This window comes from Chlorocebus sabaeus, chromosome 17, assembly GCF_047675955.1.
Source record: "Chlorocebus sabaeus isolate Y175 chromosome 17, mChlSab1.0.hap1, whole genome shotgun sequence".
Taxonomy (NCBI): Eukaryota; Metazoa; Chordata; class Mammalia; order Primates; family Cercopithecidae; genus Chlorocebus; species Chlorocebus sabaeus.
The window spans coordinates 28,416,615-28,488,173 of record NC_132920.1 but is presented as its reverse complement, the minus strand read 5'-3'; the positions used below and the strand labels follow the sequence as shown (position 1 = coordinate 28,488,173).

Sequence of the window (71,559 nt, the reverse complement as noted above, 5' to 3'; positions counted from 1 at the left end):
CCCTCAAACATGGGGGCCATCCTTTAGAAACCCCATCTAGTTGTTTGGTGAGGTAGGCCACTGGCCTCAGCCAGGGCCCCACAGTTTGGGTTAAAACTCCAACTGCCATCTTTTCTCTCTCTGACACATAAAATGTAAAAGGCTTTGTCAGATTGGGTAGCCCCAGGGCTGGGGCTGACATAAGTTTTTCCTTTAACTCATGAAAGACTTGCTGTTGTTGGGATCCCCATTCAAAAGTTTCCCAGTACCCCCCCCCTTTGTGACCTCATACAAAGGCTTGGCTAATACTGCAAAGTTTGGGATCCACAGTCTGCAAAACCTCACAGCTCCTAAGAATTCTCTCACCTGCCTTCTGGTCTTAGGCTCAGGTAGATTGCAAATGACCTGCTTTCTTTCTGATCCCAGGCTGCGCTCCCCCTGTCGGATAGTAAATCCCAAGTAATGTACCTGCTGTCAGCAGATCTGAGCTTTTTTCTTGGACACCTGATACCCACAGTCTTCCAGGTGCTGGAGTAGGGCATCTGTTTCCTTGGCGCACCCGACTGCTGTGGGGTGTCCCAGCAGAAGGTCATCAACGTACTAGAGCAACACGCAGCCTAGGTCTCTGGTGGGAAACTTCTGGAGGTCTCGAGTCAATGCTTCCCCAAAGATGGTGGGGGAGTTCTTGAACCCTTGGGGAAGCTGGGTCCAAGTGTACTGAGTCACTGACACCTGACTCTGGATCTTCCCACTGAAAGGCAAACAGTTTCTGACTCTCAGATGCTAAAGAAAGCGTCTTTCAGGTCCAAGCAGGTGAACCAGCTGTCTTCAGCTGGCAGCAACCCCAACAATGTGTACAGGTTAGGTACTGTTGGATGTGAAGTCACTGTAGCTTGATTAACTAAGTGCAAATCCTGTACCGGCCTGTAGTCCTTGGTCCCTGGCTTGGGAACAGGCAGGAGGGGAGTGTTCCATGGAGACTGACAAGGAACTATAATTCCAAAGGTTCTTAGGCGCTTGAGATAGACCTGGATACCTTCAAGAGCTTCTCTTGGGACCGGGTACTATTTTTGCCTAACTGGCTGGGCCCCAGGCTTAACTTCCATAAGTATGGGGGCTTGGTTGACTGCCAACCCTGGAGGGTTGTCTTGTGACCACACTTTTGGCCACCGCTTAGCTAGAGCTGGTCTTATATCTTGGCCTGGCTCAGTTAAGAAAAGTCTCCATTCCTCCTCTCAGGGGACTGTAAGGGTCATAGTGACTCCTGTTCCAGGTAACTTTAGCAACAAATAGCCATGCTCTGTAAAAGAGATGGTGGCTGTCAGCTTGCTAGGCAAGTCCCTTCCCAACAAGAGCAAGGAACAGTCAGGCATGTACAAAAACTGATGAATCACTTTATGTCCTCCTACAGTACAAGTCCGGTGCAAGCAGAAAGCTTGCTTTGCTGAAACCCCTATGGCTCCGATTGTCAATAGTCTTTTTGGATAAGGGGGCAAATGGGGCAGTTACTACCAAATGTTCAGCACCGGTATCAACAAGAAAATCAATGTCTTTACCCTCGACTGTCATCCTGACCATAGGCTCTTTGGGGGCACTTGAGCCCAGTCCCCCTCAGTCCAATAACCCTTTTGCCAGGTTGAGCAGGGCCCCTTCCTCCTTGTCTGGGGCCTCCTGCTCTGAGTCACCTTGTTTTCCTTTTAGATAAGGGCATTTGTTCTTCCAATGTCCTATTTCTTTACAATAAGCACACCTGTTACGCTGCAAACGCTGACAGCCAGGCTGAGTTTCTTTCCCAGGCCCCCGCTTGCCTTGCCTCTTTGGGGGGACCCCTCTGATTGCTGCAGCTAACAGGTCAGCATTTCGCCAGGCCTGACGTTCATCCTCTTTGCAGTTTTCCTTATGGCTTACTGCATCCCTGTTTACTAACACCTGGTTAGCTATTTCTAATAACTGTGATGTATTCATCGCTGCAAAGCCAGCCTGTTTCTGCAGTTTTCCTCTAATGTCTTCTGCGCTTTGACTAACTAAAGCCATGTTAATCATGCGCTGATTTTCAGGGCTATCGGGATCAAAGGGAGTATATATACGATGGGCCTCACACAGTCTCTGATAGAATTGTGCTGGACTTTCTTCTATTCCCTGAACGACTTCAGAGACTTCATTAATGTTTGTGGCCCTCTGGGCTCCCCTCTTTAATCCTTCCAAGAGAGCTTCCCTGTATTGGTTTAGCCTTTCCACATCCTCTCTTTCATTTGGGTCCCACTGGGGTCAGTTGGTTCCTGGTAACTAGGTCTTTACATACTCTTGGGGGTTTTGGTAATCAGCCTCTTAGTTGCTGCTTGGAGCACTCTCCGCCTTTCATCTGTGTTAAAGAGGAAGGTGAGCAACTGGTAGCAATCAGCCCAGGTGGGGTTGTGGGTCTGGATAATAGTTTGGAGCAAATCAATTAGAGCTTGTGGCTTTTCAGTATAGGACAGGGTACCAGTTGAGAAGGTCAGCAGAGGTGAAGGGCTGGTACACAAAAACATGCCTCTCCACCATGTGACCGTCCTCATCTATCCCAGTATACCGCTGCTCTTTCAGGGGCATTTGTATCCCAATTTTGGGTCGTAAACCAAGCCAAGGGAGGGGTTTCTTCCAAGTCTTCACCTCCTCTCTTGTCTACTCTGGGTGGCCTAGGGATATGTATGTTTTGCAGAGGGGCAAGCACTGTGGGCTCAAGAGTGGGGAGCCTCTCTCCCTGGTAAGGGGAGGGCATCACTGGGATCACTGGTGCCAACTCCTGCAATGGATCTTCTGATGTTGGGTCGAACAGAGCTTCAGGAGTTGATTTCCCTTGGCAGGTGGAGTGGGATCCTTCCTTGGTTATCTTTCTCTTTGCTACTAGGACTGCTGCTGCCTGCCCTCTTAGCCACCGTGGGGGTTCTAGCACCAGCTGTAACCAAGTATCTATGTATGGGAACTGGTCTGAGTATCCTGCCTTACCAGTTACCCTGTGCCATACTTTAGAAACAAGGGACCTGTCCAAACTTCTTTCTGATGGCCAACCCACTTCTAATGTTGGCCAATCTATTTCACACAAAGTTCTAAGTTTTCCTGGTGTCATAGTAACCCCATAGTCTCCACTAAATCCTTCCTTGAAATTTTGCAACATAGTTCCTAGTGGAGTGGGCTTTCTTTGTGTCTGACCCATGTTTCCACGAGACAAAACACCACACTCACACCACACGCACACCACAGAACAAAGAGCGGGTAAAAAGGGCACACACACACACTCTTTTAGTTTACACCAAACCAGAATCAAAACCAAAATCAGAGTATCTAGAAATCCAAGCTAGGTCAAAACCAAATCCAAAGTATCAAGCAATTCAAGTCAAGTCAAAGCCAAAGTGCCGGCTCAGGCAAGCCGTGGGTGATCTGGTGATCAGGCCACGCTTCCACTCAAATGGAGTGGGCAAGTTCCAAAGACCAGTCTTACCACATTTCAGATGTCCAGACTTAAAGGGCCAGTTCCTTCCCCATGTTCAGCCACTGTGTTGATTCTCTATGGGGCCTGCTGTGCACTGCTGTGAGGAGGCATTCCATCCAGGCAATTGCCTACCCGGGAGCGCTCTCAGGATCCCCGTCGCTCAAGCTGGCCAGAGTCTCCCGCAGGGACGTTCCACAGGGCAGGCCTAAGTGGCCTAAAGGGCTGCCTTGACCGCGTGTTAATCACCTCGATTCCCGGTCAGGAAACCAACAAATGTAGCAGGACGAGCCACAGACAAAATTCCTCAGACACTGGATTAAAAAGGAAGAGGTTTTTATTCCACTGGGAGCATTGGCAGACTCGTCTTAAGAGCCGAGCTCCCCAAAAACAGAGTTCCTGGAGTTTTCAAGGGCTTACAGCTCCAAGGGGTTCCACATGAAAGGGTCGTGATAGATTGAGAGCACATGTGGTTAGAGTGGGGGTTTAATCTTTTAACCTCAGGCCTGGTCATCAATGGCACTGGCTGGTCTTGCCACTGACTTAATTCCTGTTGTTTTTCAACTTTTTCTTCCTCCTCCTCTTCAGAGACAGGAGACAGTAAGAGAAATAGTTCTCTCCTCATTGCTTTGCCCTATTCTTCATCTTTGCCTTTTCTTTCCCCGGCTTTTGCTAACCCATTCATTGTCCTTAAAACTGGGTCCTATTTTCAGATATAAATTGGAGCAGAATCCATATTTTGGGGGTGAAGGGGTGAGTGAATGACAGGGGATATTGAAGACAACAGAACTGGAAGATATACTGACCCCACAAATGACAGTTTTATATTTTGAAGAAATAGCTAAAAGAATAGGCTCAAAGCAGCCGAAATAGCTCAGTTGGGAGAGCGTTAGACTGAAGATCTAAAGGTCCCTGGTTCAATCCCGGGTTTCGGCAGGTTTCTTTTTTCAGTTTTAGTTTTACTAATAGAACTCTTATTTTTATTTATTTATTTATTTTTTCTCGGAGTTTCACTCTTGTTGTCCAGGATGGAGTGCAATGGAGCGAACTCGGCTCACTGCAACCTCCACCTCCTGGGTTCAAGCGATTCTCCCGCCTCAGCCTCCTGAATAGCTGGGATTACAGGCAGGCACCACCACGCCTGGCTAATTTTGTATTTTTAGTACAGACGGACTTTCTCCGTGTTGGTTAGGCTGGTCTCAAACTCCCGACCTCAGGTGATCCCCCAGCCTCGCCTCCCAAAGGGCTGGGATTACAGACGTTAGCCACAGCGCCCAGCTAATACAACCCTTATACAACACTTGCATGCCAATACCAGAAGGGTGTATAGAACTCCAATTTTTTGCTGTTGAAAATCCGATAAAGGTAATACACACACACACACACACGTGTGTGTATATACGTATATATATATATATATGCATGTATATATGCATCACTCTCTCCTTTGGTTTCATATTCCACTGAAGTCTTCCATGAAGCGCTGACATTAAATAAATTATTTAAAGTCTTAAACCTAGGAAGTGATTTCTTTTTTTTTTTTTTTTTGAGATTGAGTTTTCCTCAGGCGCCCAGGCTGGAGTGCAGTGGCACGATCTCGGCTCACTGCAACCTCCGCCTCCCGGGTTCAAGGATTCTCCTGCCTCAGTAGCTGGGATTACAGGCGCCTTCCATTTCATGTCGTATACAGTATTCTAAATAATTTATATCCCCTAGTAGTACCGAGGATCTTCTACTCACAGCCGCTGCAGACGCTCCATAATACTCAGAAAAAGAAAGCTACCTCCTGAAAATTATTACAACAAGGTTTTTCAGGAAGGGGGTGTAGCTCAGTGGTAGAGCGCATGCTTTGCATGCATGAGGCCCCGGGTTCGATCCCCAGCACCTCCAAACGTTGGTTTTGCTATGGCAGTGTTCAAACCTAATTCTCAAGCAAGTTAGACTCCGAATTCTCAAGCAACGTAGACTTCTGCCTCTGCACCTTTTTCTATCCTATTTCTGCACATATAGAGAGTAAAGACGTAACCCAATGGGTTGCCTCCATTTATAACCAATCTCTATGCTGTGAGCTTCGACGTCACCGAAGGCGATTGCCACAGCCGAAGGAAGGTGAAAAAGAAATGAGGAAGAAAGAATGGGATCCCAACAGGGCCTCTTGAACCTAAACAAAAGACTGCACATCCACGGGCAGTTCACATTCGCTCTCACTTTGTACTATGATTAAAGAGAAGGAAAGACAAAGAAGAAGAAGGGAGAAAAACGCCGCGCGGCCTTTTTTTTTTTTTTTTTTTTTTTTGAGACGGAGTCTCTCTCTGTAGCCCAGGCTGGAGTGTAGTGGCGCGATCTCCGCTCACTGCAACCTCTGCCTCCCGGGTTCGAGTGATTCTCCTGCCTCAGCAGCTGGGATTACAGGCGCGTGCCATCACGCCTGGGTAATTTTTGTATTTTTAGTAGAGACGGGATTACATCATGTTGGCCATGCTGGTCTCGAACTCCAGACCTCAGGTGATCCACCCGCCACAGTTTCCCAAAATGCTGGGATTACAGGGGTGAGCCACCGCTCCCAGCGTCGTCTTTTTTTTTACATTAGTTTTGTTTTCTGGGCCAAAGAACAGAGTGAAAGCATCTATCCACTGATTTCTCCTACAGTCTCTCCCTGTCAACCTGCGCAGAGAGCACAGCCACAAGTATGATCCAATACTGAGACAACGACTGCTGTGGCTCTCCAGCCGCTTGAGGTGGGAGTGGAAGGATACTGAATGACCGAATGAAGACTGTCGCGGAATTAGAGGCCTTCCACATGCTAGGAGCAGAAACCAATATGGATCAACATTCCGTACTGATATTCCATACAGTTGATTCATTTTCCTGTATTTCTTCAACAATTCCATTTCCTTGTTAAAATAAAACATTGCCTGGAAACTTCTGTTAACGGCCAACGGAGGACTCATATGAAAAAGTAGGAAAAGTTTTTCTGTCACAACAGAAAATAGACGCAGAGTAAAAGGTGAGTAGATCGCAGATGTGTTGAGCACTTCCTTAGGTAAAAACAAAACAAAACAAAAATTGTTTTGTTCTTTCTCGTCATTCACATCACATCTACATTGTATGACCAGGGAACTTCCAGGAAATCCTGTCCACTAATGATACCTTTTAGGGGTTTCCAATGCTGTATGTTCCAAAATTGCTGTACTCTGTGTGTAGGTTTGCTGTTGAATCAAAGCATCTTTGAGAGGCAACAGAGTATGATGTTTGTCACCATCCACCAGTCTAACACTCTATCAGGCTGGGATGTCCTTACTTCTTGATTCTTTTATCCAGTAAAAATATCCATAACCAGCTTCCAGGAGGGATACTGTCTTGTGAAACCTGCTTAGCTCAGGATTGCCTGTGTGCCCCCAGGCCAATCATATGTTTGTTTTAAGATGCATTTTTTGAAGAGGTAATGAAGACATGCCATATATTTTCTTTTCATTTCTTGTTTTTTCCCCCCTGCTATCTACTGGTTCTCTCGAGGCACTTTAAGGAAACAGTGTCATGTTTGCCACAAAGGATGCTGCACAGGAGAGCAAGGGGTGAGGGATTAGGGCGCTACTAGTGGAATGCCAAATTCCAGGCCCAACCTCAGATCTACAGAATCAGAACTGATAAGAGTGGGGCCCAGCTGCCCGTGTTGGATAAGCCCTCAAGTGACTTTGATGTTAAAGTTTGAGAAGCACTGCTCTAGAAATTTTAGAAGGAGGTCCCAGGGCCAGATGTTTGCTAAGGAGAAAGAGTTGCTCCCGGGGTTCCCTGCCTATTTTCAATAAAAAAAACTCGGACCATCTAGGAAAGCCAGTGAGGTTTATATTTGCCTTACATCAGGGGTGAGAGTGAATTTGTTATCTCTTTGAGACCTTCAATATTTTAGATGACTGGAGATCACACCCAAGAGCCTTTGATTTTCCTGTAGAAGAACTCACAGGGGTTCTTTAGAGCCAGGAGACTATTTCCAGCCAAAATACCTGGAGCCCTTTCGAGCCATTTTGGCCTCTCAATTTGAAACCCAAGCTTGGAAGTTTCTAAGTTCTAAGGAAGACTCTGTAATCACTCTTTCTCCATCCTCAGGGTTGGGATTCACCCTCCTGTCTCTCCAGCCCCCACTAATTCTCCCATTGTTCTGGTCTAAGATCAAGTTGTTAAAACCCAGTCTATGTCGCTGGGGGCGGTGGCTCACACCGGTAATCCCAGCACTTTGGGAGGCCAAGTCGGGCAAATCACGAGGTCAAGAGATCAAGACCATCCTGGCCACCAGGGTGAAACCCGTCTCTACCAAAACTACAAAAATTAGCTGGGCATGGTGGCCAGGGAGGCTGAGGCAGGAAAATAAAAAATTAGCTGGGCATGGTAGCTGCGCCTGTAGTTCCAGCTACGGGGAGGCTGAGGCAGGAGAATCCTTTGAACCTGGGAAGCGGAGATTACAGTGAGCTGAGATCGCACCACTGCACTCAAGCCTGGTGACACAACGAGACTCCATCAAAAACAAAAAACAAAAACAAACAAAAAAGCACAGTCTAATGCATAAAATGTAATTAAAATATCTTTGCAGCATTAAGTAGAGAATTCCTTGTTGTTAGCAGACTGTTCCTCTTCCTCCTTGGAAGATGTTCTCTGTCTGTCCACCTTCTGCGTTTTCACATTTGTCTCTTCCTTTCCACACCTAAACCAGCGCTTTGTATTTCCACTTATCTCGAGTGGGGATACTCTTTTGTGTGGAGACCTTGACTTTCCCCACTCTTCTTGCTTCCAAGAGTTGGGTGTAGGCAATGCAGGAGCCCACTGCCAAAGTGTGGGTGATATTCTCCAGGAAGAAACCTAAATTTCAGAGGCTTGCTGATGTAGAAGAAAGCCTAGGTTATTCGATTCATAGAGCTTCGCACTGCTAGGTAGGTTGAAATCTGGACAACCTGAATTCCTTAGGAACAAGGTAGAAGTGCTTCTGAAAACCAATTTAAGTTTAAAATATACTGAGGCTCCCTGACCTTTCTTGTTTTTCACGACATATTCCAAGCTCAAGAAGTTAAACACACACACACACACACACTCTCTCTCTCTCTCTCTCTCTCTCTCTCTCTCTCTCTCTCTCCTTCTCTCTCTCTCAAATACGAAAACAGAACACACTCTCCTACCTATAACAAAAGGGCTTAAGCAGGAGGGTCTCTCTTCCTGGTTCAACACTCTCCCCTTCGCGAACAGTAGGGATTGGAAATAGGCGACTTCTCTGTCGTTTCCTCGGAAGCCACCAGTACCACCCGCCTGTACCAAAACTCAAGAGTACCCGTGATCCCGTGTCTGAGCCAGTAAAGGAGCTGCGAGGCATTCTCAATGCCGCGACTGCCTTAAGCAAAACGAGAGAGATCTCGCGGGAAAGTGTTTTCAGTTCACTTCTCCTACTGGGAATGAGCCCTCTCGCTTATCGCTGACACCGAGGAAACGCAGTGGAGATGGGCACCCGGGCTGCCCAGATCCTCTGGCAGCCTCAGGCGCTCGTCCGCTTCGCTCCTCCTCCGCCTTTGCCGCCGCCGCCGCAGGTGCGCACCCCACCGCTTCCCTGCTTCCCTCCTCGCGCTCTTTTCGCAGGTGGTCCTCGTTCTCCTCTCCATCCGTCGTTTCTTGAGTCTCAGAACTGGAGCCACAGTGTCCCCAAGATGAAATCCATGCTGGATTTCAGCCACGGTGCCGGCCCAGGGGCTGGCGAGGGTAAGGACGGTCAGCGACCCACGCTCCTGGGTTTTCATTTCTAAGAGCTGGGATTTCCACTTTCTCACCTCCTTACCTGTACCTAAATCCCCCCAGGCGGTACTGACCCTTCTATTTTTGTATCCACCTACTTTACTCTCCGTGTGACAGCCCTTGAAGGCAGAAGGAAAATAATATGTAAGAAGCGAGAAGTTAAAAAAAAAAATTTTAGTTTGAAAGTATTTTAAGCCTACAGAAAAGTTGTAAAAGTAATACAAAGAACTACCATACGCTCATTACACAGATTTAGCAATTTCAAATATTTTACCACATTGATTCTTCTTTCTTTATCTGTCTCTACAAATATAAATACATACACATTTTATTTTTCCCGATCGGTTTTTTATAGTTTGCATATATCATGTATTTTTTATCTCTAGTAATTCAATGTGTACTTCCTACGAAAAAGAACATTCTCTTGTAAACCACAGTTAATTTTCAAACTCAGAAAATTAAACATTAGTACAATACTATTATTTAATATACAGTCTATATCTAAATTTCACCATGAATTCCAACATATCCTTTCCTGTTTCTTTAGTATCCTTTGATCTGAAGTGGTTTCCCAACCTTTCTTTTGTATTTTATGACATTGATTTTGAAGAATTCAAGCCAGTTGTCAGTAGAATGTCCTTCAGTTTGAGTTTTCTGATATTTCCTCAGGATTAGATTCAGGTTATGTACATTTGGCGAGAATATAATATAAGATATGTTGTGTTTTTAGTACATCGCATAAGGATTTTTTTCCCCCATTTTCGGTGATGTTAACTAAATGTAAAGTCATAATTTCCTCCCCATATAACTAGTATGTAATCTGTAAGGAAATATTTGAGGACATGCAAATATTCCATTCTTCCTCAAAGTTTTACTCATAGTTTTATGGGTTGATCAATGAATTTTGCCTTAATCGATCATTACTGTGTTGGTATCATGATATTTTAAATTTATCATTTCTTCCACATTTATTAGTTGGTATACCATGGTGCAGTAACATGTCCCCTGTCCCCCCACTTTCCTCTTCAGTAATTTATTTACTACTAGTAATGACTCAATCTTTTTTATCTAATGGATTGAAATCTTATTATTATTATTATTGTTATTATTTTATTTTTGAAACAGGGTTTCACTCTGTCACCCAGGGTGGAGTGCAGTGGCGCTATCTCGGCTCACTGCAGCCTCTGCCTCCATGTTCAAGGGACTCTCCCTTTAGCCTCCCCAGTAGCTGGGACTACAGGCTGTGCCCCCATACCCAGCTGATTTTTGTATTTTTTGTAGGCACTGGATTTTGCCATGTTGCCCAAACTGGTCTCAAACTCCTGGTCTCAAGCTATCAGCCTGCCTCAGCCTCCCACAGTGTTGGGATTAGAGGCCTGAGCCACCATGCCTGGATGTTCTTTAAAAATTAATTAATCTCAATACTCAAAGTATCCCCAGGTCATGTATCCTTTTTCTCTTTCTTTTTCTTTTCTTTTTTTTTTTTTTTTTTTTTTTTGAGACGGATTTTCGCTCTGTCGCCCAGGCTGGAGTGCAGTAGCGCGATCTCGGCTCGCTGCAAGCTCCACCTCCCTAGTTCACGCCATTCTCCTGCCTCAGCCTCCCTAGAAGCTGGGACTACAGGCGCCGGGCTAAGTTTTTGTATTTTTAGTAGAGACGGGATTTCACCGTCCTAGGCAGGATGGTCTCCATATTCTGACTTCGTGATCCGCCCGCCTCAGCCTCTCAAAGTGCTGGGATTACAGGCGTGAGCCACCGCGCCCGGCCTGTCATGTATCCTTTTAAAATATGCCTACATTGGCCCGGGCCCGGTGGCTCACGCCTGCAATCCCAGCACTTTGAGAGGCGGAGGTGGGTGGATCACCTGAGGCCAGGAGATGGAAACCTGCCTGGCCGACTTGGTGAAACCCTATCTCTACTAAAAATACAAAAATTAGCTGGGCATGCTGGCACGTGCCTGTAATCCCAGCTACTTGGGAGACTGAGGCAGGAGAATCGCTTGAACCCAGGAGGTGGAGGTTGCAGTGAGCCGTGAGCCGAGATCGCACCACTGCACTCCAGCCTGGGAGACAGAGCAAGAGTCCTTCTAGGGGGTGGAGTGGGGGTGGTGGGGGGGATGAGTTGTACAGTGAAACTTTCTTGAACCTGAAGAGTCTGGTTTTTTAAAAAAACTTTTATATCACAAATTTAATTCCCTTAGTAGTTACAAGGTTATAGAAAAATATATTTCATATTGAGGGAGTTGTGGTAGTTAGTGATTTTCAAGGAATTAGTCCATCTCATCTAAGTTTTCAAATTTGTGTGTAAAGTGTTGTTCATAGTATTCCTTTACTCTTTTGATGTCAGCAGAGTCTGTAGTGATATACTCCTCTTCTTATTCTTGATATTGTAATTTTCTGTAGTGATATACTCCTCTTCTTATTCTTGATATTGTAATTTTCTGTAGTGATATACTCCTCTTCTTATTCTTGATATTGTAATTTGTGTCATCTCTCTTCTTAAAAATTCTCAGTCCTCCTAGAGGACTTCTTTTATTGATCTTTTAAAGGAACTAATTTTTGCTTATTTTTCCATTTTTTGTGTGTGTTCAGTTCCATTTATTTCTGCTCATTTGCTTTCTCCTATTTGCTTTGGGTTATTTTGCCCTTTTCCCCACCTGAGTTCTTCAAGTAAGAGCTTAGAGGACTGATTTGATACTTTTTTCTTTTTTCTTTTTTTTTTTTGGCCAGGTTAGTCTCCAACTCCTGACCTCCTAATCCACATACCTCGGCCTCCCAAAGTGCTGGGATTACAGGTGTGAGCCACTGTGCTGACTTTTTTCTTTTCTAATGTATGCAATTAGTGCTGTAAATTTCTCTCTCAGAGCTCCTTTAAGTTGTCTTGGAAATTTTGATACATTGTGTTTTCATTTTTATTCAGGTTAATTTAGTTTTTGATCTCTACTAAGGCTTTCTCTTTGTCCTATGGACTGTTTAGTAGTGTGTTTTTCATTTTCCAAGTGTTTGGATATTTTTGTTGTCTTTCTGTGACTGGTTTTTAGTTTGATTTCATTGTGGTTAGGGATCATACCATATCAGTCACTTCTTTTAAATTTGTTGAGGCCCAAGATATGTTCTATCTTGATCTATGTTCTGTATGAATTTGAAATGAATGTGTGTTCTGCTTTTCTTGTGTGGACTGTTCTATACATGGTGCCTGAATTCTGCTGGCTGAAGATGATTTGGGGTTCTTCAATATCCTTGCAGATTTTCAGTTTATTTGTTCTTTTATTATGAAGGAAGTGAAGTCTCCAATGTAACTGAATTTGTCGATTTTTTTAGTTCTATCATTTTTTTCTGTTTTAAAAAATATTTATTTATCTATTACACTTATTTATTTATTTATTTATGAGTCAGGGTCTCGCTCTGTCACCCAGGCTGGAGTGTAGTGGCACCACCTCAGCTCACTGCAACCTCCACCTCCCAGGTTCAAGCAGTTCTGGAGCCTCAGCCTCCCTAGGAGCTGGGACTGCAGGCGCACACCACCGCGCCACCATGCCCGGCTAATATTTGTATTGTTGATAGAGACGGTGTCACCATGTTGGTTTCCAACTCCTGGCCTCAGGTGATCTGCCCACCTCGGCCTCCCAAAGTGCTGAGATTACAGGCCTGAGCCACTGCGCCCTGCCTCTGTGTGTGTGTGTGTGTGTGTGTGTGTGTGTTTTGAGACGGAGTCTCACTTTGTTGCTCAGGCTGGAGTGCAGTGGCACGATCTCGGCTCACTGCAACCTCCGCCTCCCAGGTTCAAGCGATCCTCCTGCCTCAGCCTCCCGAGTAGCTGGGACTACAGGCACGCACCACCACGCCCAGCTTTATTTTATTTTATTTTATCTTATCTTATTTTATTTTATTTTTGCATTTTTAGTAGAAATGGGGTTTCACCATATTGGTCAGGATTGTCTCGATCTCCAGACCTTGTGATCTGCCTGCCTCGGCCTCCCAAAGTGCTGGGATTACAGGCGTGAGCCACCGGGCCCTGTCCTTTTTTTTTTTTCGTTACATATGTTGCAGCTCTGTTGTTTGGTGTATACATATTTAGGATTGTTATGCCTTCTTGGTGGATTTTCTTTGTTCTGGAGTTTATATTCATATAGTCACTTTTGCTTTCTTTTGATTAATGTTTGCATGTAATATATTTTTATCCCCTTAATTTCAGACTGCTCATATAATTATATTTGAAATGCGTTTCTTTTAGACAGTGTATAGTTGGATTACGTTTTCTAATCTATTCTGTCAATCTCTCCCTCCCTCCCTCTCCATTCCTTTTTTCCTTTTGCCCTCTCTCTCTCTTTCCTTCCTTTCTTTCTCTTTCGCTCCTTCGTTCTTTCCTCCTTCCTTTCTTTTCTTTCTTCCTTTCTTTTCTTTCTATTTTTAATAAACGGGATCTTGTTTTGTTGACCAGACTGGAGTGCAGTGGCTATTCACCAGGGCAATCATAGAGCACTGGGGCTTTCAACTTTTGACCTCAAACTGTTTTCCCGCCTCCTCCTCAGCCTCCTAAGTAGCTGTAGCTGGGACTATAGATGCAGGCCACCACGCCTGGCTCATGTTTTTGTGCGTTGTGTGTGTGTGTGTGTGTTTTAACTCATCCTTCTTTTTTTTTTTTTTTTAAGACGAGTCTCGCTCTGTCTCCCAGGCTGGAGTGCAGTGGTGCCATCTCGGCTCACTGTAAGCTCCGCCTCCTGGGTTCACGCGATTCTCCTACCTCAGCCTCCCGAGTGGCTGTGACTACAGCTGCCCGCCATCAAACCCGGCTAATTTTTTTGTATTTTTAGTAGAGACAGGGTTTCACTGTGTTAGCCAGGATGGTCTCGATCTCCTGACCTTGAGATCTGCCCCCCTCGGCCTCCCAAAGTGCTGGGATTACAGGCGTGAGCAACCATGCCCGGCTGAACTCATCCTTCTTTTAAAGTAGGTAAATAAAAATCATGCCTGGATGTCTGGAAATGTCAGTAAACATCAAACATCTTGCTGCCATGAAGTGCCAAACAATTTTTTTTTTAGTGTCTAAAAAAGTGTCCCTCCTCTCAGAATAAGACAAATAGTTCCCAGATGTCTAAGGCATTTCACCTGTAGTGAAAGAGCCGCCATTTTCTCTGCTGTTTCCTGTCCATCTAATCACTTCTGGTTTTATTTTCAAGGCATTAATCAAAATTTCTGGACTACTGATGGCCCTATTTAAACGGTTTCCAGGGATGTTATAGTTTCCAACCCTACCTTTCCTGAAGACTAATAGAGAGGGAAGGGAGTTCTGTTTGTCAACTTCACTGTTTCTTTTCCTCCTTTCCTTCCTTCTATTCTTTCTCTTTTTCTCCTCTCTCTCTTTTTGCTTCTTTTCTCCAAACAAGAACAACTTCACCATTTCTTTCCCTACCGCAGCAGCCCCTCATCACCTCCTGACTCTGAGAAAGAAATTCTCTCTTTCAGATGTCTTTAGTTGATTGACTTACAAGCAAGGAGTGTGACAAGGAAAATAGAATAAAACATCTTCTAAGTTCTAATACAAATAGAGAAATTTGTATCTTTGTGTCTGCCTGGCAACATTTAAAATGAAATGGAAACCATCTGAGAAGTGTGTATTGTTCAAATCTTGGAATAATTTCAGATTTTCCTCAATAACCAATCAACAACGCTGGAATACATATCATATGTATGTATTGTATAGTGTATATACATATATATCAGACACAGATTATTTCTCTAAATTATTTGATAATGATTTTCAGACATGTATTTTTATTCTTAAATAATTCAATGTGTATTTCTTAAGAACAAGGTCAATTCCTTAACACAGCACAATTATCAAGTTCAGTAAATTTAACATTTATAAATGTTAATATAGTCTAATATAAAGTCTATTAAAAATTGTCTAATTGCACCAATAAAAACTTTCATAGAAATTTCTCTCCCAAGCTAGGATCTATTTCTGAATCACATGTGAATCTAATTGTCTTGACTCTTTAGTGCCCTTTAATTTGGAACAGTTTCTTAATCTTCTTGTCTTTCACAACACTGACATGTTTTTGAAGTTTTTCCAGTGGTTTTGTTCAACATTTCTTAACCTGTACTAGTCATGATAAGATTACATCAGGTTATGGAAATTGGGAGAAATGTCACAGAAATCACATTATTATTCTCTCCCACCCCAAGAGGCATGAGCTGACTGAAGTTAGCTTGCTCACTTGATTTTAAGTTTGTAATTATTGTTTCTTCCCTGAAAAATTATCATTTTCCATTGTAATTATAAGGGAAATACTCTGAGACTACATAAATATCCTGATCCTCATCAAAATTTTACCTGTTCTTTAACATTGACTCACAAATTTTGCCTGCATCTATCATCATTCTGATGGTGTTGTTTAAATGGGGATTTTTAAATTTTGTTCTCACTTTCACATCATTTGGCAAACCTCTGTAAGGAAAATCATCCCATCTTCCATATTTATTTGTTTAAGTTCCCAAGATTGATAATCAGTTACTGTCATCATTGATGCTTAAAGTGTGTCAGATTTGGCCAGTGAGATTCCCTTCAAGCTGGCTTCTGTGTCCTTTTAAATTACCCCCATCATTTCTGAGCACCTACATTCTGGCAAAGCAAGATATGTTAGGTTCATCTTGTAGTTTCCCTGGCACAGTCCTGGAGTCAGCGTAGTTGACATTAATTGCTATCTTCTGTTAGTATCTCTGGTTCCTTTTAGTAGGTAACGGGTTTTGAAAATTAAAGTACAGAGTTATCTGTGCTCATTGCTTCTGAGGTATCCTTTCTTCTAGGCCCAGTTAGCAGATAGATCAGTGGGGAAATTTTACAATTTCATATGTACAATTTCATACTGATGCCTCTAATTCCCACCAGGATCAACAGGACTATTCTTTACCTTCCTTCTTCTCCCACAGTGAGAATCTGGTTCCAACACAGACACTCGGTTTCCCAATCCTAAAATTCACACAAAATACCAGAATTGCTACAGCCTTCACTCTTTAAAAAATAATCCTGATACATAGAGTTTAAGATTTGTTTGGTGTTCTTTTTGATATTACAATTAGAACAACAATCTGTGTAAACCATATTTTTTAGATCAGTTCTTTCCACTTCAATGTGGTTATGTGATTCTTTTGAAATGCAGTTAATTTGCCTCTATTTGTATTGAATTTTAGGGTATTTTCACACACACATGAAACACTAACATGCTCCCCAGAGTCAAAAGAAAAGAAGTTATAATCAGAAAATTTGCAAGAGAATGTTGCATGCTGGGAGTCACTCAAGGGATAGAACGGAAGTATGCGCCAGAAAGTCTAATATGATGGGGAGACCACTTTGGGGTGAGTTGATCTTGGACTGACCACAAATCAGGAACAATGCCTTTCTTTTTACCACTAAGATATCTGTCTCCTGGTGTAGCCATGCCCGTGAGAGAGTGCGAACTTAGTGTCGGGAATTCATAAACAGTGGAATTGGAAACACAGTGATTGTCATGATGACATAGAGCACAGACTCAGACAATGGCGATCACCGCAACTGGAAGAAGTTCTCCATGATATTCCCCACCTATTTAAGGTGAATTGTGTTGGCTTCTGCATTTCTCTCTCATACAGGGAGGTAATTCGTGTTCATTCACTTACAGTTATTTGTTGCTTAGGATTATCCACCTAAGTAGTTACATAAATCACTAACGTGGATCACGCACTATAGAAGCAAGTAGTATTCCTTGCCATCCAGCCGATTTCCAGCTTAAATGAAATTTTCAGACTCCATGGAATTCTGTGACCTAAGTCTGATTTCAGATCAGAAGGTTAAGGCTCAAGTTCTTTTGTGTTTCTTTCTTTCTTCTAACTGCGTCCTCACCCAGGTTGCAAAAGTCCTGCAAGTTTTCACCAAAAGATTCCACTACCAGTAGTTGATGATTGCTGGTGACGTGCTGGTGGTCACTTTTTCTGTTAGAGACCCACAAACTCAAACTTAATCCAAACTATTTAGCTACAAACATAACGACAAATAACCAACACAATGACAAATGAGAAAAATCTCAATCACCTCAGCTGAAATTTGGCAGGGAGAAAATTACTTCTCTGAGTTCTTTAAGGAAGTTTCTGGTCTGAAATGTCAAGCTCTCTGAACTCCAGAGTCCAAGATCCATCTAGGGTAAAAGCTGTTTTTTTGGTTTTTTGTTTTTGTTTTTTAAATAAATAAAAATAATGAGCTTTTATTCTCCCAATCCCAATGGATCTTTTTCTACCTCACTGTACTTACTCTCCAGGAATAACTTCCTTCTTGGCTACTGAACAACCCGTAACTCCAGATTAGAACTCTTCGCACAATTTCTAATTCTGATATCACAGTGCTAAGCAGAAATTCACAGGGGGATACTTGGCAAACATCTTGACACTGTTTTGTTAAAAGAAAATCTCCTTTTATTTTCAGCTCTATTTCTTCAAAGGATTAAAAATTAAGTTACTGAACACCTAGAAGGCAGAAAAGCAGCCTCTTTCTCCATTTGCAGAAGCCAAGCAACCCGGTGGGGCTTCTGTATGCATCATCTCTTTTACTCACTTTCTAAACGCTGTAACCGTCCACCATCTACCAGGCGACCACAAGCCATCCCTAAAGTCAATTTTGAGGTTAACTCACTCGACTTGAGAGGGATTCACCTGTACCACCTCTGCAGCTGTAATGTGAGAAATAAACTCAAACATCCAAACCCAAAGAATGGACTCAGAGACCCGGAGAACAACGAAAGTGAGACTTTTAATGACGGTCTTGCGAGATCAAGATCGGGTGTCGGGCATGCAGGCACACCCAGAAGTTTCAACAAGCAATTTAGCCCCTAGTGCGCAAGTCCCTCCCCCAGTTCCTCATAGGCTGAGTGCTATGGGGTTACAATTTTCTCGGAGTTTGCCTATTGATTGTTAGGCAAGGGCTTTAGGTGTTTCTTTTTTAGGGTTGTCTTGCTGCATTTTGTTGCAGCCCACAATGCATTGCAATCCTGGTTAGCTCAGGGGTTCTTTAAGTATTTGACTTACGACCTAAGTAGCTGGGCAGGCTGATAAGAACAGAGAAAGTGAGCTATTTTGCAGACTAGTAAACTTATATCTTAGACTAAACTGTTTTCGTTTCGGTGAGAGCAACTAAGGATCGGGAGAAGGGGGAGGAAAGAGGTGGGGGGCGACAAGCAGGCATCCACTATCCAAGCAGGGGCCTAGTATATCCGGTTTCTTCTGTACTTTGCTGACTTAAGCCGATTTAAGGCACTTTGTCTTGGAAATGGACCACTGTATACATTATTTCCTTCAGTAATAGGACTAAGGAAACGGTGGCTGCACTTGCATTTATCACGGATTGTACAGCGACTTAGCCTTTCCGCAGCCGCTGTCCGGCTCTGCAGAGTCCCTTTGAGAAAAGAGCTGGACAAGAGGAGTAAAGGAGCTCCTTGCAAATGCCAGGAGGAGTTTCTTCAGGAGTAAAGTTGGCTTTCCATAGGCTTCTAAGAGAAATATGTGGAGCAAACAAATGGGCACTTTCTTTCTCATCTTTTGCATTTCAGGCAAAAGCTAATAAAATTAGATGTTTCCACCGTCGTGCTTAGTCTCAAAGCTGCCGGTAGATTCCGCTTCTAACTTTCCACACAGGCACACAGGAAATCTGGAAATCACTGCAACTCCCTCAGAAGCTCCAGTATCAGCATTTCCTGAAACAAAAATCAAAATGCGACCTTACGTGCGTACCCAAAGAGCTCAGCTGGTCTGTCCAGCAACGGAAAGAGCGGTGAGGCGCTCTTGAAGCTGTGACAGCCTGGGCGAAACGAACCAGGTCCCTTTCCTGGTCGAGCCTCCCCCGCTACAGACAAAAAGGAACCTCTCTTCCCTCTTATCCAGAGGAAGGGACGGAGAGATGTGGTGCTTAGACTCACTCTACCATCCAGTTCATCCAAGTCCTAATAATCTTGAGGATGCTTTTCCTGGCCCTCTATCCCTCTCCCTTTTGTCCTTTTCTTCCTCCACTTCACGGCACCCCGCCACTTCCCTCTCCCCGCAAGCTGCTCGGCTCCTCCCGTTTACTTTTTTTTTTTTTTTTTTTTTTTTTTTTGGTGAGACTGAGTGTCGCTCTGTCACCCAGGTTGGAGTGCAGTGGCGCGATCTCGGTTTACTGCAACCTCTACCTCCCGGGATCAAGAGATTCTCCTGCCTCAGTCTCCGGATTAGCTGAGATTACAGGAGCTCGCCACCACGCCCGGCTAATTTTTGTATTTTTAGTAGGGACTGAGTTTCACCATTTTCAGTAGGTTAGTCTCCAACTCCTCATCTTAAGTGATGCGTCCGCCTAGGCCTCCTAAAGTGCTGGGATTATAGGCGTGAGCCACTGCGTCCAGTTTTCAGAACGAAATTTTCACAATAGTGCAGCGCACTCCTAGACCCGTTTACGCACATTTTAAACTATGTGTTGTGTTTCATATGTAGCTGCTATTTTAATTTCCACATCACTTTCTTTTTTTCCTTCTCTGTATGCTCAGCTTTAAACATTTTTGCAGCATAGGCTGAGGCTGCGCCCAGCTGGGGAGAGACGCGTGACGGGGATAAACCTAGAGAAGAGGAATGTTTCCTGTCTGAGAAGGCTCAGACCTTACAAGGGAAGAAAAAAGTCTATAAGGGAATCTAAAACTTCTTTTGAGGAAATCATCGAAAAACGTATCCTAATTGACCCTCCCACTGTATTTTGGCTAAAAATAAAAAGCCTCGACTCTCAGAATAGGAGACTGAGTTTGAAAACTGTTAAGACATAGAAAGGGTTTTATTAAAATTCAGTTTGCAAGTCATCGTCGGCCTCAGCAATTTCCTCATTCCAGAGAGGGTTGTTTTTGAAATTCTGTAAACCTCTGAATTTGTTTCTCTAAGCAGAGAAGTCCAATGTTTTTCCACTTTTGACTTAACGAAAGAATTTCTTATACTGAGATATATACATTTCTGGGATTGGCGTGCAAGTGTTGTATAAGGGAGTGATAATTAGGCAGAACAACAAAAGAAACTGCCGAAACCCGGGATCGAACCAGGGACCTTTAGATCTTCAGTCTAACGCTCTCCCAACTGAGCTATTTCGGCTACTCCGTAAACGCCCCTTTAGCTATTTCTTCAAAATATAAAAACTGTCATTCGTAGAGTGAGTGTATTTTCTAATGCCTAATTCTTTTTTGTTCAATATCAATACAAAAATTAGCCAGGGGTGGTGGCACGCGCCTGTAATCCCAGCTACTCCGCGCCGTTGTACTCCAGCCTGGGCGACAGAGCCTGACTCCCTCTCCCTCGGTTAAAGTGGGAGGATCGATTGAGCCGCGGAGGTAGAGGTTGTAGCAAGCCGAGATTGCACCACTGCACTCCAGCCTAGGCAACAGAGCGGGACCCTGTCTCGAAAACAACAACAACAAAAAAGAGTTGTTATGCACCAGGGTGCAGAACACAATTTTAAAAACTCTAACGAAGAGATAGAATGTACTGGAGGACATAAGAGATCCTTCTTTCTTGTTTTTTTTTTGTTTTGTTTTGTTTTGTTTTGTTTTTTTCTAGACAATCTCCCGCTATCGCCAAGGCTGGAGTGCAGAGGTGTGATCTCGGCTTACTGCAACCGCCACCTCCCGGGTTCAAGCAATTCTCCTGCCTCAGCCTACCTAGTAGCTGGGATTACAGGCGCGCGCCACCACCCCTGGCTAATTTTTGTATTGATATTGAACACAACAGAATTAGGCATTAGAAAATACACTCACTCTACAAATGACGGTTTTTATATTTTGAAGAAATGACTAAGGGTGTGTGCTTAGAGTAGCTGAAATAGCTCAATTGGGAGAGCGTTAGACTGACCAGATCTTAAAGGTACCTGGTTCAACCCCGGGTTTCAGCCGGTATCTTTTGAGTTCTGCCTAATTATCACTCCCTTATACAACACTTGCACGCCAATCCCAGAAGCATACACATCTCCAATTTTTGGGATTTTTTGAAAGTCTGATAAAGGTAATGTACATGTTTGTATCACTTTCTCCTTTGTATGTTCCACTGAAGTATTCCATGAAGTGCTGTCATTACATAAATTATTTAAAGTTCTTGGAAGGAGTCTCGCTCTGTCACCCAGGCTGGAGTGCAACGGCACGATCTCGGCTCACTGCAACCTCTGCCTCCCGAGTTCAAGCTGTTCTCATGTCTCAGCCTCCCGAGTAAGCTGAGATTATAGGTCCCCGCAACCATGTCCGGCTAATTTTTGTATTTTTGGTAGAGACAAGGTTTCGCCGTGTTGGTCAGGCTGGGGTCGACTTCCTGACCTCAGGTGTTCCACCCGCCTCGGCCTCTCAAAATGCTGGGATTTCAGGCGTGAGCCACTGGGCCCGTCTTTATTTAAAGTCTTAAACTCAGGAAGTTATTAGTTTTAAAACCTAAGAAATTCCAACGTGCTATATGCTGCAGCATTTACAAGTCATTTTTGATTTTATATTATTTATATGTATTGGGCGGGGGATATTTTTAAATCACAAGAAATATGAAAAAAAAAGAAACGTACAGTGAAGTAACTATTATACTGTATGAGCATATATATGGGGGTGTGGTGTATGCAAGAAACATTTTGAAATTGGAAAACCCCAGGTTTGTATCTTGAGTCAACTCCATCTTTAAACTGCTGTCAGAAGAACTTTTTTCTTTCTTTCTCTTCCTTCCTTCCTTCCTTCCTTCCTTCCTTCCTTCCTTCCTTCCTTCCTCTTTCTTCTTTCTTTCTTTCTTTCTTTCTTTCTTTCTTTCTTTCTTTCTTTCTTTCTTTCTTTCTTTCTTTCTTTCTTTCTTTCTTTCTTTCTTTCTTTCTTTCTTTCTTTCTTTCTTTCTTCTTCAGGCAGGGTCTCACTCTGTCATCCAGGCTGGAGTGCAGTTATACGATCAGAGCTCACTACAGCCTCAACCTCCCTAGGCTCAAGCAACTTCCCATATCAGCACCCTGAGTAGGCATCACCATGCCCAGCTCTTTTTTTTTTTTTTTTTTTTTTTGTATTTTTTTGTAGACACTGGGTTTCACCATGTTGCCCAGGCTGGTCTTGAAATCCTGGGTTTAAGCAATCCACCTGCCTAGGCCTCCCAAAGTGCTTGGATTACAGGTGGGAGCCATTGCACCAGGCCCAATTACAAGAACATTCCAAATTTTTTTGCTGGGAAGACATTTCTTCAGCCTGGAAACCTTGTCTAGAATTTCCAAATCTTAAGCTGTTTCCATGTTTGTATCCAGGAAAAAAGAAATATATGTATTTCTATATGAGTTATTCTATCGAACATTCATGAGGGGCCCTAGAATACTGAAATGAAAGCAAATGAGCAGCAAAGTCAAGACTTAGGTGCATGTGTCCCATTTTCCCTTTTTCACTTCAACTCCTCTCTTGAAATTCTGTGTTGGGATAATAGGTCTTTTTTTTTGGTCATTTTGATTTTTTTTTTTCTTTCAAATTACTGCTTCCATTTCAGTGTTATTTTTCCCTAACTTCTGCATACCCTGTGAGGATACAATAATCTACAGTTCTCCATCATTACAACTGCAGCAAGTTGCAAAAGGAAAATTAGTACCAAATGAGAAGTAACCTCCGGGTAGGGACATCGACTGTACAGAAACTGGGAATCAGATACTTTATCCTTTAGGTCACTGAGACTTTCTCAGCTCAGAAGTTTGTATTTGATTTCATTAAGAAATACTTGACTAGACAAACAGTAACACTGAATGCCTTTGTGCCTAACGCAGTAAAGATTCCTTTACATTCTGTTGAAATGGAGGGCCTAGGGTAATTCCAAGCATGATTTGTCTACCATTCAATGGCTTAAAAATGAGGTTAATAATGGTTTTGTAAAATGGGATGTTGTAAAGATCAAAGGATATCATGAATAGAAATGCATTCTGTCAAGTCCACTCACGGCATGAAACTTAATTACTGGCAGATCATGCTCCATGTTCTCTGCCTCTGGGATTCTCCCAGAACAGCACCTAAATAGATAACATTATCTCTAGACAATTCTGTACAATCAAGAGATAATACGAGTCATAAATGACAGCCATTTTGTAGTGTTACCTTTTGCAGTAGTCACATTGAAAAAAAACAGTTAATATTTATATTTTTATATAATTTCAACTTTTATTTTTGATTTGGGGGTACATGTGAAGGTTTGTTACATGGGTATATGACACGATGCTGGGTAAATTGCATGAGGTTTTGAGGGCAATTGATCCCATCACCCAGGTATAGTACCCAAGAGGTAGCTTTTCAAGCCTTTCTGTCCTCCCTCCCACCCCTCCCCATAGTCCCCAGTGTTTGTTGTTGCTATCTTTTATGCCCAGTTTCAATAATATATTTAAATCACTTTGTATATCCAAAAACTTATTTTAAAACGCTATCAATTTTAAAATTATTAGTGAGATATTTTATATTTAAAAATAGTATTATGCATCTTTGAAATCTGGTGTATGTATACAAACATATATATATACATATATGTATTTTTTTTTTTTTTTTTTTTTTGAGAAGGAGTCACCCAGGCTGGAGTGCAGTGGCACAATCTCGGCTCACTGCAACCTCCACCTCCTGGGTTCAAGCAATTCTCCTGCCTCAGCTTCCCGAGTAGCTGGGATTTCAGGTGTGTGCCACAACGTCCGGCTAATTTTTGTACTTTTAGTAGAGATGGGGTTTCACCATGTTGGTCAGGTTGGTCTTGAACTCCTGACCTTGTGATCCACCCACCTTGGCCTCCCAAAGTACTGGGATTACAGACGCCAGCCACTGTGCCTGGCCAAATCTGATATATATTTTACACTTACAACACATCTTAACTTAGATTGGGCAATTTCAAGCATTCAATAGACAATGTGGCTAATGGTAACCATATGGGACAGTGCAGGTTTAAACAGATACTTTATATATTTTTAGGTTTTCCGAATTGAGTATGTATCACATGAGGGTGTTCTGTCTTCAGAATTAAATGTTTAATTCCTCAGAAGAATTCTGTGTTAAATAAGCTCATCCTACAGTTTTTACAAAAAATGTGTTTCAATCATGTTATTTGTAGGTAGTCAGAAGAGAGCTACAGATATTTAATTATTTAAAATTCTCCTCTTTTCAAGAGGCAAACAAAAAAGCAGACCTTCATATTATGATGAATTCCCAAGAATCCAGTAGACATCCAGCTTCTCTGGGTGCAACATGACATAATAATGAAGGAGTGTTTCTACAAACTGTCCTAATATTACTTCTACAGCATCAAAGAGCCAGGATAATCTCCCTAGCATTTACATGCACATACAGACAGGCAGACAAACACACACGCATACACACCAGTTCGGTGTGTAACACTTTTCTTGTCTCCTATTCAGTGAAACCTAGCATTCAGTGCTTCCTATTTTTATTTTTATTCTAGAAATTCCATCAGCCAACTGAAAGGACAAGTCTGCCACATAACCTGCTATTTTCTGCCAATTCTAAAATTTTATGAATGTTGGTAAAGGCTCATATATGGGTAAATCAGAATGAGAAAGAGTTAACAGTCACTAGAAATTTGGTGTCAGGAAATGGATTTTCTTCTCATCTTCTTATGTAGTTCAAAGAACATAGTCTTAATCATGGTAAATAATGATAAATACCAGGATTCAAGAACACAGAGGAGCCAATTTTTAAAAAAAGTTTTTTTTTTTTACTTTATTATGTATTTATTTATTTATTTTGAGATGGAGTTTCACTCTTGTTTCCCAGGCTAGAGTGCAATGGCATGATCTCGCTCACTGCAACCTCCGCCTCCCAGGTTCAAGTAATTCTCTTGCTTCAGCCTCCTGAGTAGCTGGGATTACAGGTGTGTACCACCACGCCCAGCTAATTTTTGTATTTTTAGTAGAGACAGGGTTTCACCATGTTGATCAGACTGATCTTGAACTTACAACCTCAGGTGATCCGCCCACCTTGACCTCCCAAAGTGCTGTAATTACAGGAGGGAGCCACCACCCCCGGCTTTTTCTTTTCTTTCTTTTTTTTTTTTTTTTTTTTTTTTTTACAAATATCATCAATAGGTTTGTAATTCCCAAATCTAAAAGGACCCTTTTTAGTCTTTATCCACCCTCCATGGGTGGATGCCTACTGCTACTAATGCTCGCAAATCCCAGGCTGGAGACAGAGTCAATTGCCTGAGTTCTCCGTGTAACATCCTCACAGTGCGCCCCACAGATATACTGAATTTCGCATGAGCCAAGCTAACTTATCTTTTCCATCTTCCAATCTTTCTCCCATTCCTTAAAGAGTTGTTAAAAACTCCCCCTTTCTGCACCTCCTTCTGTTTGGCAAGAGCCTGTTTGTTTTTCTAAACCACTTTCCCCCCGTATCTCTTAAACCTGTTTCTACTTATTTTTGATCTCACCCTCATAATTCAACTCTTCTCGTCATCCCCAGAGTTGTTGTTTCACTCACACCTTACAATTTTTTCTTTTCTTTTCTTTTTGTTTTTGATACAGGGTCTCACTCCATCACCCAGTCTGGAGTGCAGTGGCGTGATCATAGCTCCCTGCCACCTCCAGCTCCCAAGGCGGAGTGATCCTCCTGCCTCAGCCTCTGGAATAGCTGTGAGTACAGGCGCAGGACACCATGCCAGCTAAAGACCCTTATGATGAAATGCTGAGTGCATCGCTCTCAGGTTTTCTTCTGACTGTGGCTTTCCTCAATCGAATCTAACCTTTAATATTCCGGCTGAGAAAACAACAAATATGAAGCATTTTAGGTAAGAAAAAGCTGAATTTCAATAGCTTTGTGTCATTTCTGAAAGAAATCAAAAGAATGAAAAACTAGAATTTGATTCCTTGTCAAACATAACAGAAGAAGGAGATCCTAACAACTCAACATTTTAAAGCCACAATGGAAACTTATTGTGGTGGTTGTCTGACACTTTTCCAGCTGCAGACGCTCCGTAATACTAACCACTACTACCAGCATGCTCACGGAGACAGTCTCAGAAAATGAAAGTTACTTCCTGAAAATTATTACAAAGTAGTCTTTCAGGAAGGGGGTGTAGCTCAGTGGTAGAGCGCATGCTTTGCATGTATGAGGCCCTGGGTTCGATCCCCAGCACCTCCAAATGGTGGTTTTGCTCTGGCAGTGCTCAAACCTAATTCTCAAGCAACATGGCCTTCTGCTTCCTCACCTTTTTCTATCCTGTTTCTGCATGTATGGAGAGTAAAAACGTAACCCAATGAACTGCCTTCACTTACGTCCCATCGCTATGCTGTAAGCCTCGACATCACCTAAGGCGATTGCGACGGCAGAAGGAAGGCGAGAAAGAAATGAGGGGGAAAGAAGAATGAGGTCCCAAGAGGGCCTCTTGAAAGCAAACAAAAGCGTGCACATCAACAGGCGGCTCACTTTGGCATCAGTTTTGTACCATGATTAAAGAGAAGGAAAGACTGTAGAAGAAGAAGGGGAGACAAGCGCCCCCCGGGCATTTTGTTTTGGTCGTTGTTTTTTTTTTTTCTGAGCCAAATCCAGAGTCAAAGCATCTGTCCACTGATTTCTCTCCCTGTCGACCTGCGCAGAGAGCACAGCCACAAGTGCGATCCAATACTGAGAAAAGGACTGCTGTGGCTCTCTCGCCGCTTAAGATGAGAGTGGCAGGACGCTGGACAACCGATCGAAGACTGTCGGGGAATTAGAGATCTTCAACACGGAAGGAGGGAAATCAATACGGATCAACACATTCCCCACTGATATTCCATACGATTGATTCGTTTTCCTGTATTTCTTCAATCACTCCATTTTCCTAGTTAAAACAAAGTATTGGGGTCCGGGCGCGGTGGCTCATGCCTGTAATCCCAGCACTTTGGGAGGCCGAGGCGGGACGATCACCTGAGGTCGGGAGTTCGAGACCAGCCTGATTAACATGGAGAAACTCCGTCTCTACTAAAAATACAAAATTAGCCTGGCGTGGTGACGCATGCCTGTAATCCCAGCTACTCAAGAGGCTGAGTCAGGAGAATCGTTTGAACCCAGGAAGCGGAGGTTGCTGTGAGCCGAGATCTCGCCATTGCGCTCCAACCTGGGCAACAGAGAGAATCTCCGTCTCAAAATAAAATAAAATAAAATAAAACAAAACATAAAAGGTTGCCTGGAAACCTCTGTCAACAGTAAACAGAGGCCCCATATGAAAAAATAGAGAAGCTTTTCTGCCACAACGGAAAATAGATGTAATGTAAAGGTGAGTAAATTGCAGGTGTGCTGGCGCTTCTTCTGATTAAAAAAAAAAAAAAAAAAAAATCTTACTTCTTTCTCTGTCAATCCTATCGCATCTGCTTTGTATGACCAGGGAACTCCAGGAAATCCTATCTACTGATGACACCTTTTAGGGGTTTCCAATGCTGCATGTTTCAAAACTGCTGTCCTCTGTGTATATGTTTGCTGTTGAATCAAAAGTGTCTTTGAGAGGCAACAGAGTACGACATTTGTCATCAGTCCACCAGTCAAAACACTCTATCAGGCTAGTCTGTCCTTACTTCTTGATTCTTTTGTTCAGTGAAAATATCCATAGCCAGCATACAGGAGGGATATTGTCTGGTGAAACCTGCTTAGCTGAAGACTGGCTGTGTACCCCAGGGGCCAATCATATGTTTGTTATAAGATACTTTTTTTTTTTTTTTTGAGGGAAGGCAATGCAGACATTTTCTTTTCATTTCATACTTGTTTTTCCCCTCCCCCACCTTCTATCCACTATTTCTCCCCAGGCACTTTAAGCAAATAGTGGCACGTTGGTCACAGCAGACACTGCACAGGAGAGTAAGGGGTGAGGGATTAGGGTGCTACAAGCAGAATGCCAAATTCCAGGCCCAACCTCAGATCTATTGAATCAGAATTGCTGAGGGTGGGGCCCAGCCACCTGTGTTTGAATAAGCCCTCAAGTGACTCTGATGCTAAAGTTTGAGAAGCACTGTTTTAGAGGTTTAAGAAGGGAGTCCAGGGCCAGGCTCCTGCTGAGGAGAAAGAGTTGTTCCTGGGGTTCCCTACCTATTCTCAATCAAAAACTCAAACCACCTGGGAAAGTCAGTGAGGTTTGTATTTGCCTCACATCAGGGGTGGGGGGTGGATTTATTATCTCTTTGACACTGTCAATATTTCAGGTGCTTTTTGTGGTCACGCACAAGAGACTCTGATTTTCCTGTAGAAGAACTCACCAGAGTTCTTGTGAGCCAGGAGACTCTTTGGAGCCAATCTTCTTTATTTCTTTCCTTTCTTAACATTCTACTCTCCCTTCTCTTTCTTTCTCCGTTTTTCCTTTTTCTTTCTTTCTTTCTTTCTTTCTTTCTTTCTTTCTTTCTTTCTTTCTTTCTTTCTTCTTTCTTTCTTTCTTTCTTTCTTCTCTTTCTCTCTCTTTCTATCTCTCTCTTTCTTTCCTTTTCTCTCATTTCTTTTCTTTTCTTTTCTTTTCTTTTCTTTCTTTCTTTCTTTTTCTTTTTTTTTTTTTTGAGACAGGGTCTCACTGTATCACCCAGACTGGAGTGCCGTGGCCTGATCTTGACTCACTGCAACCTGCGCCCCCTGGGTTCAAGTGATTCTCCTAATTCAGCCTCCTGAGTAGCTGGGATTTCATGTGTGCATCACCATGCCCGGCTAATTTTTAGTAGAGGTAGGGTTTCACCATGTTGACCAGGCTGGTCTCGACTTCCTGACCTCGGGTGATCTGCCCTCCTTGGCCTCCCAAAGTGCTGGGATTACAGGCATGAGCCACTGCGCCTGACCACTGATTCTGTCATTTGTTTGTCACATAAAAAGTAACAACATGACCCAATTCATTGCCTTTAGTGCTCTCTTATTTCTGTTTCTATTTGGTCAGCCTCTACCAGCCAAAGCAACTGACACAGCAGGAGAGGAAAGGAGGAAAAAAGAACCAGCTTTTACAAGATCATGTTTCACTGTCAACTGTAAAATTATTTGTTTAGCCCTAGATCGGAAAGCTTATCTTCCATGTTTTTTCCTCAGAGTTTCATAGTTTTACATTTTACATTCATATCTGTGATCCATTTTAAGTTCACTTTTGTGAAGTCATGAGACTTACGTTTCTTTCATGGAATTACTACTTATGCAACTTTGTCAAAAATCAGCTGATGATATTTGTGTGGGTTTATTTTTCCATTCTCTCTATTAATCCACATGCCTATCTCCTTGCCAATACTATACAGTCTTAATTACTGTAGTAGTAATACAATAATACAATAGTACGAGAATACACCAATGTAATACAATAGTCTTGAAATCAGGTGGATTGTTTGTTCCTCCTAGATTTTAAATGATTATCCTAATTCCTTTGACTTTGTGGGAGAAACCTGGTGGGAGGTGGTTGGATCGTGGGGGTGGCTTCCCCCATGTTGTTCTGGTGATAGTGAGTGAGTTCTCATGAGATCTGATGGTTTTCTAAGTGTTTGGCAAGTTCCTCTTTTGCTCATACTTCTTTCTCCTGTTGTCATGTAAAGAAGATCCTTGCTTCCCATTTCCCTTCTGCCGTGATTATAAGTTTCCTGAAGCCTCCTCAACTACGTGAAACTGTGACTCACTTAAACCTATTTCCTTTATCAATTACCAGTCTCGCCCAACACAGTGGCTCATGCAGGTAATCCAAGCACTTTGGGAGGCTGAGGTGGGCGGATCATAAGTTCAGGAGTTCCAGACCAGCCTGACCAATATGATGAAACCCTGTATCTACTAAAAATACAAAAATTAGCCGGGCATGGTGGCCTGCGCCTGTAGTCCCAGCCACTCGGGAGACTGAGGCAGAAGAATTGCTTGAACCCAGGAGGCAGAGGTTGAATGAGTCGAGAAGACACCACTGCACTCCAGCCTGGGCTACAGAGCAAGACTCCATCTAAAAAAAAAAAAAAAAATTACCTAGTCTTGGGTAGTGTTTTCATAGCAGTGTGAAAATGGACTAACACACATTCTGTCTTTTAACATGATGTGCAGTGTTAGCTCTTCTCTATTCCTATTTTTCTGAGACTTTTTGTCATGAGTAGCTATTGAAGTTTGACAAATGCTTTTTCTACTGTGATAACGATCGTGTGATTTTATTTTTTAGCCTGTTAACCTGGTGGATTGCAGTGATTGTTTCTAAATTTACCTAGTCGTACATCTCTGGAATAAACCCCACTTGGTCATGGTGTATAATGCTTCTTATATATTGCTGAATTCTATTTGATAATATTTTGGTAAGTATTTATGCACCAATACCCATCGTTTTGTACTGTAGTTACCTGGTTTTGGCAACAGGATACTATTACCTTCATAAAAAAATGGAAAGTTTTCTGTCCTCTTCTGTTTTTTCAGAATAGATTGTGTAGACCTTGTTTTAATTATTTAAGCACTTTTTTTTTTTTTTTTTTTTTTTTTTGAGACGGAGTCGCCTTCTGTCGCCCAGGCTGCAGTGCAGTGGCGCGATCTCAGTTCACTGCAGGCTCCGCCTCCTGGGTTCGAGCCATTCTCCTGCCTCAGCCTCCCGAGTAGCTGGGACTACAGCCGCCAGCCACCACACCTGGCTAATTTTTTGTATTTTTAGTAGAGACAGGGTTTCACCGTGTTAGCCAGGATGGTCTCAATCTCCTGATCTCATGATTCGCCCGCCTCGGCCTCCCAAAGTGCTGGGATTACAGGCATGAGCCACTGTGCCTGGCCTCTTTAAGTGCTTCTTAGAATTCTTCAGTGAAATTTTCTTAGATTCGAAGATTCCTGATTTTTTTCTTTTCTTTTCTTTGTTTTTTTTTTTTTTTTAACCAAGTCTTGCTGTTGTCCTCCAGGCTGGAGTGCAATGGTGTGATCTTGGCTCACTGCAACCTCCGCCTCCTGGGTTCAAACGATTCTCCTGCCTCAGCCTCCCAAGTAGCTGGGATTACAGGTGCCTGCCACCACATCTGGCTAATTTTTGTTTCTTTTAGTAGAGACGGGGTTTCAGCATGTTGGCCAGGCTGGTCTCGAACTCCCGACCTCAGGTCATCTGCCTGCCTCAGCCTCCCAAAGTGCTGGGATTACAACCAATGCGCCCGGCCAGATTCCTGATTTTTTTTTTTTAAATGTTACAAATTTAATTCCCTTAATAGTTACAGGGTTATAAAAAATGTATTGCATATTAAGTTAGTTGTGTCAATTTGTGTTTTTCAAGGAATTAGTCTATCTCATCTAAATTGTCAAGTTTGTGTGTAAAGAGTTATTCATAGTGAGGCAGAAATTTAAAAATAAATATGCATTCATTCACTCCAAGAAAAGTAACAGGCAAGGGTTAAAAAGAAAAGAAACAGGTTTTCCTCTGCTTAGTAGCTCACTTCAAGGACAGTTATAACACTGTCCGAAAAGCCAAGACCAAAAGAATGGGTTCCAGACATCCCCTTCCCCTCTACCCCCTCAAGAGCACGGTTGAAGGGAAACAAAAGAGGTAAAGACAAATTCCTATACTGTTACTCCTCTCCCTGGCTTCTTAAGCATAACAGTTTTACAAATGTCTGTATTTAGCCAGTTCTTGTTTTTCTTTGGACGCAGCTGCAAGGCCAGAAGTTACGCACTGTTTGATTAACTGCCTTTGTTTTGCTTATAAAAACTCCCGCTCTGTCTTTGTTCAATGCTCAACTTTTTTTGTTTGTTTGTTTTGTTTTGAGAGAGTCTCCCTCTGTCAGCAAGGCTGGAGTGCAGTGGCACGATCTTGGCTCACTGTCACCTCCGCCTCCTGGGCTCAAGCAATTCTGCCTCAGCCTCCCGAGTAGCTGGGATTACAAGCGTGTGCCACCACGCCCGGCTAATTTTTGTATTTTTAGTAGAGACAGGATTTCACCATGTTGGCCAGGCTGGTCTTGAACTCCTGACCTCAGGTAATCTGCCCGCCTTGGCCTCCCAAAGTGCTGGGATTACAGGCATGAGCCACCAGTCCGGCCGGTGCTCAGCTTTTTGGATGTGAATCCACTCAGCGGGTGTATACCTTAAAATAAATATCCTCCTGTTCTCCCACATTAGTCTCTCCGTTCCTCAGTTTACTGCAACAATAGTTGCATACTACATATGACATACTACATATGACATATAAAATATTATATTAATAATATGTTATGTTAATATATAATAAATAACATAGTTATAAAATATATTTATATTATTTAGCAAGTTATGTTATATATTATTATTTACTTGTATTATTAGGATATAATATATCCGTATATGTAATCATGATATATATATCATATATATGTCATAATAATATATATTTAATATATATATTCCTTATAATGTTGAGGATGCTTTTCCTCCATTTTTTAACCCTAGCCTGTCTCTTCCCTTTCCCCACCAGCTGGTGCTCGGCTCCTCTCCACCTTCTCTCCCGTTTATTTCTAAATGAACTTTTCACAAAAGTGCAGAGGGCACTCCTAGTCTCGTTTATGCACATTTTAAGCACTATGTTGAGATTCATATGTAGCTGCTATTTTAATTTCCACATCACTTTCCTTTTTTTTTTTTCCTTCTCTACATGTTCGACTTTAACCATTTCTGCAGCATAGGCTGAGGCTGGGCCCAGTTGGGGAGAGATGTGAGGCCGGATAAACCTAGAGTGGAGAAATGTTGTTTCCTGACTGGGAATGCTCCAACCTTACAAGGGGGAGAAAAAGGTCTGCGACGGAGTTTCGCTCTTGTTGCCCAGGCTGGCGTGAAATGGCGCTATCTCGGCACATTGTAACCTCCACCTCCCAGTTCAAGCGATTCTCCTGCCTCAGCCTCCCGAGTAGCTGGGATTACAGGCACCCGCCACCATGCCCGGCTAATTGTTTTTTAAATGCTGGGATTACAGGTGTGAACCACCACACCAGGCTAAGTTTCTTAAAGGAAATCATCCAAAAACATATCCTTTTGATGTCAGCAGAGTCTGTGGTGATATCCTCTTTTTATTCCTGATATTGGTAATTTGTGTTATCTGTCTTCCTAAAATTTCTCAGTCTTACTAGAGGTCTTCTTTTATTGATCTTCTAAAGGAACTGGCTTTTTGTTTGTTTTTCTTTTTTTGTTTGTGTTCAGTTTCATTGAATTTTGCTCTTGTTTTTATTGTTATCTTTTGTCTATTTGCTTTGGGTTTATTTTGCCCTTTTCTCCACCTGGGTTCTTCAAGTAAAAGCTTAGATGACTGACTTGAGACTTTTTTTTTTTTTCCTAATGTATGCAGTTAGTGGTATACATTGCTCTCTGAGTGGTTTTTTTTTTTAACCATATGCGTTAATTCTTTTAAATCGGAGGCTTGTTTTACAGCCCAGGATATGTTCTATCTTGCTATGTGTTCTGCTTTTCTTGTGTGGAATCTTCTTTAAATGTTAACTGAATTCTGTTAGTTGAAGATGATTTTGAGTTCTTCAATATCCTTGCTGATTTTCTGTTTAGTTGTTCTATCAATTATTACGAGAGAAGTGTTGAAGTCTCTAATGTAATTGTGGATTTGTCTATTTTTTTAATTCTTTTTTTCTTTACATATTTTGCAACTTTCTTTGGTTTATACATATTTAGGATTGTTACACATTTTTGGTGGGTTTTTAAAATTTTTCTTTGTTCTAAAGTTTATATTAGGCCAGACATGGTAGCTCACACCTGTAATCCCAGCACCCTGGGATGCTGAGGCAGGTAGATCACCTATGGTCAGGAGTTCGAGACCAGCCTGGCCAACATGGTAAAACCCCGTCTCTACTAAAAATACAAAAATTAGCCAGTAGTGGTGGCACATTCCTGTAATTCCAGCTACTTGGGAGGCTGAGGCAAGAGAATCACTGGAACCCTGGGCGCAGAGGTTGCAGTGAGCAGAGATCACGCCACTGTACTCCAGCCTGAGTGACAAGAGTGAAACTCCATCTCAAAAAAAAAAGATAAATAAAGTTCACATTATATTAATATACTCACTTTTGCTTTCTTTTAATTAGCATTTGAATGTTATGTATTTTTATACTCTTAATTTCAACCTGTCTGTAAAATTATATTTCAAATAAGTTTCTTGTAGACAACATGTAGTTGGATTATATTTTCTAATCTACACTGTTAATCTCTGTCTTTTAATTGGTACCTTTAGACCATTTACGTTTAATGTAATTATTGATATGTTAGGGCTTAAATCTAGCAGTTTGTTTTCTATTTGTATCCTGTTACTGCCATTTTCTGAGGATATGTATGTATGTATTTATTTATTAAAGTCTTCTTTATGGACTAGTTGTATACTTTTTAGAATTTCATTGTCATTTATCTGTAGTATTTTTTTGTGTGTGTGGTTTTTTTTTTTTTTTCCTCCTGCCTCAACCTTCCAAATAGCTGTGACTACAGGCATGTGACACCATGCCCAGCTAATTTTTGTAGTTTTAGTAGACATAGGGTTTTGTCATGTTGGCCAGGCTGGTCTCGAATTCCTGACCTCAGGTGATCCCCCTCAGCCTTCCAAAGTTCTGGCATTACAGGTGTGAGCCACTGTGCCCAGCCTATGTGTAGTGTTTTTAAATGATCTCTTTATATAACTCTTTTAGTGATTTGTCTGAGTATTACATGACATTTATTTAATTTATCACTGTGTACTGGTGTCATTATTTTATTAGTTAAAGTAGTGTGTCTCATCTTTACCTCCCTTTTTGTCACTTTGCCTCTCCCACTTGTAATATAATTGTCTTAAATTATTTCTTCTACATATGTTTAGAACTACATTGGACCATGTTATTTTTTTATTTTTTTATTTTTTTGTGACAGTGTCTCACTCTGTCACCCAGGCCTGAGTATAGTGGCGTGATCTTGGCTTGCTGCAACCTCCATTTCCCGGATTCAAGTGATTCTCCCACCTCAGCCTCCCAAGTAGCTGGGATTACAGGTGTGTGCCACCATGCCCAGTTAATTTTTTGTATTTTTATTAGAGATGGGTTTCACCATGTTAGCCAGGCTGGTCTTGATCTCCTCACCTCATGATCTGCTGGCCTTGGTCTCCCAAAGTGGTAAGATTACAGGCATGAGCCATGGTGCCTGGTCATGTTCTAACATGTTAGAAGGTGTAACATGACCTTCTAAATTATGCTTCAACTATTAAACATAATTTAGAAAGCTCAAGAGGAAAAGGAAAATGTATTGTTTTTACCCATTTTTTTTTTCTTACCATGTTCTTTCTTCTTTCCTGATATCAATTATTTCTTCTTTTATCATTTCTTTTCTGTCTGGAGAAATTTAGCTATTTTTTAAAGGATAATTCTGCTAAGCTAAATAGTTTTTTTTGCTCTGAAAATGTCTTGATTTCTTCTTCAGCTCTAAAGGATATTTTCTGTGGATATAGAATTCAGAATTAGCAATTCTTTTCTTTTGGTCCTTGAAAACTGTTGTGCCACTCTTTCTGACCTCTATGATTTCTGATAAGATACCCACTAATATGCAAATTGGTTTTCTCTGTAGGTAAGGTGTTTTGTCTCTTTTGTTGTTTTCAATATCTCTTTATCTGTTTTTAGAGTTTAGAAATTTTGATTGATTTTGTTTTCAGTCAACTGTTGAAGGAGATTCTTCTCTAAAAAATACATAAAAATGCAAATCTCCAGGTCAACAGTCTCTAAAATAGTTTAGATTTCTGTATTCTGGTGTTTGGAAAACAACTTTACTAAGGCAATCCCTTAGGGCTAGTAATTTCATGATGTAAATCATTCCACGTTTGTGATGCATAAAGTAGTAAAGTTTTAGTGACTGTACAAACAATATCTGAACCTTTTCCTGTGCTTAATTGGTATAAACTATCTAGGGTGGCAGTTCCCCACCTTTTTGGCACGAGAGACCGTTTCATCAAAGACAATTTTTTCCATGGATGAGGGAGCAGGGGTTGGGGGGATGATTTGGGGATGATTCAAGCACATTAGATTTATTGTGCACTTTATTTATATTGTTATTACATTGTAATATATAACGAAATAAGTATCCAACTCACCATAATGTAGAATCACTGGAAGCCTTGTGTTTGTTTTCCTGCAACTAGACGGTCCCATCTGGCAGTAATGGAAAACAGTGATGGATCATCAAGCATTAGATTCTCATAAGGAGCCCACAATCTAGATCCCTTTCATGCACAGTTCACAGTGGGGTTTGGGCTTCTATGAGAATTTGACGCCTCCGCTTATCTGGGAGGAAGGGGGAGCTCAGGCGGTCATAGGAGCGATGGGGGAGTCGCTGTTTAAGTGCAGATGAAGCTTCGCTGGCTCTCCTGCCGCGCTGCCTTGTACTCGGTTCGTGTACTGAAGGCTGGGGACTCCTGATCTAGGGTAAAACGGATGAAGAGTACGCCTGAACAGGGACTTGAACCCTGGACCCTCAGATTAAAAGTCTGATGCTCTACCGACTGAGCTACCCAGGCCCTCCGACGGCGTTGTCCACCGGAGTATCTAACCTAGATTTCTCCATTTGTTCCGTTTGTTTTATGTTTCATGTTGCAATTTGTAAATCACGTTACTTGAATTCTCCTCATTTCGAAGATCCTGCTTAAGAGAGACATTATGACCGCTAGGAACATTTTCCTTTTCTCCTTTTAAACATCTCCTTTCTGTAGACTTTCATAACCTCAGATGAGGCGTCTTCTACACAAAGCGCTGCAGAGTTGCTAGATACAGAGGGTTTCATTCTCGCCAATTACCTGCAACCTAAACTTCTCGAGGCAACAGTGGAGCTACTTTTGTTCGTATCCCTCAGTATTGTCTTGTATGTCTTTCTTGCAGCCTTTGTCGGCAGAGGGTAAGAGAGACGAAGGAAGAAGAATTTGAAGATGCAAGAGAACATTCCATAACGGACCCCTTCCTGTTGGTGGATGAAACTGCCAGCCAGGTATCACTTTGTCAGGTGGACCTCAGACCGGCAGTCTGGCTGGCCAGAGAGGGAAAACCGCGTGTAACAGTGTCTTTTGGTTTAGCATTTAGTGCCGGTTTTGCTGATCACAGTCTAAAGGTTTTAGAAATAGTGATGTTAAACACAGCAAGCCTTTTTCTGCCAGATATTCGTTCTCCAAACACCGATAGACAAAGGCAGTAATTAATAATGGATCTTTTCTTTCTTTTTTCCTTGTTTTATTTTTAAAGGTATTTTTTCTTCATCTATGGATCTTCTTAAATTTTTAATTTTTATGGGTGCATAGCATATATATGTATATACGAAACATGGGATATTTTGATGCAGGTGTGCAATCTGTAATAATCATATTAGGTTAAACGAAGCATCCATCACCTCATCCATTGCCTCAACACCTTATTATTTCTTTGTGTTACAGACATTCCAGTTATTATCTTTAAGTTATTTTTAAATGTACAATAAATTGTTGTGGACTATAATCACCCTGTTGTGCTATCAAATGATAGATCTTATTCACGCTAACTACATTTTTGTATCTATTAACCATCTCACTGCCCCCTCCAATACCCTTCCCAGCCTCTGGTAACCATCATTCTACTCTCTGTCTCCTTGAGTTCAATTGTTTTATTTTTGGCTTCCACAAATGAGAGAGAATATGTGAAGTTTTACTTTCTGTACATGGCTTAACATAATGTCCTCTAGTTTGTGGAGGAAAAGTTACATATTAAATTTGAACTCAATTGAACGTGGACGCAAACGATGATCACCAAATCCTGGAACAGGCCGTATGAGCCCCTTGAGGTGTTCATCCAGTGCTGTTTCGGAGAAATCTCTATTTCAATCTATTCCTACATGTAAGTTATTGAAAAACAACAGGCAATCTCAAAAGCAAGTTGACTTTTTCTTGTTCCTTGAGCCCAGTCGCGAACGGCCCTTGTGACTGGGCCTCATGCCAAACAACTTGTTACAAAAAGAGCAAGGGTCCCAGACAGCACTATAGCTTCTTGAGGCCTCTTCTCTGTTTACGGACGGGTGGCTGACTCTGGAGCCTGGGCTGCTGCTTCCTGGTCTGGTGATGAATCCTTCATTATATATATATACACACACGTGCTATATACATGCATATATATATATACTATATACATATATTTACTGTATACATATATATATCTTTTCTCTGCTTCCCATTGCAATTTGCTTATTATATCATTTGTTTATTATATCTGCGTTGCCATTTATGTGGGATAAATGTTATTTACCCTTAAAGGTATTATGTGTATGTCTTTTCTTCTCCCCTCTCGTGTTTCCTGCACAGAGCATAGTTCCATCCACTTTGCAAATGACAAGATCTCATTCTTTTCATGGCTGAATAGCACCCCGTTGTGTATATGTACAACATTACTTTATTCATTTATCTGTTGACGGGCACTTAGGATGCTTCCCAATCTTGGCTATTGTGAATAGTGCTGCAGTAAAGATGAGAGTGCACATATCTCTTTGATACACTAATTTACTTTCTTTTGGGTATATGCTTAGCAGGGGGATTGCTGGAATATATGGTAGTATTTTTAGTTTCCTGAGGAACCTCCATACTGTTCTCCACAGTAGTTGTACTAATTTATATTCCCATCAAGAGTGTACTAGGGTTCTCCTTTCTTCATATCCTTGCCTGTCTTTTGTATGAAACTAATTTTAACTTGGGTGAGATAATATTTCATTTTAGTTTTGATTTGCATTTATTTGATGATCAAGACATTTGTATGTCTTCTTTTAAAAGACATATAGACAAAAGAATGGCAAATAGATATATGAGTAGAAAACCTTTATTCGCTGAGTTTTCTTTATCCTTTCCTTTCACAGTAGTCCCCACCCCAACACACACACACACACACACACACACACACGTCAGGTCAATAACCAAACCATAAAGGCTGCAAATCTTAGTTCTTTCTGTGTGTGTGAGTGAACGTTTGTTGTACACTGGATCACACCTCACAGGAAATGCTGAGTTTTCCAAATTCTAAGTTAAGAAGATTACTAGGGTCATGCATTATGGGTTTTTGTAAAATGGCTAAAGTAGCTACATTGGGAGATTCTTTGTCTAAAGGTCTAATATATCCCCCAATTTGATTCAGGGCTTGGCAGATTGTCTGGTTTCATCTAAATAAATCAATAAATGCCATTTTTTTAAAAGCTCAATTATAAAAGCCTTTATCTACAGACACCCTCCCCCATCCATTTCTTCAATGAAATTATCTAGACAGATTGATATAGAGAGATTAAGAATATCATGCTTTCAAATTTATCTTGGATTCCTCACAAAATACTTTTGTTAGAAATGTTTAAAAATTTTAAAGGAATCTTTCCTGGAACACATCAGATAAAAATCAAAAGGCACCAGAGAAAACTTTGAAAGGCTTTGGAGAGGAAGTGGTATCACTGGTATAAACAAACATTTTATACAATTTAATAGCTTCTTAGTATTATTCTTTCAAATTTCAGTGCCAATCCTTTTTAGCATCCTCCTGAAGAAAGAAATTTCAGGCTACTTTGGACACACTTTCTATAGGGTAGACCTGCTCGGCAAAGAGCAGGAAAAAGTAAATAAATAAATAAATAAATAAATAAATAAATAAATAAATAAATTTTGATGGTTTTGCTCAGTGTGCCAATCTTCCTAACTGTGCCAACTTCACTAACTGCTGTCTATGTCTGCCAGTTAACCTTTCCTCCTCCAGACTGAACAAAAAAATGACCATTTATTTAAATTTGTTAAATTTTGAGATTTTGGGTTGCTATTCTTTGGGCACAACATCCACTAGTGAGAAGGTGAGGAACCAAAACTGAGAACAATCTCAAAACACGTGAATAAGTTTGAGTCTGTTGGAACATAAGTCCTGGTAGGGCATCTTGCCCAAAGTGGAGTTGGATTCTTCAGCATTGACTAGAGTAAGTAGCCTCCCTAAACTGGGTCACACCAGAAACCATTATTCAATCTAATACTCCTCATAGGACGCTTTCTGAGAAAGAAACGGACTTAACTAAATCGGTTTCATAGGAAACAGCAGAAGACATTTCCTTGGTTTACTCAGACTCATCTACTCCGGCCCCAGAACTAGCGTTCGGTGGTCTCATACATGGGTCATTACTTGATAAATTAGTGTACATAGCATATACCATCCAAAATATGGCCTAAAACAATTCTTAAGTTTTGACTGGAGAAACCTGGAGAAAATAGTGTACAAGGGATCCAGGACAAGTTAAGGGCTGAGAGATGCATCTCTCTTGGGAAAGGAGATAAGACTGGGCACTGGAAAAATGAAAGTTTCCTCCCAGTAGCTCGTCATTTCCTCGAAGCCAAGACGACGCGAAAACTGAGGGAATTTGCAATTGGTTTACTTTACAAACTTGTCTTTTTTTTTTTTTTTTTTTAAATCTTTTCTTTATCTTTCCTACCCTATCAATATACGGGACATAACTGGGGAAAGGGTCACAAAAAGTCGTCCTAGATTGGTTTGTGGATCAATCCAAAGGTGAGCTTAGAGCAAGCAACCTTTAGGCAAAATGCTTGGGGCTTTTCTGACAAGGGGGAGCTTTTTTTTTTTTTTTTTTTTTTTTTTAAATTTCAACTTTTATTTAGATTCAGGGAGTACAGTGCAGGTTTGGGACAAGAGTGTATTGCGTGTTGCCGCTGTCTGGGTTACGATTGAACCCGTCACCCAGGTGGTGAGCATAATACTCAACAGGCAGTTTTTCAATCCTTGTCCCCCTCCCTACCTCCCACCTCTTACAGTCTCCAGTGTCTTTTGTTCCAGGGAGCTCTTGTTTGAGCTTACAGGCTTTTCTCCCTGGAGGAAGCACCATCGTATCTTTGAGACGGAAAAGGTTAAAATATATCAAACAATGATGCTCCTTCTTATGCTGTCATGTCCACTCCTTCATTGCAGACTTGAGTTCTTGGCTCGTATTTCTGTACCCGAATTTGCATCATCATTATTAGTAACTTACAGAAGAGAGTCTTCAAAGAAGGCAAAGATGTCACTTCTGATCATCTCGCAGTTTATAATTCTAAGGAATTGCTATTAGGAATTTTGGATGGAGTTTTATTCCTCCTGCGCGCATCCTCCCCCGCCTCTCCCCGCCCCGCTTCAGGTTGTTAAATCTCCAGTTGCGAAGTTAAAGGTTTGAAAACAGAAACTCAACGTTTCCCCACTGCACTTCAGGCTTCATGTTTGAAAGCCAACACTCGCGTGTGGCCGCGTGGCCTAATGGATAAGGCGTCTGATTCCGGATCAGAAGATTAAGGGTTCGAGTCCCTTCGTGGTCGCGTCCTTACTATTGTCAGGAAGTAGCTTTAGTTTCTGCGTGTCTCCTTGAGCTTTCTGCAAGACGGTTTAAAAAAAAAAAAAGCCTTTAGAAACTTGAAATGAGCGAAGAATATTGATGAAAAGCAAGAAGCCAGTAAGCAAAGTGTGCACTGATTATTAAAGTGTACTTTGTCCTTGGCGTAGGTACTACCGGAGACATTCGTAAATTGGAATTGGCTTGGATTTTCCAATTGATGGTCTTGTCCTGCTTGTTTCATCAATTTAACAAACACAACACAAAAAGTACTTTTTAAATTTAATTTTTTTTTTTTTTTGAGACGGAGTCTCGCTCTGTCACCCAGGCAGGAGTGCAGTCCTGATCTTGGCTCACTGAAAACTCCGCCTCTCGGGGTCAAGCGATTCTCCTGCCTCAGCCTCCTGAGTAGCTGGGATTACAGGAGCCCGCCATCACACCCGGCTAATTTTTGTATTTTTTTAGTAGAGACGGGGTTTCTTTTTTTTTTTTTTTTTTTTTTTTTTGGAGACGGAGTCTCGCTCTGTCGCCCAGGTTGGAGTGCAGTGGCGCGATCTCGGCTCACTGCAAGCTCCGCCCCCCGGGTTCACGCCATTCTCCTGCCTCAGCCTCCCGAGTAGCTGGGACTACAGGCGCCGCCACCTCGCCCGGCTAGTTTTTTGTATTTTTTAGTAGAGACGGGGTTTCACCGTGTTAGCCAGGATGGTCTCGATCTCCTGACCTCGTGATCCGCCCGTCTCGGCCTCCCAAAGTGCTGGGATTACAGGCTTGCGCCACCGCGCCCGGCCGAGACGGGGTTTCATCATGTTGGCCAGGCTGGTCTCGAACTCCTGATCTCAGATGATCTGCCCGCCTCGGCCTCCCAAAGTACTGGGATTACAGGCGTGAACCACTGTGCCCGGCATTTTATTTATTTATTTATTTATTTATTTATTTATTTATTTAATTTCTCACTTTGTCACCTGGGCTGGAGTGCAGTGGCACAATTTCTGCTCACTGCAATCTCCGCCTCCTGGGTTCAAGAGATTCTCCTGCCTCAGGCTCCCGAGTAGCTAGGATTCCTGCCACCACACCCGCCTAATTTTTGTATTTTTAGTAGAGAGGGGGTTTCACCATGTTGGCCAGGCTGGTCTCGAACTCCTGACCTCAAGTGATCCGCCCGCCTTGACTTCCCAAAGTGCTGGGATTACAGTCGTGAGCCACCGCCACCGGCAGAAAAGTACCATCTTAATAGTAAGGACTATCATAATAGTAAGAGTATTGGGTGCAGGGTATATGGGAACTCTAATATCTTCTAAATTTTTCTGAAAATCTAAGACTGACTATTATACTCTATAAAGTAAAAATGATTTTTTAAAAATATACACAGTCATGTGTTTAAAAAAACTTAGAGCAAAGATTTTGCCCTAGAAAGTAAATGCAACTCTAACGGGGTACTTACACAGGTTAACATCCACATTAAAGATGATGGTGACTTACAGGGCCTATGCCATTCTCTCTGATTTCTACCATTTCCTTATTACTCTCAACACAAGCTTAAATAAAATGGTAAACAGAAAAATAAAGTCGTTCCAGACCTTGGTTAATAAAAGCAGAAACAAGGAGGAGGACGAGGAGAAGGTGAAGGAGAAAGAGAAGAAGAAAAAGAGGAAGAAGAAGAGGAAGAAGTCACAATCAAGGAGAGTATATCACCAAGAAAAGGAAGTTTCTATCAAAAACTTTCTTTGGGCTCTCAAAATTCGAGAGTCAAACATTGTTAATAGATTTCCACTAAAATCTGAAGGTCACAAATCCATATCCTAGTAGGAAAAACTTTCATCAAAATGTAGTGATAAAGGCTCAATTACAATAACCTGGAACTCATGTGATTGGGACACTCACTCAACCTCATAGTTTTGAAGGGTGGCCAGAATTTAAAAACAAAGTGCTCAAAGAAAGCACTATTATCATGGTAAGAGTCTGGCAACCCTATCAGCAAAATGAACCAGGGCCCCCTAAGAAATCTCACAGGACCCTATATTGCTGAGGAAAAGAGGCATTTACTCACATCTGAATAAACAAAACTGAATGTATGTCTTGCTTGAGCAGGGGTGAACTACAAGCAGAAATGCAGTGTCTTGGCAAACAAAACAAGAAACAAAAGCAAAAAGACAGGACATGCAAAGGAGTTTAATTCTGAAGTGAAATTAAATTCACATAAATCAGCCTTTTGGGTGGTTCAAAGTAGAGATGGGTGTGAGTTAATTGTTCCTAGATTGACATACAAACAAACTTTTTTTTTTTTTTGACGGAGTCTGGCTCTATCGCCCAGGCTGGAGTGCAGTGGCTAGAACTGCGATCTTGGCTCACTGCAACCTCCGCCTCCCGGATTCAAGCGATTCTCCTGCCTCACCCTCCTGAGTAGCTGGGACTACAGGCGCATGCCACCACGCCTGCCTAATTTTTTTAGTAGAGACAGGCTTTCACCGTGTTAGCCAGGATGTTCTCTATCTCCTGACCTCGTGATCCGCCCGCCTCGGCTTCCCAAAGTGCTGGGATTACAGGCGTGAGCCACCACGCCCAGCCTTACAAATTTCTTTTACTTAGGAACTACTGAGTTAAGATACATGTGGGTGCTAAATCCCAGTTTGGCCCGGGCATGGTGGCTCACGTCTGTAATCCCAGCATTTTGGGAGGCCTAGACCGGCAGATCACCTGAGGTCAGGAGGTCAAGACCAGCCCGGACAACATGGCGAAACCCCATCTCTACTAGAAACACAAGAATTAGCTGGGTGGGTGTGGTGGCGTGCGCCTGTAATCCCAGCTGCTCGGGAGGCTGAGACGCGAGAATCATTTCAACCCAGGAGGTGGAGGTTGCAGTGAGCTGAGATCATGCCACTGCATCCCAGCCTGGATGACAGAGTGAGACATCATCTCAAAAAATAATAATAATAAAAATAAAATAAATAAATTTCGATTTGCTGCGTGAATTCATGGTTAATTATGCAAAAGTGGAATATTGTATTCTTAATTGACTCGAATTAAAATTTCATTTAAATGTCAAGTTTTAAGATACCAAGATTGAGTGCTGATATTATTGTTATTACTTGAGCACAAACTCCTGGACTTAGTTCTCATGTCTTGGTTTCCCAAAATGCTAGGATTACAGGCGTGAGACACTCTGGCTGTTCCTTCAGTAATTTTTTTAAAGTAAAGTTTATTTTATTTATTTTTTGAGTTGACGTCTCACCCTGTCACCCAGGCTGGAATGCAGTGGCACTGCAAGCATGGCTCACTGCAGCCTCAAACCCCTAGGCCCAGGCAATCCTCCTGCTTCAGTCTCTGCTGTAGCTGGGACCACAGGTGTGCACCACACCGGCTAATTTTTCTTTTTTTTGTTTTTGTAGAGACAGGCTCTCATTATGTTAGCCAGGCTGGTCTCCAACTCCTGAACTCAATTGATCCTCCTGCTTTGGCCTCCCAAAGTGCTGGGATTTGAGGTGTGAGCCACTGCTCCTGACCAAAAATTTTTGATGATATTAATAATTTATGGCCAAGTGCTGTGGCTCATGCCTGTAATCAATCCCAGCACGTTGGGAGACCGAGGCGAGTGGATCACCTGGGGTCAGGAGTTCGAGACCAGCCCGACTAACATGGTGAAATGTTGTCTACTAAAAATACAAAAATTAGCCAGGCGTAGTGGCGGGTGCCTGTAATCCCAGCTACTCGGGAGGCTAAGGCAGGAAAATCGCTTGATCCCGGGAGGTGGAGGTTGCAGTAAGCCGAGGTTGCGCCACTGCACTCCAGTCTGGGCGACAGAGCGAGAGTCCGTCTCAAAAAAAATAAATAAATAAACAAATACAATAATAATAGTAATTTACATTATGAGCAAACTATGTCTATGTTTTGACTTAACACTTTTTACACTCTCAACACTGTGCGATCCTCCTCATATCTTAAGTCAGTATTTTGTTCATCCACTTGACAATAGGGCAGAAAAGAGCCTTGAATGAACAGCTCTCTGTAAATCCGACTTTCCCCGTTCTCAAATATTGCTCTTCAGAAACCCGCTGAGACAAAAGAGTATATAAGTAGCAAACCGCACCGCAAATACTCCCCCGATTGCTCCAGGAGAAAGCTGGGTTCAGTAGCCTGTTGAGTATGCATTAAAAAGAAGAATGGGAAAATGGGAAGTATCTACTTCAGAACAGCATCGTGCTTCCTAAATTTCCAGACGAATGGCCTGATGCATTTCGAGCTGAGCTAGCCAGAAGTGCGATGGTTTTAGTGGGTATCCACTCTAACCCCAAACATTCAGTCACTACTTAACCTTTCTTCCTCATTGTTTCTCTTGTGTTTTAAACTCAAACACGCCAAAATAAACAAACAAAAAGAAGCACAAACAAAACAGTTGCTGCCTGTATCAAAGCTGCAGGCTGCTCCCACATGAGAACTGATACAACGTCACTTTCCTCAAACCTCCAATACCAGGAGCTACTGCTCCACGAATACTCAACCACACGCCCTCGAAAATGCTCAGCCTGTTTCCTGCGATGGAGAGTGCAGTGAGGCACTCTCACAGTCACAAAATCTTGGACAACACGAGCCGTATCCTTTTGTGGGATACACACTTTGAAACCACTCCCCTAGAGCCTTCTCTCTTCCCCAGGGCGTAGAGAAAGCTTGGCAGAGACGCGGCACATGGCTGCTTTCTTCCTCCGCTCTTGTCCCAATACTATCCATCTTTAAAGACGCATCCCCGATTTTTCTTCTGCCTTATTCTCCGCTGCTTCTTCTCTCCTCCACTCAGTTTCATCCCTCCCGGCGCCAAGAGCCCTTCCTTCCTTCTGAAAGCCCTCCCTTGCATCCACTCCTCAGATCATTTCAGTTCCCAGCCACTTGCCTTTCTAGTATAGTAAGAACATAACCTGTAGATTAGGGATAAACTTCTCCGTACTCTCCCTTACACCCCTGCCGGGTTTTCAGTGTTCTCCAAAATTCGTATCTGGATTAAACAGTCGCACCACATTTTGGCTAAAGGTGGAAAGAGTTTACTTTCTGCACTTCAGGGACTGATGAAATTTTCACTCGTGCGGGTGTAGGGAAGGTTTTACAAAGGCTGAATTGGTTTTCTCAGGTTGAGCCCAGCTTCCTTTGTGCTTTCCTCTTTGCTCAAAAAAATATGCTCTCAAAGAGTCCTCTGTCTTCGTCTTCTTTTGTATTGTCTTTAAAATCAGAGCTAGCCAGGCTTGGCAGCAAACACCTGTAATCCAAGCACTTTGGGAGGCCGAGGCGGGAGTTCAAGACCAGCCCGGGCAACGTAGGGAGAAGACAGACCCACCCCCCGCCCCCCATCTCATCTCTATAAAAAATCAAAAACAAAAACAAAAACAAATCAGAGCTGTAGGGTCGCCGATGAAGCCGCTGCCACATTTCCAAATCCAGATGTTGGACGCAACCATGTGCAAAACTGCCACCTTTGTCACTCTTTGTTTTTGTCAAGTGTTGTGAATTAACCTCTTGTCTTTGCTTGTTTGGTTGTTTTTCAGGAGTTAATAACAACTTTATTGAAGTACAGTTGATATATGCAAAACCCCTACACAAGTTGAATGTAAGCAATTTGTGAGTGAGGACATATACATACATTTATAATGCTATTTCCACAATCAGGGTAATAAACACATTTATCAACTCCAAAAGTTTGTGTTCTTTCATGTGCATGGGTGGTGAGAAGACTTAAACATGAGAGTTATCTTTTTAACAAATTTTTAAGTGTACATTATAGTACTGTTAACTGAAGGCACTATGTTGTGCAATAGATCTCTAGAATTTTTCATGTTTCATAACTAACATTTTAACTCACTGAGCAACAACTCTCCATTTCCCTCTGCCTCTGGTCCCTGACAATCACCATTCCGTTCTCTGCTTTTATGAGTTTGACTATTTTAGATACCTCATATAAGTGGAATCATGAAATTTGTCTTTCTGTGACTGGCTTATTTCACTTAGCATAATGTCCTCCAGGTTAATCATTCATGCTGGTGCAAATGGCAGAATTTCTTTTTTTATAAAAGGCTGAATAACATTCCATTGTATGTATATACCACATTTTCTTTGTCCACTCATCTGTCAATGGACATTTGGATTGTTTCCTTATCTTGGTTACTGTGAATAATGCTGCAGTGAACATGGGAGTGTATATGTTTCTTTGAGATTCAAATTTCGATTTTTGGGGGACATATACTCAGAAGTGGGATTGCTGGATCATGTGGTAATTCTATTTTTATCTTTTGAAGAAACTCCATACTATTTTCCATAGTGGTGGCATCATTTTAGATACCAACAGTTGCAGAAGGGTTCCAATTTCTCAACATCTTTACTAACACTTATCTTTTGAGTTCTTTTTAATAAAAGGCATCTTAATAGGTGTGAGGTGATATCTGTTGTGGTTTTGGTTTGCATTTCCCTGATGATTAGTAATGTTAAGAGCACCTCTTCACATACCTAGTGGCTATTTGTATGTCTTCTTTGGAGACATGTCTTCTCAAGTCCTTTGCTCATTTTAAAATCAGGTTATTTGGGATCTTAAGTTTGTGTGTGTGTGTGTGTGTGTGTGTGTGTGTGCGTGTTTGGCTGTTGACTTGTAGCAGTTTAAAAAATTTATTTTGTATATTAATCCCTTATCAGATAAATGATTTGCAAATATTTTCTCCCATTCCATAGTTTGCCTTTTTCCTCTGTTAATTGTTTTCTTTGCTGTGAAGAAGCTTTTTCTTTTGCTACTTCTTGTCTTATCTCCTCATCTGGATCTAGGTTTTCTCTGCAGCATTCACAGAACTAGTCTTTATATTCTCTGGCACTACCGTGTGTGTGTGTGTGTGTGTGTGTGTGTGTGTTGGCAGCTTCATAGGCAGAGAAGGTTTTTTTAAAAAAGGAGAGAATCTGAACACATACAAGCATACAAGAAGATTCAATCCTGGGACTTCGCTCCAGGTGGATGGAAACTGACACAGACAGTTGGCTAAAAGCAGTCCTTGAAATAGATGACGGGAGGATCCAAGGGTCTTTCGGTCCAGAATGCCTTTCTCCTCTTGACACAGTGTCAAGACAAGATTCCATTCAGAAATTTCAGAAACAGGAGTCATACATAGGGGACTTTAACCTATCACACCTAAGCCCTCACCTTTAGATAACACTATATAATAAACCGATAAGAAAACAGCTTGTCAAGTGGGGGTGTAGCTCAGTGGTAGAGCGCATGCTTAGCATGCATGAGGTCCTGGGTTCAATCCCCAGCACCTCCACAAGCGTTTTCTTATACTTTGAGCATTTCGCTTCAGTGTTTGAATGCTTCGTTTCAGTCTTTTCTTTTTCCTTTGTGCATACCCTAGCTTGTGTTTTTTCTACTCACAGAGAAGGTAAGCCATTTGGTAGTCATTCGTTTGTACTATGGGTCCTAACACTCCGTCAGCCTCCCAACCTGACTGCTTCAGCACAGCTTTATAGTCATTTACTGAAATAGAGAAGCTGCTTATTCAAGATACCCTGACAGTGAAGCAACAGGCATGCCGGCCATGTAAGACTCATTCTCCTTTGCTGCCGTTTCTCAATACTATTAAGAAATCGGGGGTGGGGGTGGGGGCGGGGGTGGGAAGACAGAAAAGAAAAACAAAATCGTCCTTGGGAAACATCCATTAGATTTCTCTCCTCCACGCCACCTTTCCTCATAGTCCCCTTACATTTCCACCACTCACAGAATCTTGGTTGGGCCGCAAAAGGTGGGTCCAATCACTAGTCATGGGAGCACTGTGATCCCAGCTTTCTCTAAAGAAGGAATGTTTAGAATTTTGTTCGAAAGAAAGACGCTTTTGGCGAAATTCCGAGACTTTCAAAATACACAGTTGAGAAAATTATTTTCAGAGATGGAAAAAGCCGCAGGTCGCTCTCAAAGCGGTGTCAGTCTTGGACATAAAGGGTTATGTTTTCCTGTGGAACAGAAACTTGTAGTTCACCTCCCTTGGGAGGGAAAGACCTGGTTTCCTACAGCCAAAGAGGAGCCGGGGGGCCGGGCACGGTGGCTCACGCCTGTAATCCCAGCACACTGGGAGGCCGAGGTGGGCGGATTACCTGAGTTCAGGAGCTGGAGACCATGGCGAAACCCTGTCTTTACTACAAATAGGAAAAATAGCTGGGCGTGGTGGCGCTCGCCTGTAATCCCAGCTACTTGGGAGGCTGAGGCAGTAGAATCGCTTGAACCCAGGAAGCGGAGGTTGCAGTGAGCCGAGATTGCGCCACTGCTCTGCAGCCTAGGCGACAGAGCGATACTCCGTCTCAAAACAAAACAAAACATTATAGAGGAGCCTAGGAGACATTGGCAATGCGGGCACTTTCAGGGTCATCCAAATCTTGGGCCTCCGTAAAGATCTGGCTTCAAGCTCTCTCCTTCCTTCCTCTTCTGCAACCACCTGCCTCCTCCTATCTCCCCACTGGTTTTCTTCACCACCTCTTGTCAGCTTCACCTCCACTTTCTCCTATTCCCGTTGATTCGGTTCCATTGCTTCCTCCTGCCTAAATTTCCCCCAGTAGCTCAGCTCACTACAGTTTCTGCAGCTCCACTTTCTAGTTTGGCGTTCTCAAGCCTGAATGATAATCATCTGAGGGAGACCTTTCAATTGTAAAGATCCCCATTTTTCCCCCTATCGGGTGATTATCGGTTGACTACGGAGCTGTAAGTTACAAACGGGAATACCAGTGAAGTTCTCAGGGCAGTTCCTCAGGCTCAGGAAACACTACATTCCAGTCTAAAACCTTTTGACTCTTTATTGGAGGTTGTTTCTGGTTGACTATGTTATAAATGTCGCCTGGCCTCTAAACGCCCATCTCAGTGACTTTCCAGCCACAACTGAGCCTCACTCGGTTCATTCTAGCCGGGATGGGGACAGGAGACAAAAGTTGGGATGGAACCAAGAAGTTGATACCTGATTTATTCACGTATTCAGGAAGATACAGATTTTGCACAAACAAGAAAAATAGTAAAGAGAAAGTTAAAAGTAAAAGAGAAGGCACAATGGTTTAGGATTACCTCCTAAAATTTATGTGGACATATTTGGACACTCCAAAATTTAACAACAGGAGGAAAGTGTCTATTATTTGTGCCATTGTGGTGGTTGAGGTTTCAGAATCTCTCCAGGAGCACGGGGTAAGAGTAAGGAGGTTGTAACAGAAGTTTAAGTCACTTAAACTTAAATGCCTCCTATGTGTTTCTTTGTAGGTCTCAGGAACCGAACTGCAGCTTCCCTGAGACAAAGGCACTGCTGAGTTTCCTGTTCATGATGATCCACTGAAGAGTTTGCTAGAGCAGTGATTGTGACAGCATACACTTAGGTTTTTCTTTTTTCTTTCTTTTCTTTTCTTTTTTCTTTTCCTTTCCTTTCCTTTCCCTCTCTTCCTTCCTTCCTTCCTTCCCTCCTTCCTTTCTCTTTCTTTCTTTCTTTCTTTCTTTCTTTCTTTCTTTCTTTCTTTCTTTCTTTCTTTCTTTCTTTCTTTCTTTCCTTCCTTCCTTCCTTCCTTCCTTCCTTCCTTCCTTCCTTCCTTCCTTCCTTCTTTCTTTGAAACTGATGTTTATTTGCCATCAACCTTATTTCCATGTTGTCTAAGAGCCTGTGCAAGAATAGCTTAAGACCATTCAGTGGTTGCTTCTACCCATTCACCCTGAAATTCCTCCTTGGTCACAGCCTTTTCAGCAGCAGCCTGCTCTTCTTTTTCAAGCTCTTCCAGATCTCTGTAGAAGCAGGGATCAGGCATAACCTGCCACGGGTGTTCACGGGAAATGCTGCCACTTACGCGCTGAAGTTTTGGAACCAGCATCCTCCACATCAAACCAACTGAGTAAGCTCCTTTGTTGTTGCGTGGAATGGCAATGTACACATAGCGCAGAGGAGGATCTGTGTTACACAGAGCAGTCGTAGGTAGGTTAACAAAAGATGCCTCCGTGAAAGACTGGTGGTCAACCCTGGGGTCAGTAACCGCAGGAAGCCATGGCTCCCGGAAGGCTGCCTGGATCCGGTTAGTGAAGGTTCCAGGAGTGAAGCAGCCAGCAATTGGAGTGGCTCCAGTGGCAGCAGCAAACTTCAGCACGGCCCTCTGGCCAGTATTCCTAGAGGATATAACACTGACATAAGCAGGGTTTTCAATGGCAGCAATGGCAAGAGCAATGCCATCACTTTTCCTTTTACAGATGTACTGTTCCATTTGGAAGTAAAGATTGGTGCCACCAAAGTGGGTTCTTGCTGCAAGGAACTTAAGGACATATTCCTCCTCCATTTGCAGGACACCAACCGCTGCGGACATTGTGAAAGTTTCCCTTTAAGTTACAGCGGGAATCCAGAACAACACCGTACGGACCCTTCTGTGGGGAACGCGGAAAACTACATAGGTTTTCATTTGGGACTTGTTTTCTTCTTCCATCTGGATGTAGATTTACCCAGACAACTTTCTGAGTTCTGCTTTTTTGTACCTCCTCCTAGCATTTCTAATTGGGCGGACAGTCAGAAGCAGTGAAAATTCAGGGGCCCTGGTGCAACGGTGTGGGAAATCTGTGATAGGGTGGAGACTACCTGGAGAAAGAGAAACACACTGGAGCTCCAACCTGAAGCCAAGTAAGTTAACTTTGGCCAGGCTTGTTTGTGTGTGAAGCTTTGAGGTCCTAGGGCTTAGCTATTCCCTTTTCCTGGAAAGGGGTGTCCAAAATATGGATTCCCTCATGGATTACAATGGCCAGAGTTCTACTGCTTCATGGCGATGTTTTGTTTTTCATGGCTTTTGATAGCTGCCTGAGAGGTGTGTTGAGGGCTCCACACTAAATACTGTAGGGTTATAAACAGCAAGAGGTAAAAGATGCCCTGAGAATCCATGCTTGGCAAAATGGAAGGTGGTCCAAGCTGTTTTTCACTGATTTGGTGACCTTGTGGGCCAATCAGGAGGCAAGGATCGGGAGTCAAGAGAAAGAAGGTTTTGTCTTTGCCCAGAAATAATTCAGACAGCAGCATGACCGTAACATATCTGATGGGGATAGCCCTACCAGGGGACTCTGTGACTTAGCTGGTTAAAACCTCTGAACTGGGTTTGGGTGTCAGAGAAAACTGAGCTTGTGATTCATCCTTGCTTCCTCTCCTGCTCCTTAAGGAACTGGGAGGAGCATGCTCTTAGTTTTTTTTTAAACAAAGGAAATTTGATGCTATATTTGGAATTTCAACTTCGCATTTAAAACTTCCTTTTCTAATACAAAAGGTAGCATGCAAAGGCTTTGACAAAGAAAACTGATATCGATTTTGATACATTCACCAACACACGATTTGTACGGAAAAGACAGTGCAGAACAATGATATACCATAATTTTTACTGACTCTTTAACAAGTGTTTCTTTCTAGAAATTCAGGCAACTTTATCTAGACCTATTCCTCATCCACACCCCTTTGGCCACACCTGCCTTTGGAGCCTTTGGTGCAGTGATATGTGAAGTATTATTAATTCATTTAAAGACTCAAGAACAAAAAACCCTGAAGTTCGTCGAGGAAATGTAGAAAGCAAATGATTTAAATACGCTATTTGGCAATGCTTCTGAGATTTTTACTTCAGCTAGATGTTTTGGTTTGGGGAATGGGGGAGGGGGGATTATTTGATGTCTTCTATTACATAGTTATTTGGTGTTTTCTATTACATATTTTGTGTACATTTCCTGTGAAAGTCGATTTAATATGCAATAAAAATAACAGCTGCCAAAACCCAAGACCTAACATTTTTTTCTTTCTTTTTGAGATGGAGTCTCTGTTTCCCAGGCTGGAGGGGCGCGATCTTGGCTCACCGCAACCTCTGCCTCCAGGGTTCAAGCGTTTCTTCTGCCTCACCCTCCCCAGTAGCTGGGATTACAGGCGCCGGCCACCACACCCGGCTAATTTTTAAATTTTTAGTAGAGAAGAGGTTTACACCATGTTGGCCAGGCTGGTCTCGAACTCCTGACCTGAGGTGATCCACACACCTAGGCCTCCCAAAGTGCTGAGATTACAGGCGTGAGCCACCGTACCCAGCCAAGACCTAACTTTAAAACCTTTTGGTAGATCGCTTGCTGCAGGCTGTAAACTGTTTCAGCGAATGAGAGCTGGCTGTCTTCAGTCATCCAAATTATGTTTTAAGCGTTCGCGAGGCAAAGCGCTGAGTGCCACCTTACATTTGGACAACCTTTACCTACTCACTCACTCAGAAAAACTTAGGACTGAATGCCCAGCTCCTCTGTTGCTCACAATTCAATTCTCAGCGGCAGAGGCGGCTGTTGGAGGAGCCCCGAGGAGAGACGCCTAAGGCAACCAGTGGGAAGATTTTCTGCTCCTCAGCCTTGGACGACCTAATGCTCATAAAACAGAGATGCAAGGACAATTTTCTCTGATTTTTTTTCTTATTTCACAAAATTTTTTCTTGTTTACTTTGTTTTTCAGTCTCGCTCTTTAGCGATACCGCCTAATTCATGGGTCCGTAGTGTGACTGCAGGGTTCGTGCTTCTTGCCAAGGAGACCTGATGGAAAATTTATCTATTTATGATTTTTTTTTATGGTGGGCTACAAGTCGATATCTACATATAGTTAGAAATGATAATACCATGACCCACAAGAACTCCTTGTGGAGTAATTTGTGCCCCGTTTCAATGTCTGCTTGTTTCACTCACGTTAGCAATATATTCTTCTCACGCTAAGTTTTATAAAAAGCCACAGATGACTGCCCGAATAAACAGCATAGTATTAAAAGCAACATATTTGACACTCTCCTCTTTTTATAGAGGTAGGGGAAGCGCGACGAACGCATGCAAAGAATGAGAAAGGAGAATGAAGAAAATGTACAGCTGGAGGAGCCGGGGGTCGAACCCGGGGCCTCGTACATGCGAAGCACGCGCTCTACCACTGAGCTACACCCCCTGCCTGCGGAAAGCTTACGTTGGCTTATGTATAAAATATCACTTTGTTTTCAGTTTGTTGGTTTCATTTTCTGTTGGTTGGAGAAGGATCGCTGGATTAAATTCCACCACTTTCGTGAAATCACTGAACTGGATACTGTTTGGCAGCTATCTATAACAGTATACTAAGACACTAAGATTATAGTCCAAATGACACAGTTTCTTATCCTTGGACTTTCCCATTCCTGTTAGCCTGCTCCAAGCTCCATTCACAAGCAAACTGCATGAAAGCTACTTTACTCCACCAGCAAAAAGCACAGACTTCCAACACTGAGGACTGTTCAGTCATGGAGAAGGATCCCTGATTTTAGTCTAGACCTTTAATCCAGAGCTCTTCCAACTGAGCTATGTTTGCCACACTTCTACTTTCTCCCGCAATACTGACTCAAATGAAGTGCTGCTCAGTCCAGAGGCAGCCTTCGGAGAGTTGAATTCACACTGTATGTGTTGGAAGCTGGGACAACATCCATTTTCCAGTTGACTCTCAATCCTCGTTAATGCACTACGAGCTCTGAGATTGTCCTCAATTTTGGTTCCACACCTCCATCTCTAACCCTCCCTTAAGAACTATGTTCACAAAGGATTTAAAAAAAAAAAAAAAAAAAACCTGCAAAATTTTATTAACTTTAATCAACTGACTATTTTCCAGACTAGAGGAATAAACAGGGCAACAGCAAAAGCAGAACAGCGAAGCGAGGATGGGCGACTGAGCAAAGCTATCACAACAGGAAAGTCTGCTATGCATATAGATGTTTGAAAGAATAAAGCCAGAGAGTCCTGGGAATGTTCAGAGTGCCATCAATGAATGAAAAAATGCAAGGAAGAACTGGATAGCACAGAGCTAATAGAATTGGATTGGCCGGCAGGGGAAGAGCATAGTTAATAGCTGTTCTGTCCCTGGGATGCTTTTATCACTTCCATAACGAGTCCAGAAAAATAAAAAAAATAAAAAAGAGTGATGTGTATCACAGACAAGCACAGTTCTAGGAACCTGGGACACCTGTTAGTGGATGCAGAAGCTCTGAATTGGAAGACCGCACAGAAGGAAGAAGGAGGAGAGGGAAAAAATCCTCTCCATCACTTGAATGTATCTGAAAGCCAAATGTTCTCCATCACAGTGAATGAACATGATTTTGTCTTCAAAATTAAAGCACGTTGGTGGTGGGACTTTCCTTACTTTTGTTTCTTTTTTCAAGCTCCTTCACGAGATACAAGAGCCCTTATTCAAATTCATGTGTTCTATTCCAGCTATGTGATAAAGTTTTATAAATAGTCTGTGTCCTAGGCATTCAATTTGTTATCCTAAGTGTTTTTCCTGGGATGGCTGGAAAACCATCCTAATTTTCCCCACTGCTGGTGTCTTTAGGATAACAACCAAATAATTCCCACTGCTAGTGTCTTCAGGATTAGCTATTATGGCAAAAAAAAAAAAAAAAAAAATTGACCATGACTTACTTTTTTTTCTTCTTCTTGGTTTCTCTTCGTTCTCTTAAGTAACATTGTAGAAAGAAAGAACAGATGAAAAGCTGGTTAGTGCTATTGCATTCGTGATGTTGAACAGGCATTTTTTTTTCTTTTGTTTCTTCTTTCTGCTGTCACAGAAATCATGCTTAATTTCTGTGTGAGCTGGTGGAAAAAAAAAAAAGGGAACTGAAGGCATAAAGTAGGAGAGAGGCTTCCGCATTGCGTTACTGAAGGTATGTGTGGTATAAAAGTACTTGGGGAAATCGAATAAACAAAACCATGGAAGTGCTGGACATTGAACCCTGGACCTCACACACGCAAAGCATGTGCTCTACCACTGAGCTATACGCCCGAAAGATGAACAAGATGTGTTAGATTTTTGATGAGTTCAAATTATTGCATTTTATGCTTTTGTTGTCATATCTACAAAATCTTTGCCTAACCTAGGGTCACAAAGATGTATTCTTCTAGAAGTTGTATAGTTTTATGTTTTACACTTATGCCTATGATTCAATTTTAGTAGATGCTTTAGGCTTTATAGTGTGCATTTAAAAAATCACACTGTAACTTCAAGTGGTATTATATTACTTCATATATAGATAAGGTAGATAAGGACTTTACACCACTATATGTTCATTTCTTCTCTACCGGAGTTTGTGCTAATGTTAACAACATAACCTCTCCATATGTTATAACTCCACAACATATTGTTATTATTTGTATTCTAAACAACTATTTTTAAACAGATTTAAATAATAGCAAAAAAATTCTTATATTTACTACATCCTTGTAATTCCCAGTGCTCTTCATTTATTTGTGTAGATGCACATTTCTTCGTGTAGATTCATTTTTTATGTTGGGGGGTGTCATTGAGACACATGGTACAGATATCAGTCTCATGTAGACAAATGTAATATGGGTGTGCAGTAGAGAAAGGTGAATCTAGAAGAACTCCTGAGTTTTCTAATTTACACTAGAAAATTTTTTAAAAGTCTTCAGTTGTATGAATGTGAAATATTTTTCAAGGAGACATATTCCCTGAACTTTTTCTATCTCTAAAAAAAAACTTAATACATTAGGCTATATAGACTTTTATATTCAGTGGAATTCCTTTACTAATGTGGCTGTAGGGACTATTAAAATTTTACATAAAAATAAGAAAAGAATTTTCTGAAGACAAAAGGGAACTAAACTTCTAAGACTTTAGTTAGTGTACTATTATTATAATCCTAATAAATTTTTCCCTTCTCACCATTCCTATTCAACTAATAATTTTTACAGTAAAAAAAATTTTTTTACATTACACATCTAGTATCCTGATGTAATACAGTTGTATTTTGGCAGTTCTTTTTGATATTGTCTTTCCTAAATTTAAGTCCTAAATTTTGAATAATAAAAATTTTATGATGTTTCTTACATTAAAACAGGCTCCGAGTTTCCCAGTCACTTCTGATTCACAATAAAGACTTGTTCTAGCTCTTAATAAAAAGAGGAATACTGAAAATAATTAGCAGTAATATGCTCCACACTTTAATTAGGTCAAAACAATTGTGACAACGGTCTGTGACAAATTCCACAATGTGAAAAACAAAGGAAAACAAAGCTCTATCAGTTCAAAAGAAAGAAACTTATTCACCCTAGGTTAATTATGTACAAGTAAAACAATATTCATACAAACATGTTTCAGCAATTGTCTACCCTTTTCAGGTTGGACTGGGAATGTCGTAGAAGCAGATGCATTGTCATTTAGTCTGCAGTTCAGTAACCTTTCTCGTGGTATAGTGATGAAAGGAGATCCAGTTTAGTGATTTCAGAAATAGTGGGATTTATCTCAGTAGATTTTCTCCCGCCAACCATTATGTTTTGAAAATTAGAAATACTGACACTGATATATCAAGATGTATGTGCAAGAGAGCTTGGCTATCACCAGAGTGTTGCTCGGTGGTAGAATGCATACTTAACATGTGTGCTGTCTTGGTTTCATTTCCTGAAAATGTCGCTGTTCTTTAGCTACTCACCAACAACCACCCCTTCTTTTCTCATACACTTTACTTGCGTACATGATCCAAAGGACTCCCTTTAGTGCTACTCCATTTGTACGCCATAAACTTCTGCACTGCCCAGGGCAAAAGACTATGGCAAAGACCAGATGGAAGAGGATAAAACAAAGGATTAATAGCTCATTCGAAATCATCACTAGGAGACAGAAACCTGACCCCACATTAACAGAAATTAACCTTGGGTTCCGATTCTCTGCATCTTTAAAGATTATCAAAGACAAAAAGAAAAACAAAGAACACCATCACATTTTATTTTTTTATTTTTATTTTTATTTTTAAATTTTCTTTGCTGTGTCTGGCTCAACCAACAGGATGTGGAAGAGCAAAAAGTTTTGTTTGTTTGTTTGTTTGTTTGTTTTTTAATTCCTGTCACTTATCTTCTGTGTCCCTCCTCCACCTATCCATTCCACACTGCCAGGGAATTGGGTTCAGCCATCATATGTAGGAGTCAATAAGTTCCAAGTCTTTCTTAGTGGGTAAATACATTGTATAATAAAAGCACTTAAGAAACCTGAAAGCTAAAAAGTTGGAAACAATTGAAGTATTGAAAGAGAAATTGAATAAAGTTTTCGGTCTGCAGTAAGCTGAGATAGCTTGGTTGGGAGGGCATTAGACTGAAGATCTAAAGGAGACTGGTTCAATTCAGGGTTTTGGCAACTTTGCCTTTTCAGAGACTCTACCAGTGATCTACCTTTGCAGTCTTAAAATTTCGTATGAACTGCATCTCTTAATTTATGTTTAGTAATTGATATTCAGGGGAGCAAAATAACATGGCACATAAGCAAAGGAATTAGGTGTCTGCCTTCTTTTGCTTCTCCATATATAATAAAGCAATCACGATGCCCCATGAATTTTGATGTATGAAATAAAGATGAACTGTAAAATTCATTTTGATACTTACAATTTTATTTTATTTTTTCTTAATTAGAGTGACATTAGACAGAAAATGAAAAATACCATGACAGGCTGAAAAAAGAGTAACTGAAAGGGAAAAGCTTTGTATTTTAGCACTTTTTATGGCAGTTGCCCCCGCTGTTTGAATAAGGGACCCTGTATTTTCATTTTACACTGGACCTGTAAATTATGTAGCTGACCTTCATCAATATTAAAATGACATTCATAGTACATACAATTGTAGTATCTATAATCGACATTCATAATTACAGATTATTAATTCATAGTTGACATTTTACAAATTTGGAGAATTGAAGACATTCTAACTCTTCACACTCCTATAGCTGAATTATAATTCCAAGAGCATGGCCAGTACTGTATTAAAATCCACACCTACAGTATACATTCCCTCTCTAAACTTCAATTCGTTGTTCTTAACTCTTTATATAAAATTGGAATACTTGAAATGACACTGCACAGAAAATCCCAATGGAAGATATGGCTTGTATTTAAAAAAAAAAAAAAAAAAAAAGCAAACAAAAAAATGGGCAGTATACTATAATCACCATACTGCTCTGTGCTATTTTTATGTAGTCTTATGTTGGGAGGATGCACAGTTTCAGTTTGTTTCCAAAGCCTTTGGATGCCACCTGTTATGTCCAAGATCAGGGGCGGAGGATCCCCGATGGTAGACAGGACCAACAGAAAAACCTCAAGTTTAAAGAGAGTTGGCATGAAGACACTCTCACCTTGACCAACCGAGGCCCCACTGGGACTCGAACCCAGGATCTCCTGTTTACTAGACAGGCGCTTTAACCAACTAAGCCACGGAGCCCATGAAAACTGACTTTGGTTTCCTTCTATCAGAGTATACCTTGGATTTGCGGTAGAATTTAGATTTTCCTTTTAATTAAAAACAAAAAGTTGTTCATTTATTGGATTTTTATTTGGCCTTTGATCCCACCCACAGACGCTCAAGACAGTGAATAACAGCTTTGATGGAAGCACTGATTTGCCAGTCTTTTTCTCTTGCTCTTTATAACCTTACTGTATTTGGCTTGGAGCCTCATTGCCTTATGGGAACTCAAGCCGAGGGAAAAATTGAAGCAACATCAAAAGAGAAGGGACTATGAGAAATATTTTTATTTCAGGCTCATTTTAGGCTTTCTAAGGCATTTGACTTAATGTTTAGATTGTGCATATGTGAAAGAAGGGAAGTGCCACAAGTTCTTTCACTTTAAAAGTCAACCCCTGGAAATGAGCTCAAGCAGTTCCTATGATTTACACAAGTTTGAAAAGGAAGGAAAATGAGTGAAGGAGCTAATAACCTCAGCGACTTTTTCTAGGGAACATTACGGCTCTTGACATAGAATCATAAAGAGATGGGAGACAAGGAAGATAGGAGGGAGGAAAACAGAGCGTTCTGGAGCTTTAGCGATTGTATTTTCCCTTTAAAATGGAACTTTCTCTGCAAAGAGGAGAATTCAAAGGAGATTCACAGATTAGGACTACAGCCACCAAATGAGTTAGTGGAATATATATGTGTGTACCAGGTAGATCGACAGATTCATGTAGCTCAGATGATAAGCATTCAAACTATTAGTGTAAGGAATGAAGATTCGAATCTCTGTCAACAGTCTTTTTTTTTTTTTTTTTTGAGACGGAGTCTCACTCTGTCGCCCAGGCTGGAGAACAGTGGCACAATTCCGGCTCCCTGCAACCTCCGTCTCCCGGGTTCAAGCAATTCTCCTGCCTCAGCCTCCCGAGTAGCTGGGATTACAGGCATGCACCACCACACCCAGCTAATTTTTGTGTATTTAGTACAGATGGGAGTTTCACTATGTTGGCCAGGCTAGTCTCGAACTCCTGACCTCAGGTGATCCACCCGCCTTGGCCTCCCAAAGCAGTGGGGTTACAGGTACCAGCCACCACGCACGGCCTAGAAGTACAGTATTTTCTAAGAGGTTGAAAAAACAATAATTCATTGCAACCTGAAGCTAAATCTGCTAAGATATGTTACAGCTAGTGATGGTAAAATTAGGAGAAGGACAGAAAAAGGCTTGGTTGAACAAGTTTAAAAAACCTGTGATAAATGTAAGGCTATTGTTATTTATTGTATTATTCATCAACAGATAATTTGTGGAAAATATTTGATGGTATCAGGTGTTATTGAACAGTAACGTCAACAGTGGATTTAATTTGCTCTGGTAGACCAGCCATCAGAAATTAGAAACTGAAGGTCCTGACAAGAGGGATCACACAGCAGTTTAATGACTTAACGCTGCAAAGTTGTGTGTGTGTGTTTTTTGTTTGTTTGTTTGCTTTTGTTTTTGTTTTTGTTTTTAACTCAGGGCTGAGATGGAAATTTTTTTTTGAAGGGGAAGAACTGCCCTCAATTACTATGATCAGATCCTGAATGGCTTTGGAAGTTAGCTTTTGTTTCAGATTGGATAATGCTTTTTAATAAATTCAGCCCCAAATTACAAGGCAAAACAATGTTCATATATAAAACTTGTAACGCAGTAAAGTCATTTTGATGACAGCTAACACTGCTAGAATCATAGTAATATCAAGCTGCCCTGTGCACTGCTGTACTGTCAAAAGTTAAAAGAGGCAATTCTCCAATCTCACAGAAATTTTCAGCAGATATATTCTCTGAACTCGAGCTAAAGTACCAACAGTGTGTTAAAAACTTAATGCAAGTTCAAAAGCAATTTCCATATTTCAAAATCTACTTAACTATACAATTGAGGAGCTTCAAGCTAAGCCTCACTTTGAAGTGACTAATTTGCAATGTTATGACATGCTAAAAGCAAACATAAAGAGATGAACCTACTAGAATCCATAAATGTCTTCCATGCAATGAATATGCCCCAAATCATATACTCACAGATTAATATTAGCCATTTGACATCTCCTATCTTTATGAAAAGATATTTTCAAAATGAAATAAATAAAATTACACCACAGGTCATTAACAGATGAGCATTAGCAAATGACTTTGATGATAGAAACACTAACTTTGAGCCCCCATCTGTAATAATAATTATTATAATGATGATTTAATTCTTCTCATTATCAATAATTACACTTAATTAGTATTGTATTTTGAATTTCATCAATAAATATGAGTGGACTTTTTTTCTCCTTTGTTATATAAGTACCTACATAATATCCTTGATTTGGCCATTTGACTTGCAAATCCTAAAATATTTACTACTTGGCCATTTACAGAAAAAGATCTCTCTCAGGCTTATTTTATAAGGCCATTTACAAAAAAAGGTCTCTCTCAGGCTTATTTTATTATTTTATACTAATCCCATTCATGAAGATTCCACCTTTATCACCTAATCACCTTCCAAATCACCTAATCACCTAACGACATTGGTGATTAGGTTTCAACATACGAATTTTCGTTGATGGGGACAGTCACAAACATTCAGATTACAGTAGGAGTATATTTAAAAGCCTGAAAAACACAATTAATTTTGCACAAGCTTACTTTGACAAAGAGTCCCTAGGTTGATCTCCAATAATTTCTATCTCCTAGTGTTCAAGTATTTGTGTAATACTCTCCCCTTGAGAGTGATTGGGACTTGTGACTTCTAACCAATAGAATATGGCAAGGGAAAGGGATGCCACTCCCATAATTATGTAAATATGTATATAAAACATACAATATATAGTTTATATTATTTATACACATACATTATTATAATCTATAATAATAGGTATATATAAGCCATTTTATATATAGATATATGAGCAATTTTAAATATAGGTACACACACAAATATATATTCAAAATAAAGCATAAAAACCCTGCCTAGGTCATTGATGATAACGACAGCATTTGGGATGGAGTCAATCCAGAGATCGAATCTGCAGTGAAGAAGAAGGAAATGACAATGGGAGTTGATAGAAACAGAAAAGAGAGAGCCAGAGTCTGGTATATTTGACAGGCTTGAGTCTCAGGGGAATGACAACAGCATTCACTCCAAAAGGACCTGTAAGCAGCAACTGACGTCTCTACTAGAGAGGGGAGAAGTTTTTAATACAATTCATTTATGCTGTAGATTCCAGAAACATGATCCTATAATATGTGCTTGGCTGAATCACCAGACATTACAGTTGGATGGTCTTTCTGGGAAAGTGGAGAGAGTGTTTTCTGTGGAAAATGTAACTTTGATGCTACATAAAGCTGGTGGCACGGAATGGCTTGGTGTGGCACTTTTTGCATGGAAAAGACAATTCCCATTTACTTTGGATGGAGCATGTGTTCTAGAGCTCGTGTAATTTAATTCACAAAACAACTGGTGATTTTTTTGTGACTCAAAGTTATCCAAATTTGTGGGGTAGGAGAGATGCAGTTTCTTTTCTTTGTTTTTTTAGACGGAGTTTTGCTCTTGTTGCCCAGACTGGAGTGCAATGGTGTGATCTCAGCTCATCGCAACCTCCGCCTCCCAGGTTCAAGCAATTCTTCTGCCTCAACCTCCTGAGTAGCTAGGATTATAGGCGTGCACCACCACACCCAGCCCACACCCAGCTAATTTTGTATTTTTAGTAGAGATGGGGTTTCTCCATGTTGGTCAGGCTGTCTTGAACTCCCGACCTCAGGTCATCTGCCTGTTTCCGCCTCCCAAAGTGCTGGGATTACAGGCGTGAGCCACAGCTCCTGGCCTGACATGCAGGTTTCCTAAATTCCTTTATTGAAACATTTACAGTGGCCTCTGACTTTAGTGACCACAAGGTTTCTTTTAAAAAGTGGCGAATTATTTGAGCAAGCACTAAATTAACACAAACCAGACCAATCATCTTTTCTGTGACCAATGTCCTTTTCTCATGTTTCATGGAAATGTCCTTAGACAAGTTTAAATTTTAACTGGGCTTATTTGAACAAAGAACAACAAAATGAAACATGGCAAAACAAAACAAAAAAGGCTGAAGAATCAGGCAACCCTGCAAACTAGAGCAGGTTCAGAGAATGCCAACCAATAACATGGCCTAACAGCATTTATGGGAAACAGAAGTACAGTGGAGACAACCTCATTGGTTACAGCTCAATTTGTTAATTGGTTACAGAGCCTCCAGCAAGTAATTAAAGCTCAGCTACTGTATTTCAACTCCATATTAGTTTGGTCTGTTAGGCTTAGTGCAGGAGCCTAGTCCAAATCAATGGCCTCCTAGACATTTTATTCAACAGATACAACAGTCTTTATTTTTCCTTCAAACCTCTTGCCTTATGCACTCAGGTCTCCCTCTAAAATATTTTCTCCTAGTTTAAGTGAAACACAAAAACTATTTTCTGTCATAAACTGGATTGTGTAATCCAATTTATGTTGATTCATCAAAGTTATTATTAGGACTACAAATTTAGACTACTGGGAGGGAAAAGGTAGAAATATTCCACAAACATAAGGGGACTGTCATAACTCAGTGCAAAGGGTGTGTCTATGCTCCCTGTTCATGTGATGGTGTGTCTGTGCCCTTCTCTGATGTCTCCATAAATGCTTAGGACTTCCACTACATTTCTCCTCCTCCTCCTCCCTTCCTCCTCCCTTCCTCCTCCCTTCCTCCTCCCCTCCTCCTCCCCTCCCCCCCCATGTCTCCATAAATGCTTAGGATTTCCACTACATTTCTCCTCCTCCTCCTCCTCCTCCTCCCTTCCTCCTCCCTTCCTCCTCCCCTCCTTCTCCCCTCCTCCTCCCCTCCTCCTCCTCCCCCTCCCCCTCCCCCTTCTCCTTCTCCTCCTTCTCCTCCTTCTCTTCCTCCTCCTCCTCCTCCTCCTTCTTCTTCTTCTTCTTCTTGCAGGTCTTCTCTTCTTTCTCTCTTTCTCTCTCTTTCTTTCTTTCGACGGAGTCTTGCTCTGTCGCCCGGGCTGGAGGGCAGTGGCACAATCTTGGCTCACTGCAAGCTCCGCCTCCCGGGTTCACGCCATTCTCCCGCCTCAGCCTCCCGAGTAGCTGGAACTACAGGCGCCTTCCACCGCGCCTGGCTAATTTTTTGTATTTTTTTTAGTAGAGACGAGGTTTCACCGTGTTAGCCAGGATGGTCTCGATTTCCTGACCTCGTGATCAGCCCACCTCGGCCTCCCAAAGTGCTGGGATTACAGGCGTGACCCACCGCTCCCGGCCTGCAGCCTTTTCAAAAGGTGGTACTCAACAATACCCAGAGTCTCAGCTCAGCACAGGTAGAAGACAAAGGAGTTTTTCTGCACTCTCGCTTCTTTCACTTCACGATTCAATACGGGGAGGACAAGGTAGCAAGTCTTTGTGGTGAATAAGCATCTCCTGCCTCCTCAGTTCACAACTGGCATTGTTGAACATCTACGTTTCTATCTTCTAGGAGAAGGTAAAGAAACAAGAAAATGGCTTCTTTGTTGGGGATGATCTCTTCTATACTTGTCATCAGGGCCAGCCTCATGGGTCTGTGACCAGTGCTGTTCATAGACTTTGGGCTCCACACATTGTGTAACAAAAGTCTTGCGTTTCATTACTGGGTTCTTCATCCCACAGGATGCTGCTTTTTCCAAAGTACTCGAGCAGGCTGACTTCTAAAAAATGCTTCAACCTTGCCGGGCGGGGCGGCCCACGCCAGTAATCCCAGCACTTTGGCAGGCCAGGCGGGCGGACCACGAGGTCAGGAGATAGAGACCATCCTGGCCTCGTGCATGCTAAGCACGCGCTCTACCACTGAGCTACACCCCCTTTGCAGTATGTCCTAAACATTATAATTTCACCTTTCTCTGTGCGTTTCGAGAATCTGAAATTTAGTACAAAGATCCCTTACATGTGACTCTATTTCTGAAACCTTTAGGTTTTTCACTCTATCTTACAGGTACATCAAGAGAAGAGTAATTTGATGCTACACAAAAATACTACCATTCCAGTCTTGTCAGCCACCCCAAATTTGGCTCCCAAGAAGAGGCTTGAAGGACTCTTCATTCCTCCACCTGAGAGGGTCACAAGATGTAACAATCTCTGGCAGCTTGAAAATTTCTCTTGAGTGATACTTCTCTGTATAGTTTTGTTTACTGGAATCATGTTAATGGTTTACACAGTCAAATTTAAAAATAAAACTAACAACTATACAGAAGAAAGTACTTTAAATTTGAAAACAAATAAAAAAAATTTCAAATTGATAATATCAGAATTTAAAAAGAGAACCAATCCAGGTAAATGTTTTACACGGTAGTTTGACCTTATAACTACATTCTAGATACAAAAGAACTGCAAATAGATGATCTCCCCTGCAGTAGAACAGAATACACAGCCTCAAGTCATGGAGTTACACTGGCTTTTCTTACTTCTGTTGAACCAAAATAACATACGCAAGGAGAATGAAACATAGACAAGTTTATCCAGGAGAAAGCTGGGTTTTACTAGGATTCTATTAGAACTGAGTGAGGGAAACAAAAAACACTATCAGGGTCTGAAATGAATTCAAACACTGGACTATCAAATTGAAAGTTTAATTTTCTAACAAATTATTCAGGGTTAAAGAGATTTTCATTTTCAAAATCTCTTCAATTAAAAAATATGTGGTTACTTCCTAACATATATATATAAAATATATGTATATATAACATACACATATATGTTTTTAAAACAATTATTCTGTTTATTTATTTTTGAGACAGAGCCTCGCTCTGTCAACCAGGCTGGAGTGCAGTGGTGTGACCTCAGCTCACTGCAACCTCCCCCTCCAGGATTCAAGAAATTCTCCCTGCCTCAGCCTCCCGAGTAGCTGGGATTACAGGTGCCCACCATCACTCCTGGCTAATTTTTGTATTTTTAGTACAGACTGGATTTCACCATATTGGCCAGGATGGTCTCAAACTCCTGACCTCAGGTGATCCGTCCGCCTCTACTAAAAATACAAAATTAACCGAGTGTAGTGGCATGACTCTAATCCCAGGTACTTGGGAGGCTGACGCGGGAGAATCACTTGAACCCAGTAGACGGAGGTTGCGGTGAGCCAAGATCGCGCCATTGCATTCCAGCCTGGGCAACAAGAGTGAAACTCCGTTAAATATAGTATTCTCTTTCTCTCCCCCTTTCTTTCTTTCTTCGCTGGCTTTGTTATTTGAATTAGCAGGAAGCCTTGGGGACAGCTCCTTCTTCTGCAGCACACATCAAGCACTAATCATCCACTTCTAAGGCTTCCAGAGTATGGCAGACAAAAGCTGAGGAAACAAAAATGTGTCTCATGTTTTTAGTATAGATGAACTTTCATTTAATTGACATTACCTGAACATCTTGTGTTCTTCATTGTAGGGGCTGTATATTGCTTTCCTCCCTAAACTAGAGAAATTGGAAACGGGCATTTCCACTTTTTTGTTTTGTTTTATAGGCTTTTATTGGTTTTAAAGTTTTGTCAAATCCAGGATTTAGTGCTCTTAAACTGAATCATGATGTCTTTTCCAGGTGAGTGATAGTTGAGGTACATTTACTACCAGGTATGGGGAAGTTTGAGTTTTGAAGTCACTGAAATTAACTGGGTTTCTCAAGGGCAAGTTGGAATCCTACTTATGGAATCCAAGGTCGAGTTCTGACTGTGATCAATATGACCCTGAATGTTTGAGGTAGCTGGAGATTACACGTGGATAATGTAATAACAATGGGTTACATTAAATGAGTACATAATTCCTTTGATAAACCAACTTTTTCAGAGGTGAAATAATTGGCCACATAGCTCACAGCCAACATGTAGCAGGACAAGTTTCAAAGCCAGACAGATTTCCTCCGAAGTACCTGCTCCAGATATTTTCTTTAGAGACAAAAATCCTGAATTCAAAAGACAGTTTGAAAAAGAGTGACTTTTGGATTCATTTTGTCTTTGACAATGTCAGTATCACTCATAGGAAGACATGTTGTCTTCAATGTTGAACAGTTCTCAGTTCTCATCTAATCCTCTCATCAATAATTCTAGATGTCCACTAAGAAATTGGAAATCTCATCATCTGATCCATTCAATAAGTTTTTGCTTGTTTGTTTGTTTGTTTTGAAGCAGAGTCTTGCTCTGTTACCCAGGCTGGAGTGCAATGGCGTGATCTCCGCTCACTGCAACTTCCGCCTTCTGGGTTCAAGCTGTTCTCCTGCCTCAGCCTTCTGAGTGGCTGGGATTACAGGCACCCACTACCATGCCCAGCCAATTTTTGCATTTTTTAGTAGAGACGCGGTTTCACCATGTTGGCCAGGCTGATCTCCAACTCCTGACCTCAGGTGATCCACCCGCCCCGGCCTCCCAAAGTTCTGGGATTGCAAGTGTGAGCCACCGTGCCCTAGTGAGGTCTTATATAATGTTTGCTGAAGATATGGCAAGAGGTTGGTGAGGAAAGGGCAGACTTTGTCCTCCACAAACCCTGTTTTCAGGATTTGTAGTATGAATGTGTCTCAGGTTGATTTTATTTTATTAAAGCTCTGAAAAATCAGAGACAAAGAAACAAACTTCTGAACTCATATAAGTTAGTGGAGGTTTTGCACCAGTTTCTCACACTCCTTGCTTGTGAACTCATTAACCAAAGATATTTAAAACAGGATCTAAGAATGCAGCCATTGAGTAAAGAAATGGAATTTCCTTCTTGGGGCTAGAATGTGAAGAGAGGCAGCCAGGTGAAAAGAAAAAAGTAAAGTTGGCAGATAGAAATTGCTTTCCTCTGGCTAATTCAATATAAAAAATGTGTATTCATATTAATACCTTTGAAAACTTTTAAAAATGTCAATCAGTGGACTAGAAATACTGAGGAGCTGGGTAATGAAAAGCATGGTGATCATACTGAAGAAGAGGGGGAAAAAAGCAAAGGTAGCCATTGCTCTTGTACTACACTGTAAAGGTTCTAGCTCACTTGTGAAATAGTCACCTTTTTCTTTGCAGTTGATAATATCCATTTTAGCACAAAAATAATTTGCTGGCCGGGCGCGGTGGCTCAAGCCTGTAATCCCAGCACTTTGGGAGGCCGAGACGGGCGGATCACGAGGTCAGGAGATCGAGACCATCCTGGAGAACATGGTGAAACTCGTCTCTACTAAAAAATACAAAAAACTAGCTGGGCGAGGTGGTGGGCGCCTGTAGTCCCAGCTACTCGGGAGGCTGAGGCAGGAGAATGGCGTGAACCCGGAAGGCAGAGCTTGCAGTGAGCAGAGATCCGGCCACTGTACTCCAGCCTGGGCCACAGAGAGAGACTCCGTCTCAAAAAATAAATGAATAAATAATGATGATGATGATGATGATAATAATAATAATAATAATAATTTGCTTCTTCCACATGGGGTGTCTTCTGATGATAATGGATGTTTGCAGAATATATTTCATTTATCTATTCAAAAAGAAGAAAAGATGAGATGAGTGAAGAAATACAGAGAAGTAAATAGTGTGAAATATTTTGGCATGGTAGGCTATCTAATTCATTTAATGCAGACTTGTTTATTTTTTCACCTATTATTTTTGGCAGTATTGTACTTCATTGAAAGCCATTATTCTGTTGTCCAATGTCTATCCACCCACTCACTTAGAAATTGTTTGTATCTATGGCCATCTGTTTGCATTGTTAGACCAAACTTTTGATGGCAGGTACTGTGAAGATTGAGGTGAAGGGAGGAGACCAGTAGGATGATCAATGACAAAACGCTCTGCTCTTCTGCTTTCTCATGTATTCATTGATGCTTTTCTGGTTTTGATCATCACACTGTGTTCATACAGATATTAAGATTAGAGGAAGACAGCAGACAGTTTGGGTATGCCAAAGAGAAGCCATAAAGTGCTGCCTTTAAGTGAAAAGGGGAAAGTTATCTACTTAATAAGGAAAGAGAAAAAATTCGTATCTGAGGTAGCTAAGAGTTATGGTAAGAATAAATCTATCCTTGAAATTGTAAAGAAGGGGAAAGTTCTCTACTTAATAAGAAAAGAGAAAAATAATTCGTATCCAAGGTTGCTAAGAGCTATGGTAAGAATAAATACTTTGTCCGTAAAATTGTAAAGAAGGGAAAATAAACTCTTGCTAGTTTTGCAAAAGCTACTGCCACAGTGTGTGGTAAGTGCATGGAAAAGGCAGTAAATTTGTGGGTGAAATACGTGAACAGAAAATGTGTTCCACTTGATGGGGTTTCTATGGTGCTGGCAGCTTATGTGTTTTTCAGCTTCTCTCATTCTTACAAGGAAGTGGAGCATGAATAGCTATGAAAATATCACTGGGGGAAAAAAAAAACAAAAACAAAAAAGAAAGCCTGTGTAGAGGAAGTGCCCTGCATTCCTGACTATGGCCTCTTTGTCCTGGCACCGCTCCTTGAGAAACCTGGCACCTCTCCTTGAGGAACATGATTTTTGCTTAATCCTTTCATATTCTAATTGATAATTAATGCCTGATAAAAGATAACCATTATGTATACCAAAAATATAAAACGATTAGAATAATCTAAGTGGGAAATATTAAAACTCTGTATTTGTTTTGTAACTTTTCTATAAATCTAAAGTTAGTTGTAAATTTAAAAGTCTAAAATTTGCACTAGAAATAATGAGAAGTAAACCGGGCATGGTGGCTCATGCCTGTAATCCCAGCACTTTGGGAGGCCGAGGCGGGTGGATTATGAGGTCAGGACTTCAACACCAGCCTGGCCAACATGGTGAAACCCCATCTGTACTAAAAATACAAAATTAGATTGTGTGGTGGGACACACCTATGGTCGCAGCTACTTGGGAGGCTGAGGCAGGAGAATCACTTGTACCCAGGAGGTGGAGATTGCAGTGAGCTGAGAGCGCGCCACTGCACTACAGCCTGGAAGATGCTTTGTCTCAAAAAAAAAAAAAAAAGAAATAATGAGAAGTAAAGGAAAATTTTCATGAGCCTCTTCTGTTTTTCCTTTTCTTCAATAATAGGGAAAAATAGAAGACAAACTGAATGGCCTCATTATCGTGGTAGTACATCTTGATGTCAAAAGAACCTATGTAAATCAGTTCTATTATTACTTTCTATCCTCCTTCTTCTGTGATGACAGTTGTTTGGATGGTGCCAAGACTTACAGAATAAAAATGGGGCAGAGCCACCCCTAAGATGTTGAGTAACCCAGACAAACACATTTGTTTTTTGTGGGGTCCTGTTCATGTGAATTTTATACATATACACACACACACACACACATATATATGTATGTATATGTGTGTGTGTGTGTGTGTGTATATATATATATTTTTTTTTGTATTTTTTTTGGACAGCGTATCACTCTGTTTCTCAGGCTGGAGTGCAGTGACTTGATCCTGGCTCACTGCAACCTCTGCCTCCTGGGTTCAAGTGATTCTCCCACCTTGGACTCCTGAGTAGCTGGGACTACAGGCAAAAGCCACCACACCTGGCTAACATGTAAATAATTTGATTAAAAAATGTTTTACAAAATTTAGGGGATCCTGTGAGGATCTTGTTGTGTATTAATAAAGATTTAGAATAATGGGTACTTACATAGTTGTTTACAGCCTAATCAATACTCAAAAACATTTTTCGTAATGTTCTGGCACCAATTCATCCTTTTCAGTCCAGAAACTATCTCTTCATGTTATATATTGTCAAACACACTGTTTCTGGCTAATTCTATATTTTTCCTACCATGAGTAAAAGGTAGCAACATTGTTATTACTCACCATACCACGGCTCTTTGGAACTCCTTTGTGTTGAAACAATATGGATCTTCCTGCCTCTACAGTT

General features: G+C 41.5%; 9 non-coding genes and 1 pseudogene across 9 annotated transcripts; 5 read left to right on the top strand and 5 right to left on the bottom strand.

The window, feature by feature from the left end:
* Positions 1-4,308: 4,308 nt before the first annotated feature.
* Positions 4,309-4,381, top strand: TRNAF-GAA (transfer RNA phenylalanine (anticodon GAA)). Its single transcript has one exon. It is a non-coding gene; the product is annotated as a tRNA-Phe (tRNA).
* Positions 4,382-5,263: 882 nt separating this feature from the next.
* Positions 5,264-5,335, top strand: TRNAA-UGC (transfer RNA alanine (anticodon UGC)). Its single transcript has one exon. It is a non-coding gene; the product is annotated as a tRNA-Ala (tRNA).
* A 14,938-nt stretch (positions 5,336-20,273) lies between these two features.
* Positions 20,274-20,346, bottom strand: TRNAF-GAA (transfer RNA phenylalanine (anticodon GAA)). Its single transcript has one exon. It is a non-coding gene; the product is annotated as a tRNA-Phe (tRNA).
* A 5,948-nt stretch (positions 20,347-26,294) lies between these two features.
* Positions 26,295-26,366, top strand: TRNAA-UGC (transfer RNA alanine (anticodon UGC)). The gene has a single exon. It is a non-coding gene; the product is annotated as a tRNA-Ala (tRNA).
* A 10,200-nt stretch (positions 26,367-36,566) lies between these two features.
* TRNAK-UUU (transfer RNA lysine (anticodon UUU)) lies at positions 36,567-36,639 on the bottom strand. Its single transcript has one exon. It is a non-coding gene; the product is annotated as a tRNA-Lys (tRNA).
* A 4,739-nt stretch (positions 36,640-41,378) lies between these two features.
* On the top strand, positions 41,379-41,451 carry TRNAR-CCG (transfer RNA arginine (anticodon CCG)). The gene has a single exon. It is a non-coding gene; the product is annotated as a tRNA-Arg (tRNA).
* Positions 41,452-48,676: 7,225 nt separating this feature from the next.
* TRNAA-AGC (transfer RNA alanine (anticodon AGC)) lies at positions 48,677-48,748 on the top strand. The gene has a single exon. It is a non-coding gene; the product is annotated as a tRNA-Ala (tRNA).
* Positions 48,749-50,675: 1,927 nt separating this feature from the next.
* On the bottom strand, positions 50,676-51,794 carry LOC103221910 (small ribosomal subunit protein uS2 pseudogene; annotated as a pseudogene).
* Positions 51,795-54,337: 2,543 nt separating this feature from the next.
* On the bottom strand, positions 54,338-54,409 carry TRNAA-CGC (transfer RNA alanine (anticodon CGC)). Its single transcript has one exon. It is a non-coding gene; the product is annotated as a tRNA-Ala (tRNA).
* Positions 54,410-59,626: 5,217 nt separating this feature from the next.
* On the bottom strand, positions 59,627-59,700 carry TRNAT-AGU (transfer RNA threonine (anticodon AGU)). Its single transcript has one exon. It is a non-coding gene; the product is annotated as a tRNA-Thr (tRNA).
* Positions 59,701-71,559: the final 11,859 nt, after the last annotated feature.